Source organism: Ovis canadensis, chromosome 20 (assembly GCF_042477335.2).
Source record: "Ovis canadensis isolate MfBH-ARS-UI-01 breed Bighorn chromosome 20, ARS-UI_OviCan_v2, whole genome shotgun sequence".
Taxonomy (NCBI): Eukaryota; Metazoa; Chordata; class Mammalia; order Artiodactyla; family Bovidae; genus Ovis; species Ovis canadensis.
The window spans coordinates 32,762,512-32,825,425 of record NC_091264.1 but is presented as its reverse complement, the minus strand read 5'-3'; the positions used below and the strand labels follow the sequence as shown (position 1 = coordinate 32,825,425).

The window sequence follows — 62,914 nt, the reverse complement described above, 5'->3', positions numbered from 1 at the left end:
ACCCCTTCCTCTCTCCCAGCCCCGCTCACTACCCGCACCCCCGCCATCCTTCTTCCGAGGAGGAGAAACTAAGCCCAAACTCCTCTGGGTCTATTCGCGGAGGGGGCGCCAGCGGCCAACTAACATCCCTCCCCACCGTTGGTTCTCGCAAGTTCCCAGGGCTGAGGGTGGGGAGAAGAAATTGAGTTTGGGAACCCTAGGCAAGATCCTCATTCCCAGTTGGATGGTAAAGGGTTAAGGCAGGAGCCAGACTTCAGAGGCCAGACCCAGCTGAACAAGGTTGGGAAAGGCTGAAAAGGAACAGATCGGAGCTGGATGTGAGGAAGGACTAGCAGAGGGCAGAAAAGAAGATATTGTAAACAGCCTTCACTGAACTAGCTCTCTATCCTAGAAGAAAAGCCCCAGAGAAGCAATGAAGTGTGTCCATTGCCCTAGACTGGAGATTAGGAAACCTGAGAAGAGATTCTTAATCCTGGCTCTGTCATTAGCTGTGTGACCTTGGGCAAATGCCTTCCCCTCTCTGAGCCTTAGTTTCCCCATTTGTGCAGTGAGAAAGTTGACTGAGCAATCTCTAAAGCTCTGACTTTGGGTGTAGGAGGCCAAGTCATAGGTCACAGGCCAGGCTGAGTGACTGCAGGTCACCTGTCCCTTCGTGTCATCCACCCACAGTGGTCTTTCCCATCCCAGTTAGGGGCAGAAAGAAAGCTGCCATTCATTCATTTCTGAATGCATCCATTCAATAAAAAAGTATTAAGAACATACTGTGCCCCATATAGAAAGGCAAAATACAATTTCCCATCTTCAAGGAGCACAAAGTCTAACGGGGAAGAAGGAAATGGAAGCCTGTCATTGTGAAAGAGTAAGATGAAGGCTATGCTTGATCCGTCTGTGTGTGCACAGCCACCAAGGAAGGCTGTTGTGTGTCATATGCTACATTAGTCTTTGACAAACAGTGACTTTCCCCATTTACCCACAAGGAACCAAGGCAGAGAGGAGGTGAGGGGCTTACTCAAGGTCACCTGCTGGTACTCACAGAATGGTCCTAGAATCCAGACCTTTCCCATTCAAAAGTCCATGGGGATCTTCAGGGGTCGGAGGTCAGCTTGAGGCAAAACCTGGATATCTGATCTTTGGGAATAGAGGACAAGCCCACTGCTCTGCTGACAGTCATGCCCCTCATCTGGGGCAGAAGAGCCTCTGCCTTCACCCACACGCCCACCCCCCTACTCTTGGTCCTGTCTCCATGTTGCTACTCTTCTCTTTCCAGGGAAGGTGAAGGGGACTCTCAGTCTGCCTGTCACTTCAGGACTACCCAGCCTGTGTGATCCTCCCCAGGTCAGTGAGTCCATCCTCCCTGCCCAAACCAAGGGAGAGTATGGTCCCAAAAGGCATGGTTCTCCTTCATCCCCATGGCAGAGGAGGAATCTCACTTGCTGGCTCATTCCAACGTCTCTCTCCTACCCATAATTTTTGAGAAGTCCTGCCCACAGTTAATTCTAACTCCTCTTCTGGTTTCAGTTCATTTCACCTAATTCAGTACTTACTGCAGATAGAAAGCAGAGGTCCTAATCCTGGCCTTTCCTAACCCAGATAGGATCTTCACACTCCCCATTTAGTTGTTCTAATCTTCCTCCTGTCCTCCAGTCCCACTGCCTTCCTGGCTCCACTTCAGGGGGCTTTGGAAGAGAGCTCAACTTCTTCTGGCCAACCCCAGAGCTTTCAAGAGATAAAAGACCACCTCCTCTTTCTCCATACACAGGCATTACCCATCCTTGGAAGCCCAGAGAAGAAAGGGGGCTGTGGAAGGAGCCAGCTGACCAGCTGGTCACCATGGCAACTGGGCCTGTTTCCTGAAGATGAGTCTGGCTGGAGTGGGCAGAGATGGGGAGTGGGAGCGTGACAAAGGGAACCAGAAAACAAGAGAGAGAAGAGGACCTTGTAGAAGACTGGGTGGGACTGAGGGAATGAAGTCAGGACCTGGATCATGCTGTGACTTGAGTCAAAGTCCCCAAGTCATCTTTCCAGATGACACTGCCATGGTCCTTGTCCCCATTCCTAAATTGTACCGAGAAGGGCTTCCTATTGGAGTGCAGACTAGGTGCTGGAAGCAGTCAGTGACTCAATGCTGACCTCATGTGGCCAGAAAAGGGGCTGCCACATACCTGTTAGGGTTTAGAGCCAGACACGGGTAGGTTTCTGACTAGGTTAATGGGGTAGGTTTTTCCTTAAAATCAGGCTGTGGGTATAACACAGGTGCTCACTGCACACCCTTGAGTTCTTGTGTTCTTGCAAACGGCTCAGATGCCCCCAACTTCTTAGACCTTCATGAAGGAAAGAAAGTCATTGAAAACATTGTTTGTTTGTTTTTATTTGGCTGCACCTGCACCGGGGCTTAATTGTGGCATGCAGGATCTAGTTCCTTGACAAGGAATCGAACTTGAGCCTCCTGAACTGGCAGCTCAAAGTCTTAACCCTTGGACTACCAGGGAAGTCCCTCACTGAAAACATTTTTAAAGTTTTGTACCGGGAACAGGAAAACACAGCTCTACACTTTCAGATTGTTTGACCTTGGGCAAGTCAACTCACGTTTCTGGGCCTCAGCTTCCCAGCTTTAAAATGGAGATTATTTTGAAGTGGTTAAGGTCTGTATTTTTGCTCCAGCCTTTGAGATTGGGAGAGGAACAGGTCGGGGGAGGAAGTTGAGGATGTCTTAAGTCACAATGACCCCAAGGGAAGGAGATGCCTCATTTTCCTTGGGCTTTCCCCTCATGGCTCCTCACCCTCTCATGCTCAAGATATCCTCCCCACTCCAGCCTTCAGGGGGGGATGGAGACCAGTGGGTCACCTCCTCCCAACTGTCCTCCCCTCTCCTTTCTCCCTCCACTCACCCCCTTCCCAGAAACTAGGTACTTCTTCCCAGCCCTCTTCCCTTCTCATTTCCAGTTCAAATGGAACCTCCTTTACCGCTCACCCCATTGGGTAGTTGGCCCCATGTTGTGCCCCTCCAGCGTCCTGTTCTCACGCCTATCTTAGCGCAATCACTCTGAGTAGTAACTGCTAGGGGGTTTTGAAGGCTGGGGCCATGGGACAGTTTTTCAATGTTTGTTTGTTTGGGGGGGGCTGGTAGTTGTTGGTTATTACTGTTACTGTGAGCCTCCGTTTTGCTTCCAACAGAGAGAACAATGTCAAGCATATAGAAGAAGCTCCTTACATGTCTATCAAATGGATGAATAAAATGAGGTTTCATGGGGAGGGTGGGAGGGAAACTGGTTAGTAGCTGCATGTTCACACCCTAGCTTCCTTCCTTCAAAGCCAGAGTTGGGAAAGGGAGATGTTTTCTTGGGGGGGATTTTTCTAAGAGCATTTCTGGAACTTGGGGTAGGGGATAAATCTTGGGCAGCTGATTTGGGGCTCACCACGTGGGTGGGATTTGCCTACAGCCTCCTGAGGCTAGGCCCAGGGAAAATAGGGATGGGGAAAGGGGAAAGATGTGCTGGTATTAGGGCTGAGGCTGCCAAGGGGACCTCAGCAGAGTGCTGCCCAGAATGTCTGGGGCCTCCCCATCCTGGTCCCCACCATGAGGAACTACACTTCCCCAACCAGATGCTGTTACTGTCTGAGACCAGTATTTTATCCCTGTGAGGAATGACCACTCTGCTTTTTTAGACCACAGGCTTTTCAACAGAAAAACCACTTGCGAAGAGCACATCCTCATGTCCAATTCTATGTGATCTGAAAACCTGACACAGGAGACTCTGTCTCCAGAACCCAAAGGGAGAACTCCTTTAAAGACATGGGTGTCCCCTTTGTCTCCGGGAAAAGCAACAGAAATTGAGAGTAGTTGGCCGGGGACAGGTAGCAACGCTTCCCCGTCCCACCTCCCACGTGCCCTCCCCAGAAGACGCCCAGCTTGGGCAGACGATTAACATATATTCCTCTTAAACGAAAGAATAAATGAATGGGAAAATGAATGAAGAAAACAGAGGAAGTGAAGGAAGGAAAGAAAGAATGCAGGGAATTCATACATGGAATGAAGGGAGGGGGGAAAGAGTGAATGAATGGACGGTTGGATGAATGAATGAACGGGTGAGTTAACGCAAGAGTGAGTCAGGACCGGGGAACCCCTGACTCCGAGCCAAAGCAGAGGGCGGGGTAAGGGGGATTCCGAAGGGCGGGGCCTCCGTCCGGAAGCGCGGCGCCTGCCGGGGGCGGGGCCTGAGGGCGGGGCGAGCGAGCGCGTCTGACTGTGCTGCCCAGTTGCCCCGAGTAGCGGCTGCCGCGGACCCCGCCGGCGCTCGGAACCTCGTCCACGCTTCTCGCCGAGCCGCTCAGCCCAACCCGCAGCCCGGAAAGGAGGCCATTTCGGGTCCAGCACCCGCTCTGTGAGGCGGACCTGCAACCCGGAAAGGCGGCGAGGAGTCGGATCCTCCTGGGACCGGGCCCGGCGGACCGGCGCCGCGGGGATGTCGGAGGCGCGGAAGGGGCAGGACGACACCGATGAGAGCCAGTATGACTCGGGCATCGAGTCTCTGCGCTCCCTGCGCTCCCTGCCCGAGTCCACCCCGCGCCCAGCCTCGGGGCCCTCAGAGGGCGGGGGCCCCCAGCCCTGGACTCATCCTCCGGGAACCGCCAAGGAGCCAGAGGACAAGGAAGACACGGACGGGGAGCGGGCTGACTCCACCTACGGCTCCTCATCGCTCACCGAGCCCCTGTCCTTGTCGGGGGACCCCAGGACCGAGGGCGCAGTTCCAGACTCCCCGCTCCGCGCCGCCGGGGCGCTGAGCCCTCAGCAGCTGGAAGCACTCACGTACATTTCCGAGGACGGAGACACGTGAGTATGGGGGCTAGGCTAAGAGAGGACCCCTTCCTCCGCCCCGATGCTAACTCGGGGCCTTCTCCAAGAGCCGTAACAGGCCGGGCATTCCCTATGTGGGGATCCCTAAAGGCACCAGCTCTGGAAGGGGCGGTCCCCACTCTCTCTTTCAAACTGAACTCTCAACCCACTTTTGAGCTGTATCCAGACCCAGTCCAGAGGACCTGGCATCGTCTGTCTGCCCCACCTTTTGGCAGGGCCCTCACCAGCACCTGGAACCCCAGCTAGCATCTTGGAAATCTACCAGTAACCCATCCTGGGGAAGAGAAAATTCCCCTGACCAGCCCAGTTTTGTTTTGTTTTGTTTTTCTCGCTGGAGGACAGAGCATCCTTGTTTGCTTAATATCTGGGATTCCCGGCCTCTGACCTCAGAATGCCCTGTCTCAAAGAACAAGAGGGGCCAGTGACAGGCTGCCGGTGGGCCCAGGAAGCTGGGGTCTGAGGTGCTGCCAGGGGTGCATGGCTGAGGCTGGCCTGTGGAGTCAGTGAGCCAGGCTGGGGCACTCTTGCCCCAGCAGACAGATAGGCGGCTGGCTACCCCAGCTAACTTCCTCCTCTGTTGAGAAAGGGGAAGTGAGGGCTAGAGTCAGCCTTACCGACACTCTCCACCTCCTGAGCCCTGCAAATCCCCCTCACTGTCCTATGTGACCCCTTCACTTCATCCTTCCTCCCCAGGCCCAGGTGGAGCTTGGTGGAGACTGGGCTGGGGCGGGGCCGGGGGGAGGGGTGGTCAGAGAGGCAGTTGTGTGGTAGGGGCTGGCCAGGTGAGGATTCACCCCTCAGGAAGAAAAGATGGATGAGAGAGGGGGTGGCTGGGATTTGGGGATGGGAAACAGAGTGGAGGGGGGCTGGGGTCCTGGATCTGGGCTGCTGGAATGAATGGGGAGGAGGAAGCAGGAGCTGTCTGTCTTGATCTGCTTTTTTGGAGATGCAAAGGTCCTGGGTGGCCTCTGACAGAGACAGACTCTGGACCCACTGGGTGACCCTAGGCCTTTTTGTCCTCTGTGCCTAGAGATCACCAGCCCTCAGGCCCACAACCAAGATTGTGCAGGCCCTGTGCAGAGTACCTGTGGTTGACCTTTGACCCAGGGAGTGGAGGCTTCTGCCCTGCCCCCCTTGCTTAGCCTCTCAGCCCCAGCTTTAATCGCCTCTAGTTAGAGACAGGTGTGGAATCTAGACCCGGTGGGGGCGGGAGGGAGGTGTCAAGACCCCCCAGAGGGTTCCCTGAGAGGAGAGGGCGCTTTCTTCCCTCCGGAGGTGTCTGGGCTGTGGACATGTGGAAATGGGAAGAGGAAGTGGGAGGAGGGAGACTGAGGGAGAGAGGGAGGTGGCTGCAGGAATGTGACCAGAGAGCAGGCCCTGGCCGAGGGGATTTCCAGCGCGGTTCCTCCCTCCCTCCCTCCGTCACTCTCTCCTGGGCCTCGCCAGCCACCAAAGCCTGCCCCCCCTGCCCCAAGCAGCCCCCTCCCCAACCCAGACGGGCCTTTCAGCCAGGCTTCCCCCTGACGAATGCCCCAGCAGCTGCCTGCCCCGGCCTAGACCCTCTGGCTCTGGCTTTCATTTTCCCCACCTGACGTGGGGAAACCCCAGGGCTGGAACTTCCCCTCCTGTCCGCCCCAGGTTAAGGCTCTTTATCCCCCACCCCAGGCACACATTTTCTGCACTGCACAGTCCTCCCCGCAGAGGCACACACAGGAGCGGGGGCCCAGCTCAGGCTCCGTCCCAGCCCTGCAGAATGGCCTCTGGCTGTCCCGTGGAGAGCAGCAGGACAGAGCGCTGCCCTGTCTCCTTGCTCCTTTTCCAAGAGCTTCTGTCTCCTCTCTTTTGGGAGGTGTTCATGAGGGGACAGAGGGTGACCCCACCCCTGCCCTCTCTGCCCTCCCCATGAGGGGGGCAGAGGTGGGGAGCCCAGCCCTGGAAACCACCTCTGTGCTACCCCAGCGGCTTTCAGTTTGGCTTTGAGCTGCAGCTGCCTGGTGGGGGCCCCAGGGGGCCAGAGGGGAGCGGGGTGTGGGCAGGGTGGACAGGAAGGACCTTGTCCCGTCAGCACCCTGCCCACATTCTCACTCAGCCAAGGCCCTCCCAAAGGCCAGAGATGGGAACTTGGAGCTTCCACCCTCAGGATCCTGGCTTCCCGCAGCAACCCTCACTTCCTGGCCCAAACTCTCACTTCCTGCACCTACCCTCTGGGTGGCAACTTAGACACTGATGTGTTCTTCTAACCCCAGAACCCCAGCCCACTCTGTCTGGCCTGAGCCCTGACCCCAAACCTTGCCTGTGCCTCCCAGGCTGATCCACCTGGCAGTGATTCACGAGGCCCCTGCCGTGCTGCTGTATTGCCTGGCTCTGCTGCCCCAGGAAGTCTTGGACATTCAGAACAACCTTTACCAGGTGGGTGGAGATGATGGGCTGAGCCCAGATACCTATGTCTGCCCCAGCAGCCATCCCCAGCCACCAGACAGCATCCTTTGGCTGCTCCCTCAGGGAACCATATACCAGACACTGGGCAAGAAGCTGAGGACAGAGAGACAGTAGGAATCAGACTCTGCTCACCAGGTGCTCCAGCCAGGGCTGGAGGACTCGTGTCAACACCTAATGGCACAGCGTGGTGACGAGAGTCGTGATAGAGACACATGCCAGCTGCTGTGGGAACCACTGTCTGTGGGAAGCAGCCAGGGAAGGTGTTAGTACAGGACATGATGTCTGCAGGGAGCATTCAAGGAGGAGTGTGCCGAGCAGAGCCTGCTTGATGCCCCTGTCGCCTCCCCCTGAGACCTCAGCCCCTCACCCAGGATAACAGGGCTCCCCAGAGGATGAGAAGCTGGATTCTGCTCCCACCATCACACCCTATCCCTCCCTGCCCCGGCTCTGTCCTTTCTCCAGGGTGGGGGGGCAGGGCCGGCACTAAGGGGACTTAAGAATAGCAGAGGGCCGCCTGCCTTACCCTGCCTCCAGAATTGGGGCCCCAAGAGTTTGATAGGGCACAACAGAAGGAAGACCAGGGCCCACAATTCCCATGCTGCTGGCAATTGCCGTGCCCACCCCAGCAGGTTCCCAGAGGTTGCAGCATGTTGCAGCCACCCTGTGACCCTCTCTCTGTGCCTGCAGACAGCACTTCATCTGGCTGTACATCTGGACCAGCCAGGTGCAGTGAGGGCCCTGGTGCTGAAGGGGGCCAGCCGGGTGCTGCAGGACCGACATGGTGACACAGCCCTGCATGTGGCCTGCCAGCGCCAACACCTGGCCTGTGCCCGCTGCCTACTCGAGGGGCAGCCAGAGCCGGGCAGAGGAACACCTCACTCCTTGGACCTCCAGCTGCAAAACTGGCAAGGTACAGGTGGCCGCAGGGCCCGTGGGAGGAGGAGGGGATAGGAGACAGGGACCCCACTCTCAGGGAAGGGAGGGCCACAGCTTGTCTATTGATGCATCTCCAGTTCTAAGCACATAGGTACTCAGAATACCTTTGTTGAATGAAGGAGTGAATTAATGAATGGATTCTGGTTAGAATTTATGGAGAACCTATTATATGCTAAGCAGAGAGCTCAACTTTGCCCTCAAGATGTACGGTTTGGGGGGCTTCCCTAGTGGCTCAGTGGTAAAGAATCCACCTGCCAGTGCAGGAGACATGGGTTCAATCCCTTATCCAGGAAGATCCCATATGTCGTGGAGCAACTAAGCCCAAGCGCAACAACTGCTGAGACTGTGCTTTAGAGCCTGGGAGCCACGACTACTGAAGTCCGTGTGCCCTAGAGCCTGCGCTCCGCAGCAAGAGCAGCCACCGCCATAAGGAGCCGTAGCACTGTAACTAGCAAAGTGACCCCGTTCACCGCAGCTGGAGAAAAGCCCGTGCAGCGAAGACCCCAGCACAGCCAAAAACAAATCAATACATAAAATGATTAAAAAAAAGAACAAAGACATTCAGTTCGGCAGAGATTAGATGAACTCGTTAATTCATTCATCAAAAATGTACTGAGAACTTTCTCTGTACCAGACATTATTGTAGGAGCCAGACTTGCATCTGTGACCAAAACAAGATAATGTCTGAGGCAAACAATAGCCATAAGAAGTGAGTTCTCTGGCAGGTTAACAGGCAGTCACTGCTGTGGGGATGGGAGAGCTAGGTGAGGGGACTGAAGTGGGGGCGTGGGGCTTGATGGGATTTGTAGTCTTTGTGCTAGCTCCTTGCTGGCCTGGGTGCCCCTCTTCTTAAACAACTCAATGCAAATTCACATCCTTCATCTCTTTCAAGTCTCTGCTCAAACGTCCCTGCTCCATGAGGGTCTCCCTGACCACTCTGTTTAAAAATGAACTAATGAATTAATTCGTTCATTCATTAATTCAAGGGCTGGGGGCCTGAGGATCCCTAGAGCTCTGAGGAAGGTAACTTTTAGAAGCGGCCTGAAGGCAGGTAGAGTTTTACAAAAAGACTGTGTGTGTGTGCGGACAGGGGAGGCAGCATGTGGTGGGGGAGGGTGTGTGTATGGGGGGGTGTCACTCAGCAACCTGACTCCCGAAGCGTGGTGTATGGGGGGGTGTCACTCAGCAACCTGACTCCCGAAGCGTGAAAGTTTCAATAACATGACTGAAAAGGTGGAAACTTTGAGTTCCTTTCCCCCCAGACTTTTGAGGGGTTTTTTGGGTTTGTGTTTTAACAGTCTTGTGATCAGGGGCACTGAGTAGGCAGGGATGGGGCGGGGGAGTCCCTTGGGGCTGAGGGGTAAGGGAGGTCCCTGAAGAAAGGGAGAGCGAGCTGGTAGATGCAACCCTCATCCTCACCCCATCTCAGGTCTGGCCTGTCTCCACATCGCCACCCTGCAGAGGAACCGGCCACTCATGGAACTGCTGCTTCAGAACGGAGCTGACATTGATGTGCAGGTAAGGTAGCCCATCAGAGAGCTGCCGGGCCCAGGGCCCAGGCATGGGGCCCCTCTTCTTAGAGGCATGCCTCCTCTGAGGGCCTTGGCTGACATCTTTCTTCCCCCCAGGAGGGCACGAGTGGGAAGACAGCGCTGCACCTGGCTGTGGAGACCCAGGAGCGGGGTCTGGTGCAATTCCTCCTCCAGGCGGGGGCCCGGGTGGATGCCCGCATGCTCAATGGATGCACGCCTCTGCACCTGGCTGCGGGCCGGGGCCTCAGCAGCATCTCGTCCACCCTGTGCGAGGCAGGTGCCGACTCCCTGCTGCGAAACGTGGAGGATGAGACTCCCCAGGACCTGGCTGAGGATGTAAGAGGCGGACACTCAGCTCTGCTGTCCAGGGCCTCCCACATCCCTAGTGGAGACAGGAGCTATCACAGCTGAAGGGGCCAAGGAGTTAGGAGCCTGGGGTTGTGATCCACGACTCTGCCACTCTCTCAGCCTGTGTCCTAAGGATCCGGGGCCCGAACCTGGGACTCCTGCAGGAGCCATGCAGCTAACGCGGGCTGGGTATGGACAGCCAGGTGCTGGGGCCTGCCGGAAACCAGATAGTCTTTTGTCTGAAGGTCACTCGCTCTACTCAGCTTTAGCAGATTCTTGCAGAGGAGGAAGACAGGCCCAGTATTTCTAGATCTTGGATTTTTTTTTTTTAAGAGAGATGAAACCTAGATTTTCTGTAGAGTCTTTCCCATTTTTAAATATATGATGTAAAAAGAAAATCAACATATTTTGTGAGTGCCCTTTCCCACCCTCCACTCCCAAAACGAAAGCAAAAACAGGACCCAGTTGCCCTGAGGAACCACTGTTTTGGGGATTAGTAGGAAGATTTGCTCCCTGATTTCTTTCAGGGATCGCTTGGTGGGGAGGAAAGGGCCTAATGGGTCTCTCAGCTCCCTTCCCCCACTGCCACCTCTGTCCATGGGCCCTAATCTTGCTTCTCTCCATTCCTTTCCTCAGCCCTTTGCCCTGTTGCCCTTCGACGACCTGAAGATCTCTGGGAAGCCACTGCTGTGTGCTGACTGAAGCCGGGACAAGCTCTTGGACCCCAGATACTTCCCCTCTTCCCATCTGGAAGCTGGAGCCACAGCTGCTGCAGTCTGGGCCCAGGCCGTGTGTCCTGGGAACTGCTAAGGCCAGAGCCTGGGGCCAGCACAGTCCTGAGCTGAGAGGAACCATCCCAAGTAAGAGAGCCAGTCTGGAAGGAAGAGCTTCGGAGTGGATATAAGATTCCTCAAAGCCCCAGGCAGTGTGGGCGAAGCCTGTTGGCCTCTGTTGAAGATGATGGGACTCTCATCTCTCCCACATGGGGTCAGCCTAAAGCTGCCAACCAGTTAAGACAACATGGACTCTCCCAAATGAGGAGAGATACTGAACTGTGAGTGAGCAGGGCTCTGGAAGGGTTCCAGCTCTCTGCCAAGGAGGACTCTGAAACACTGTTGCTTAAAGACTTCACACAGAAGGCCCTAAACTTCTGGGGAAGAGGAAGTTTCAATAACATGACACTAAAACGGTAGACTTTTAACCCCCCAGTTGTTCTGAGTGTGCATGCGTGCGTGTGTGCCTGTGTGCACTAGGGATTTCTAGACAGACCTGTCCTGTGACTTTGTGGTGAAGGCAGAGAGAAGGAAATTGGTACTTGAGCAGTGTAGGGCCTTGCCAGGGAGGGTAGGGAGACTGATCGTCCTCAGGCCTCTCTGTCCAGACCAGACTCTTGCCCTCTCTGTGGAAATGCAGAGGATGGAGGAAGAGAAAGAGGAGTGAGAAGACACAAGTGGGAGGCCTCATCACGGCCCTGGAAGAGCCTGGGGAGAAGGGCTAGCCTGTGAAGAGTACACAAGGGAGCGTGGCTTTGTATGTTTTTTTCTCTCATTCCACATATGTTTGTGGCATCTATTAGGTCAGGTCTGTGTTGTGATAGAATTTGGGGAATAAAGCAGTACAGTTTCTGACCATTTAGAGATTATAGTCTAGTGAGTGAGACATATTAAAATCATAAACATCTAAATAAATATGTAATTGCAAGTTGCAATGGGAAGAAAAGCTTGTGGGAGGGAGAACGATGGACTGGGCGGAGGGCCATACTTGATGGTCCCGGGAGGCCTGGGTAGGGGACACGCCCTCTGTTGCTCAGTCATGTCCAACTCTTTGCGACCTCATGTACTGTAGTCCACCAGGCTCCTTTCCATGGGATTCTCCAGGCAAGAATGCTGGAGTGGGTTGTCATTTCCTCCTCCAGGGGATCTTCCTGAGCCAGGGACCGAACCTGCATCTCCTGTGTCTCCACTTGCATTGGCAGGTGGGTTCTTTACCACTGAGCCACCTGGGAAGCTTCAGGAGGGGACAGGAGAGAGCTTCCCTGGGGAAAGGTTTTTTGGTGAATTAGTAGAACCAGGAGCAGGCCAGTAGGAATCTGCAGGGAACGGATGAGTGGGCGAGGTACACGGGGGACAGGTCATACACATCCTCAAAGGTCATGGGGATAGGGGGGACAGAACTGCCAGCCCAAGCCCGGAACCAAGTAGACATGTTCCTGCCAGAAAACGGGGAAGCGGTAACATAAGGGGGATGTTAAAGCGGTAACATAACGGGGATATACTTGGAATCCAGAACGTCCATATCCGCGTCCCTGGGACGGCAGTGGTCACCGCCACCTCCAGACCGGTGGACAGGGCTTCGGGCGATGACGAAGCGGAGGCGGCACCGGGCTGGAGCTCCCGCTTCCCCAGCGACACAGCAGGCGGGCTCCCGCGCGCCGAGCCGCGTCTCCCGCCGGACCGCGAGGGGGCGCTGTGGCCCAGCGGCGGCCCGGGGCGCTGCGTGGTCACGGCCGGGGGCGGAGGGGGTGCCGCGGGAGAGAGGCGGGAAGAGCGTTGCACTTCCGCTGGCCGGAGGCTCCTGAAGGCCACAGTGGGAGCGGAGGGAGCGCGCGGCCCGGGGCCCCGCAGTCCCCGGCCCCCCCTCCGCCCCACGCAGCCAGGACCATGGACCCCAGGTGGGGACTAAGGGGTGGGGGGAGCGGCGAGCCCACGTGACCGAGCCCCGCGACACGTGACCGCCGCTCCTCCGAGCGCGCGGGGGGCCGGGCGGGGTCCCGGCTCCCGGGCGGGTGGCCGGCCTAGAGCCGCCCGGAGCCGGAGCGGGTGGGGACGCGCCGTGGCCTTGTGCTCGCCAGGGGCTCCAGGAGGGTCGGGAGAGAAGTCGCGAGAGGGACCTGGAGCTTCGGGAGCCCCGAGGGCGGGGTCGGGGGGCGCCGCGCCTCTAACCGGAGCGGCCGACGGGCGCTGGAGGGAACAGAGGGAACCTGTGTGGCCGGAGGGGCGGGTCCGCTCTTGGGGACGGAGGGAGCCCAGCCTGGCCCGCACAGCCCCCGCCCCCAGGAGAGAGAGAGGCTCTTTGTCCGTGCTGGGCTGCAGCTGAGGGGGGCGGGGAGGAGGCTCCGGGCCCTTCTCCAGTGTCGTCCCCTCTGGAGGGCCCAGAGGGTGAGGAGCTGTACTCTGATCTTTCTGCCCGCGGTACCCGCAGGTGGTGGGCAGTGGTGGTGCTGGTTGCGCTCCCCTCCCTGGGGGCAGGTGGGGAGAAGAACCTCGAAGCCCCTCCGGAGTCCTGGACTCAGCTCTGGTTCTTCCGCTTTTTGGTGAATGCGGCTGGCTATGCAAGCTTTATGGTGCCTGGCTACCTGCTGGTGCAGTACTTCAGGCGGAAGAACTACCTGGAAACAGGTGTGTGGGGAAAGGGTGGGGGAAGTGTGCTTGCTCTAGATTAAAAATTAGGAGAGTTGGCCGGCGGTGCAAAGGGGATGTGCTTTGGCAAGCGAGTCAGGGCGGGCTGGCAGCAGCGGGGAAGGTGAAGTGCTAGGGAATAGCTTCGGTTTCAGCTTGTGAACTTTCTCCAGGTAGGGGTCTCTGCTTCCCCCTGGTGAAAACTTGTGTGTTTGGCAATGAGCCCAAGGCCCCGGATGAGGTTCCGCTGGCTGCCCGGACAGAGCCAGCAGAGACCAGTCCCACTTGGCAGGCCCTGAAGCTGCTGTTCTGTGCCTCCGGGCTCCAGGTAGGTAGGTGGGCTCTACCGCTTTCCCTGGGTAGGGTCCCGGAGGAGCCAGCGCTCACACCCTACCAGTCCCAACAGTTTGCTGGTGGCTGTGTTGTGTGTTCTCCCAGAGGCATACCATCATCTTAGGAGTAGTTGGAGGAAGCACTGTCTTTTCTTTCCTCCTCTCTCTACCCTCCGTGATTTCTCCCTTCCTCTTGTAAATATACCGTAAATGGACTGATAAAATTTTCAGCCTTCCCCCACTACTGCATGTGAGAGGGACGCTGACCCCACGGCATGTTGGAGTGGGCACTTCTGTTTCCACCTTGTATGCTAAGTTGGACTCACGGGTGTCCAATCTTCGTTAAGAAGTCTCAGTTCAGTTCAGTCGCTCAGTCGTATCCGACTCTTTGCGACCCCCAGAATTGGACATAGGCTACTGTGGGGACAAACAGGGTCTGGTCAGTCCTAAAGCATTAGTCATTGTGTTTCACACACACTTGATTCTCGACAAGGTGAGTCCAGGTTGGGGAGAGAAGAGGCAAGTAACTTGTAGTTACTATGGAGAGTCATGCTGTCCATCTTAATCATTTTCAACATCATCCTGAGAGGAGGTTGTCAGGATGCTTTGGGGCCTGCCTGCTGTTTCCTTCTTTTGCGTATCTTCTCCCCTGTCTCTGCCCTGCCGCATCAAGGTGTCTTATCTGACGTGGGGAGTGCTGCAGGAAAGAGTGATGACCCGCAGCTACGGGGCCACAGCCACATCGCCAGGCGAGCGCTTCTCGGACTCTCAGTTCCTGGTGCTCATGAACCGCATCCTGGCCCTGATGGTGGCTGGCGTCTACTGCATCTTATGCAAGCAGCCCCGACATGGGGCACCCATGTACCGGTACTCCTTTGCCAGCCTGTCGAATGTGCTCAGCAGCTGGTGCCAATACGAAGCTCTCAAGTTCGTCAGCTTCCCCACCCAGGTGCTGGCCAAGGCCTCCAAGGTCATCCCCGTTATGCTGATGGGAAAATTGGTGTCTCGGCGCAGCTATGAGCACTGGGAATATCTGACAGCTGGCCTCATCTCCATCGGGGTCAGCATGTTCCTGCTGTCCAGCGGACCGGAGCCCCACAGCTCCCCGGCCACCACGCTCTCAGGCCTCATCCTGTTGGCAGGCTACATTGCCTTCGACAGCTTCACCTCCAACTGGCAGGACGCCCTGTTCGCCTATAAGATGTCGTCAGTGCAGATGATGTTTGGGGTCAACCTCTTCTCCTGCCTCTTCACGGTGGGCTCCCTGCTGGAGCAGGGGGCCCTCCTGGAGGGCATCCGCTTCATGGGGCGACACAGCGAGTTTGCGGCACACACCCTGCTGCTGTCCATCTGCTCTGCGTGTGGCCAGCTCTTCATCTTCTACACCATCGGGCAGTTTGGGGCTGCCATCTTCACCATCATCATGACCCTCCGCCAGGCCTTCGCCATCCTCCTTTCCTGCCTCCTCTACGGCCACACTGTCACTGTGGTGGGGGGCCTGGGAGTGGCTGTGGTCTTTGCTGCCCTCCTGCTCCGGGTCTACGCCCGGGGCCGTCTAAAGCAGCGGGGAAAGAAGGCTGTGCCAGTCGAGTCATCTGTGCAGAAAGTTTGAGGGCCCGAGGAATGACTAGGACCCGCTTGCTGTACCAGTTTCTCTCCTGTCACTCCTCAGAGGCAGGTGGCTCCAGGGCAAAATGCAGGTTTCTTGACCAGCGCTGCGGCAGGGGGCAGGGAGCCCAGGAGGCGGCCTTCCCCGTTGCCTTAAGTCACCCAGCCTCCAGTGGGCAGGATTCTCCCCAGGGTGGAGAGAACAGTGGGGGACTGAGAAGGTGGGGGCGCCTTCCGAAGCCCCTGCTTCTCCGGTTCTCCGAAGTCTTGCCCTGGAGGCTCTGCTAGTGCCTCACCTGTGCTTGTCCCCTACCTTGACTACTACCCTTTCAGACTCTGAGACATGCATTTCTTACTCTGGTGAGAGAAGCACACGTGTTGTAGGCTCCCGATGCTGCTTTCCCAGGAGAGAAAGTGAACGATGGTGCTGTGCTGGGCGAGGGCTTGGGAATCCTGCCCAGCACCACCAGCCCCCCTGCTCCTGGATCCCTAGGCTCTGCCCTATGAACCAGTTGCAGGTTTTGGTACTTTGGAAATACAACTTTTGCTCTTATGATTTTATTTTATTAAATTAAATTGCTGCAGTGGGTTTGGTCCTGTGTTCTGGTTGACTAAGTACAAACATTCAACTTCAGATACCTAAAACTTCCATTAGCTCAGAACTGCCTACAATTTGTTTTACAAGTGTCAAATGTTTAACTTGTTTAAATACTGAAAGTGGAAAAAAAAAGTGGTTTCTAACATGTGCCATTTCTTGGTCCTTGTTTGTGGCCTGGTGGCTGACTGGAAACTGCAGCTCAGTGCCCAGCAACACCAGTGAAGGTACCTCCTACTGTCAGCCCAGGAAAAGGTCAAAACTCGAAAAGTACTCAATGTATGCTTTTGTTCTACCATAGTAAACTCAAATTTTGAGTGGAAAATCGTCTGTATATGCTAAGCTTAGGAAAGGGAATTCTGAAAGTGTTATGTGCTAAGTTGCTTCAGTTGTGTTCAATTCTTTGTGACCCTATGGACCGTTAGCCTGCCAGGTTCCTCTGTCCATGTAATTCTCCAAGCAGCAATACTGGAGTGGGTGGCCATTCCCTTCTACAGGGGATCTTCCCGACCCAGGGATTGGATTCACGTTTCTTACCATCTGCTACATTGGCAGGTGGGTTTTTTATCACAATACCACTTACCTTCAGTGTTATTTTTGAGAAATTGTAGCTAATTCACAATGTTAATTTCTGCTGTGCAGCAGCAGTTGTTTTACGGTTATTTTTTTCCATTATGGTTTACAATGGGATACTGAATATAGTTCTCTGTAGGGCTTTTTTCTACAGAGGAAAACTTGGGCCAGCTGACCCTAATGCCCCACTCCATCACCCTCTCAACCACCAGTCTGTTGTCCCATGATTTGATTCAGATTCATATTTTCCACAGATATCCCACATAGGTGGTTATCAAGTGGTATGTCTTCCCTGTTAGTATAACCTCCAGTGGCATCCATGTGGCTGCAAATAGCATCACTTCTTTAATGGCTGAGCATTTCACTGTGTATGTGTCCATCTTCCTTATCAGTGACCACGTGTCCACTCTCGACTGTCAGTAGTGCTGCTGTGAACACAGGGGTGTAGGTTTTGTTTTCTCTGATGTTATGTCCAGGAGCGGGATTGCCTTTTTTAGTTTTGAGGAACCTCATTCTCTACTGTGGCTGCACCAGCTTTGGAGCAAGACTCCAGCCCCACCCACAGCATGGGAACGTTCCCTTTTCTCTGCACCCTCTCCAGCATGGTACTGCAGCTTTACAATGATGGCCATTTGGACCCGTGTGTGGTAGTACGTCATTTTTTCATTTCTCAAATTAGCATCTTGAACATCTTTTCATTTATCTACTGGCCACCTATGTTTTAAGAGAAATGTCTATTTAGTTCTTTGCCTGTTTTTTGATTGGATTGAGTTGAACGAGCTATTTTGGAAATTCAGCTTACGTCTGTTGCGTCATGTGCAATTATTTTCTCCCTCTTTGACTCTCTCTCATTTTGTTTCTATGGCTTCTAAATTTACCCGTGATGGTTTTAATATCTTCCTATGTATCACAATTGGGCTTCCCTGGTGGCTCAGCTGATAAAAAGAATCTGCATGCAATGCAGGAGACCTGGGTTGGGTTGGGAAGATCCCTGGAGAAGGGGATGGCTACCCACTCCAATATTCTGGCCTTGAGAATTCCATGGACTCTATAGTCCACAGGTGTCTTAAGACTCAGACAAAACTGAGCAGACATGGCTGAACTGACTTTCACTTTATGTACCATGTTATCTACTCAGAATGATGGCAGGCTAAGATTTGTAAAGGGATACATACAGGATAACTCCAAAGGCAGCACTGTATATACTTAAATCTACGAGAGCAGAACTGTGTAAAAAACCTGCATCTTCTTTATTTTCAATACTTTAATTTCAGAACAAAATAAACAAAACACAACACACAACATTCAAACCCCATGTCAAACGTGGAGAGGAATCGGGCGTGAGGCCCATGTATCCTGCCTTAGAAGGACAGAAATAAAACCACTAGACGTCAGCAGAGGGAACCACATGGGCCAGGGCCACAAGGGCGGCTGCTGCTGCAGGAGCCATGGGGACGCTATACAGAGGGAGCAGTCTGCAGGTATAAACTCCTAATCTACTTCTTCCATGCGAGAGGCGTCCTCGTCACCCTCAAGGGGGGGAATCTCATCAGGAACAGCAGCACTGGGCTCCTCTGCCGTCACCTCATCTTCATCAATGCCTAAGAGGAAAGAAACCACATCAGATAGGCCCCCAAAAGCCTTCAAAAATGCCTGACACACCTTGCTACTTGAGAGGACAAAGGTACTCACCCAGGCCAAGCTTAATCATGCGGTAGATACGGTTGGAGTGGGTCTGGGGATCCTCAAGCGAGAAGCCAGAGGAGAGCAGTGCAGTTTCGAACAGTAGCACCACCAGGTCCTTGACGGCCTTGTCGTTCTTGTCCGCCTCTGCCTTCTGCCGCAGGGTCTCCACGATGGGGTGGTCAGGGTTGATCTCCAGGTGCTTTTTGGCCATCATGTAGCCCATGGTCGAGTTGTCCCGCAGTGCCTGGGCTTTCATGATGCGCTCCATGTTGGCGGTCCAGCCGTAGGTGCTGGTCACAATGCAGCAGGGTGAGGACACGAGCCTGTTGGAGATCGTCACCTGAGGGTAGGCAGAAAAGCTCATTGTACTGAATCGAATTACCTCCTCAAGGCAAAGATGCTCATCTCTACTCTTTGGGGAAAAGTGTCATCTTTGGTAAGTTCTATAGAAATACCAACCTTAAGAGAACAAGAAGTAGGGTGGCACTAAGCAAATTAAGCTGCCTAAACCACTAACTGTAGCAGCCAAAGATGGGAGGAAACCACTCTGAAGGCATCGCTAACAAGATACCTTGCTTCACAACGGCTTACCTTCTCCACCTTCTTATCCAAGATCTCCTTCATGAGTTTGCAGAGGTTCTCAAACTTTGCCTTGCTCTCCTCCATCTTCTTCTTCTCCTCCTCATCCTCAGGCAGCTCCAGGCCTTCCTTGGTCACAGAGACCAGACTCTTCCCATCAAACTCCTTGAGCTGCTGTACACAGTACTCATCGATGGGCTCCGTCATGTACACCACCTCAAAGCCCCGCTTCCGCACGCGCTCCACAAATGCAGAGTTGGCAACCTGCTCTTTGCTCTCACCTGTAGATTACTCAGTGTGACTCAAGGGCCAAAATGCCTCATCCTGCCAGTTCCCCAGGACCCTTGAGTGTCTGCCCCACACCTCTAAAAAAAGGCTTTTATCAGACCTAGGTTCCAACGTACCAGTGATGTAATAGATGGACTTCTGGGTCTCCTTCATGCGAGACACATATTCTGAGAGAGAAGTCATCTCATCTCCAGACTGGGACGTGTGATAGCGCAGCAGCTCAGAAAGGCGTCGCCGGTTAGTGGAGTCCTCATGGATTCCAAGCTTTATGGGTAGGGGAAAAAAATCATTTTGTTAGGAAATAACTTATCCTCTCAGTGAATGAAAAAAAATCCATTCTAATTATTAAGCAAGTACTTGCTGCTTACCTTCAGGTTTTTAGAGAATGCCTCATAGAATTTCTTATAGTTCTCCTTGTCTTCTGCTAGCTCAGAGAAGAGCTCAAGGCACTTCTTAACAATGTTCTTACGAATAACCTTCAAGATTTTGCTCTGCTGGAGCATTTCTCGGGAGATGTTCAGGGGAAGGTCTTCAGAGTCAACCACCCCACGGATGAAGTCTGAAATCAAAATATGGAAGCTGGGTTTTAAAGATACAGGAGTGGCGGGGATAAAGATAAAAGGTATATAAAGTCATCTGGATTCAACAGAAGGACTGATTTTCTCACCAAACTTTCACTTGTTAGGTTGCAGAGGATCCTTAATCTAAGATAAAGACTCCAGCCCCCGAGAACGCGGAAACGAACTACATTAGGGCAAAAAGATACTCACTGAGATATTCCGGAATCAACTCATCACAGCTGTCCATGATGAACACACGGCGGACATACAGTTTGATATTGTTCTTTTTCTTTTTGTTCTCGAAGAGGTCAAAAGGAGCCCGACGGGGGATGAACAGCAGTGCTCTGAATTCCAGCTGACCTTCTACAGAGAAGTGCTGAAAGAAATCCAAGATAAGCTGACTGTGTACTCAAGAGTGGCTTTTGGTCCCAATACCAAAATGTCCAGTTATTTGAAACAAAGCTTCCTATCCCTGTAGAGAAAATTTAAGCCCTAATGCCCTAAATGAATCCAACTGCAAGCACTATATCATCTTTGGGTCAAAGACTCCAGGTGGGTAAAGCCACCAGAGACAGGTCACAGGGGAAGATGTCACTTCTCCACCCTGGAAGGGTCCATTAGCAAATCAACTCATAGCATTCACAGTTCCCAGCTACCAACCAGTTGGGTAAGTTCCATTTGTCCATATCAGCTCCTCCTACTGAGCCAACAAGCAAGACTTCTTACCTTCACTGCCAAGTGATCTTCCCAGTCATTGGTAAGACTCTTGTAGAACTCTCCATATTCCTCCTGGGTGATGTCATCAGGGTTCCTGGTCCAAATGGGCTTGGTTTTGTTCAGTTCTTCCTGATCAATGTACTTCTCCTTTATCTTCTTTGTCTTCTTTTTCTTATCCTTGCCACTATCATCCTCCTCGTCTGAGCCCACATCTTCAATCTTAGGCTTCTCTTCATCATCTTTATCTTCCTCTTCTTTCTCACCTTTCTCTTCTTCAGCCTCATCATCACTGATTTCCTTCTCACGTTCTTTCTCCAGCTAGAAGTATCAAAGATGACAGTTTCAGAGTACAAAAAAGCAAAAAAACCCCCCCAAAGTCCATGCAATTCTCTCAAGCAGCAGTTACCTGCACTTGAGTTACCAGTCCATACTCACATAAAGTGTGATGGGATAGCCTATGAACTGAGAGTGCTTCTTCACCACTTCTTTGACCCGCCTCTCTTCCAAGTATTCTGTCTGGTCTTCCTTCAGGTGGAGAATCACTTTGGTACCACGGCCAATAGGCTCACCTAGAAAAAAATTAATCAGAACAGAATATAAGAAACTAAATAAACAAACGCAGAACTATAACTGCTTTACACACACAATACTCAAGATCTTCATTAGTGTTTCCCCAGAATGCTAATCCAGACACCTTAACAGGAAAGCCAACTTACCATGGTCAGCCCGGACAGTGAAGGAACCCCCGGCAGAAGACTCCCAAGCGTACTGTTCATCATCATTATGCTTTGTGATCACCACCACTTTCTCTGCCACTAGGTAGGCAGAGTAGAAGCCCACACCAAACTGCCCAATCATGGAGATGTCTGCACCAGCCTGCCAAAAAGTTTAAAAGTCAAACTCAAGTTTCAAAGAAATGGCAAAGCAAACACCAATAATATAAATGGAGTGTGCCTAATCAACCACGTACCTGAAGAGCCTCCATAAATGCTTTAGTGCCAGACTTGGCAATGGTTCCCAAATTATTTACAAGATCAGCTTTGGTCATGCCAATGCCCGTGTCTACCAGAGTCAGAGTACGCTCCTGGGGATTCGGGATGATGTCAATTTTCAGCTCTTTACCACTGTCCAATTTGGAAGGGTCTGTCAGGCTTTCATAGCGAATCTTGTCCAAGGCCTGAAAGTACAAAATTGCAGTTTTACAATTCTGCTTCCTCAAAACCCATCTCACCCAAAAAGTTTTTTAAACTCCCCAAATACGCTAATTCTGATTACTCCTTTAGCTTGTAGGTTGAGAACGACATCCAGTGGGTTACAGTATCCCATCTATCCACAGAGAGCAAGGCAATACTTTTTGGAACAGCAGTTAAGTTTATATCCCCCCTTTATCAGTTAACACCACAAAATGCCAAACCACCCCCACTTTCCCTCTCTTGGAGTACTTGAGAAACAAAAAACCAACGTCAATGAAGACATTCAGGGCACTCACATCAGAAGCATTACTGATCAACTCCCGAAGAAAAATTTCCTTGTTGGAATAGAAGGTGTTGATAATAAGAGACATGAGTTGGGCAATTTCTGCCTGGAAGGCAAATGTCTCCACCTCCTCCTCTCCATGGTGCACTTCCTCAGGCATCTAAAATAAAAAGCAAGAATTTAAGACTCCTCAAGTTCACCCTCAGCCACAATACACTTAAGGAGACTCTATTCAAACTGTTTTGAGCTGGGTACAAAGACTGGAAAATCCTTCCCTCTATCAATTTCAGGCAGCACCCTTAGAAACAACGGGGGGAGCGGCGCACCTAACACACTGAACAAATTGCGCTAATGTTTCTTGCAAGTTATTGTGAACCCAAACTCCTGTTAAGTGAATCATAGATCAGCACAATCTAGTTAGGCACTCCAACCCAGGTATCTCGAAAGCGAGGTAAATTCACATATATTTAAATACGCAAATTACTATCGTTCCACCTTCAAAGTAACTAGTTTCACATTAAAGGGCAATCATTTAAAACTGTCCTCCCATTAGGTAACTCCAAGGAGATAATGTGGTACTGCTGCCTCCCGAAGTAGGGACAGCTAACTCGAGATTGGCGGAATGCCCATCCAGGTGGGCTATCAAGACAAAGAACCGATAAAGAAAGGGCTCCATCGTGACCTCTCTGCACACGTGACTGAAGCTCAAGACCAAACCAAACACTAAGATGGTGGCCTTAGTCTGCGGGGCCGACTCTCGTCACGGCTGGACATGCGTCGACCACGCGAGGAGGGGGCGCCACCGCGCAGCCTCCCTTCGCCCCAACATCCGGGCACCAGGGCGGGGCGCCGGGCTCCAGAAGCTTCCAGAACAATCTCAGTTCTCGGAGAGGGGCGGGGGAAGGGACGTGCCCACGAATCCCAAAGCCTGCCCCCTCCGCTCGCCAGCCCCTCCTCCACCGAGACGCAGGAAAGATCTGGAAGGATGGAGGAAGCACGACATACGCCGCCGGCGACCGAAAACGGAGCTCTTCGCAGAGCCTCACGGAAAAGCCCCGAAAGAAAGGACTTTAAAAAAATTGCGTCCGATAGAACAAGTGGCAAAACCTGGTCATGACCAGCCTTGCTGAGTCACAGAGGGCGCGCCCACCCGCCCGGCTCGGGGACCCTCCGGCGCCCCGTAGCCGCGTCCGGAAGTGGAGAGGCAAACATGGCAGCGTCCCGGGCCGGCGCGGCCACCACGTGCAGTGCCTACCCCCCCGCCCCATTCTGCGGCCCCACGAAACAACGCTTTATAGCTGCGGGAAAGCAGCCCCGCCGCCAATCACATAAGAGTCTAAACTCAAAAGCTCGCTCCCAGCCCTCCCCCAAGAGAAGCAATGGGAGCGTTACGCCAGAACCGGTCCCAACACGAGATGTAGGTCTCGGAAAGGATGCGTGGGCCGAAAGCTACGCGAAAGAACAAGCTAACCTGAAAAGCCCAGATGAGACCGGAGCCTTACCTTCAAGGATAACAATCACAGGTATTAGAGAACACCGAGCAGGCAATGGCTTCCTCGGGCTCACTCGCCACAAGAAGGCTGCGCGGGGGTGACTCGAGAGAACGGCTGTGTGCCCCCAATCACTTTATATAAGGCGAAGCACCGCCCAGCTGCCCGCCCCCGGATCCCTCCGCCTTAAAGGAGGATGCCTGTCTGCCGCGCACCTGCCGCCGCCCGCCCGCCCACCTTGACGTCACGGTCCAAAATAGGGGAGGGGACCTTGAAAGGCGGGAGCCGCCGGCCTTGAGATCAAGTACACTTATTTACTCCTGTTCACAGCCCCGTCTCCGCGTTCCTAAAACAGGACACCATCAGAAACATATGTTGGGAGTAATCATATAACATAAACGGTGGAACTAGAAGCGAGGATTCCCCACTGACCTCTGTGAAAACCTGCAGGGCAGGCATCTCCACTCCTGACAGTCCCAGCCTCGGGACTAAGGTCCAAGCCTAAACAGGGGTCACCCACTCCCCCCTACGCTCCGAGGCTCGACCTCCTCATTAGAAGCTGCCCTACACATACTCTAATTGCCTGATACGGGAAAGGGTTCTTTTCCGCGGGCGTTGCGGAATTAAAGAGGTCCCACTTTGTGGGCATGCCTGGAATACAGGCCCTCCCGCGGCGGGCCGGCGTTTCGCCGTGAGGCGTGGCTCCGGCTGCGGGCCGGGCGCTGGCTCCAGCCGGCCAGGGGACTCTTTGTCTGCACACGCGGCGGAAGGATCCAGGGCGGCGGCGCTGCGACACTTCCAGCAGCTTCCAGACCGGCTGGGGCGGCCCTGCCCCGCCCCTTCCCTTGAGGCCCCGCCCCGCCCTCTGCGGCCTGGGCTGTGCCTCCGCGGTGGCTCCGCCCCTCAACCGCACTGCTGGGATCCTGGTGTCCAAGTAGGCTATACCTTCATTACATTTCCTCCAGGAAACTGCAGAGGGGATCCATTACCCTACCCGCCAGACCCAGCTAGCCGGGCACTGCGTCCGGGTGGGGTGGAGCGGGGATGACCCCACTTCTCCCCCCATCGATCACACAGCACACCGGCCGGTGGGGCGGCTCTGAGGGTGCCGCCTTCCGAGAGCAGACACTGGGGATGCGGTCGCTTACCCGACTGACCGCTCCCACCCCCCACCCCCAGCCGCCCACAGGTGAGGGAGCGCAGAGACTTGAATATCGAGTTGTTTCTCAGTCTGGCTTCCTTTTTCTTTTTTTTTCCCACCCTCTTCCCTCCTCCTGCAGCTGCCTAGATCTGGGAAGAGTCGGGTCTCCCAGGACTCCTGCAGGGTGGCAGGAGTTCTTGGAGGCAGCATGAGGACGCTGGTCAGAGTGTGGCCCGCTCCAGGTGCCAGAAGCAAGTCGTTCCCCTTCGGCTGTGGCCCAGGAGCCTCAAGGCCATGGGCCTGCCTAGGGAGTGCCAGAGGGACGCCCTTCTCTGCTGTCTCTGCCACGTTTGCGTGCTCTCCAGCTGGCGAGCTGGCCTTACTTTTCCAAGGCCTTATTTCTGAAGCCTCCTTTAACGCAGATACCCTCCAGGAGAGAATGGCCCCTCCCTACGCTGTGACCTTGTGGATGTCCAGCAACTCCCTTCGTGGCCTGCTTTGTCGGTCCCTGGCATCCTGGGGAGAGGTTCCCCCACCACCCACCCGCGGACCTCCCTCAGCAGCCCCGGTGCCCAGTCTCCTCCTTTCACATTTTCTTTGTTCATGTGTTGAGTTCCAGGGAACAAAGGACCCTTCCTTCCCTTCTCCTTGGCCCGCACTCCAGACCTCAACAGCTCCGCCCCCATTACCTCAATTTCATCTCTCCATGGGCTTCTACTTCTCTTCATTATGGTCTGGGAGAAGCCTGTGGCTGGGAGAAGTCAGTGAGTGTGGGAAGGGGCGTGGGCGCTGCTGCTAGGAGGGGCTCCCGGCTGCTCTGTTCGTGATGGAAACCTCAAACCAGGAGCATCACCCCCACCAGTGCACCTGCCCTTCCTATGCACAGAAGGGGTTAATTAAACATCTGCTCCCTGGTTCACAAGAGCATTCACAGTATTTCACAGTCCTGTGAAGGTGTGGGAGTGAGTCTGCACACCTAGAAAGTGGGAGAGGAAGGCTTTAGTGAGTACCCCTGGGTGGGTCAGCTCAGAGCCTTTGCTCCACTAACTCCCGTGCCCCCTGCTGCAGAAGTCCAGTAGTGCGGATGCTGTTTCCCTTTCCAGACTCAAGGAGGAAGCAGAACAAGAATCACTCCTGTGGACCAGTGTCGGGGCCAAAAATTCCTTAGGGTGTTCCTAATGGGAAAATCTCAAGTCTCAACACCAGCGCAGAAATTCTGATTTCTCTTCTGGAAGCCTCCCAGGATGACCTCTCCAGCTCACCGACACTCACTAAGCCCCACTTGTAAGCCTTGCCTTACCACGCGATGTGGAAACAAGACAAGAAGCCCTCAGCCCACTGGGGGGCGCTGCAGCAGACCAGTTGTGAATCAGAGCAGCTAGAAACAGGGGAGAAACCTCCCAGCTCATCCTGGGGAAGGTGGCCGGCACAGGTCTACCCCCAGCAAAGGGAAAGCATGGGGAAGGCACAGGCCTGACAGAGGGACCAGGAACCCTCAAGGGAGGCAAAGTAAAAGTGAAAGAAAGTGAAGTCGCTCAGTCGTGTCCCACTCTTTGCTACTTCATGGACTGTAGCCCACCAGGCTCCTCCGTCCATGGAATTTTCTAGGCAAGAATACTGGAGTGGGTTGCCATTTCCTTTTCCAGGAAATCTTCCCAACCCAGGGATCGAACCCGGTCTCCAGCATTGCAGGCAGACGTTTTACCATCTGAGCCACCAAGGAAGCCCAGGGAGGCAGGGGTCACTGAAAGTGGCCTGGCAGGCAGGAGTCTGGTCACATAGGGTCACAATGCCATGCTAAGTAGTTCTGACCTTAACTTAGGGTCTGGGAAGCCACTGAAAGCTGTTAAAGATGACTTGACCCCATCCCCACCCCGGATCCCCAGAAGTCTGTTCTCAGCAGCATTTGCAATCCTTGATGTTCCCAAGATACCCTTTATTTCCAACCAGGCCTCAAAGACCCAGCCTCACCTTCTGCTGCCTGGAGGGCCACCAGATGAAGCAAGGACTGACAAACTGTGGCCCTCAGCCAGTGGTCTTATCACTTGCTTTTGTATGGCCTGTGAATAAGAATGGTTTTTATGTTGTTTAATGGTTGAAAAAAATCAAAGGAAAGATAGTATTTTGGCATGTGAAAAGTATGTGAGGACTTTCTTGGTGGTCCAGTGGCTGAGACTCTGCACTCCCAAAGCAGGGGGCCTGGGTTCCACTGATGGTCAGGGAACTAGATCTCACATGCCACAGCTAAAAGATCCCGCATACTGCACCTAAGACCTGGTGCAACCAAGTAAAATAAATATTTTTTAAAGTAGATGAAATTTGAATTTGTGTCCATAAAGTTTTACTGAAACACAGCTTTACTTCTCTGTTTACATGTTGGCTTCTGTTTGTTTCACACTGCAATGAGAGAGCTGATAGTTGAGACGGAAACCATATAGCTTGCAGAGTCTAAATATTTACCCTCTCACCTTTTGCAGAAAAGTGCTGCAGACCCCCTATCTAGCTAAAGCAAAGTAGGGTCTTGCAGGGCACACAGATTCAGCCTGGGTAGAGGCTTCCTGCTGCTGCTCATTCTGGGACTTCTAGTTAGGAAATGCAAATGGTCGTTCATGGGGGTCAGGGGACCACTGAGGGGAGTTTAGATACAGGGGAATGGATGAATCAAACAACTGAGGACATCAGAGACTGTATAAGGACGGAGATGTAATAGAGGTGAGTTTGATCCCTGGGTCAGGAAGATCCCCTGGAGAAGGACACAGACAACCCACTCCAGTATTCTTGCCTGGAGAATCCCATGGATGGAGGAGCCTGGCAGGCTGCAGTCCATAGGGTCACACGGAGTCACACACGACTGAAGCGACTCAGCATGCACATAGCTCTGGATCCTTAACCCCCAGAACAGGCAGCCCCCCAAGTTCAGAGCCTGCCAGGCATGCTCTATCAGTTTTGGTCTTCCTGGTTTCACCAAGTTTACATCTCTGAATTCCTGAGCTGACATCCTCCTTGAATCTGAATGGATCTGACATTAAGATATGTTGGGACAGTTGAGCAGGTCTGCAGGGCCAACCAATGTTCCATCTCTTTGCCTCAGTTTCCATGTTCTGCTGGGATATATCTTGCACAGCATTTGCTCAATAGATTATTATGTTATTTTTTGATGCAGTGGCAAACGGAAATTTGTGTTCATTTCCCGTTCCTGGAGAGTCTGAAAAGCGATTGTTGCGTATCGATCCCACAACTTGGTAAGCTATGTTACTAATTTCTTAATTTGTCCGTCAGTATTTTGTTGTTTTCTAGTACAACCCTAGCTATTATCTGAAAACAATGATATTTTGGTTTTTGCCTTTCTAACCCTTGTGTGTCTTATTTCTTGTTACTCTGCACCGGCTAGGACCTGCAGAAAAATGATGTGTGAAAAGAGTGGTCCTGGGCATCCCTGTCTCCTTTCTGATCAGAAAAGGAATCCTTCATCATTGAGCATATTTACTGTCTCTGCTCCCCACTTGTGATACATCTTTTTTTGTTTGTTTGTTTGTTTTTAGTTTTTTATTTTTTAAATTTTAAAATCTTTAATTCTTACATGCGTTCCCAAACATGAACCCCCCTCCCACCTCCCTCCCCATAACATCTCTCTGGGTCATCCCCATGCACCAGCCCCAAGCATGCTGTATCCTGTGTCAGAACTTGTGATACATCTCAAACTGAATAAGTATCAGATTTTTTTTGGCATCTATTGAAAATATTGTTTTTAAAATTTCCTTTATCGATATTTTAAATTCATTAATAGACTTACTAATGTTACACTGAGATTATCTATTTTAAGTTTTGTAGAACCCATCTATAAAACTGCCTGCTGTTTCTGTTGTTTTGTATATGAAAACATTTTAGGGGCTTCCCTGATGGTCCAGTGGCTGAGACTCTATGCTCCCAATGAAGGAGGCCCTGGGTTGGATCACTGTTCAGGGAACTAGATCCCCACGTGCTGTGCCGCAACTAAGACCTGGTGCAGCCAAATAAAGAAATAATAAATAAGATTAAAAATTTTTTATAGAAACCATTTTAATTAGAAACTCCTTTTTTTTTTCTTGGTATAAATGCATTCAAGTTTTCTACTACTTACTCCTTGAGTGAATTTTATTTAATAATTTTTCTGGATGTTTCTTTAAAGCTTTAAAGATTATGGCATTCTATTTCCTTGACTAATTTTTAAATCTGTCTGTCTCAAGTATGTCTCCTTTTTCACACCTACAATTGTTTTTTGTGTCTTTTCGTTTTTTGTAATAGTTTCACCAGGGACTTATCTATTTTATGTACATAATTTTTCTGTTTAATTCTTTAATTTTTTTTACTTTATTCTTTTATTTTTTAAATTCCTGCTAAACTTTTTCTCATGACTTCTATTTTCTGGGGGATGAGTCTGTTGTTCTTTTTCTATTTTCTTAATTTCAATACTTAGCATATTAAATTTCAGCCTTTCCCCTTTTCAGACAGAAGGATTTAAGACTATAAGTTTCTTCTCAAGTACTATTTTAGCTATATCCCACAAATTTCAATATATAGTATTTTTAACTCAGTTTAAAGGATTTTGATTACCCTTATGGTACCTTTGTTGACCCATTTAAAAGTGCTTAAAATGGTCAGTTTTATATTATCTTTTCATTTATGTCAACAATATACAATGGTGTGTATGGTGCTGAACTTTTGTATTTGAGACTTCCTTTGTAATCTAGGATGTGGTTAATATTAATAAACCCTCCACGCGTGCTTAAGAAAAAGTATCTATCACCTAGCTGTTGGATAAGTCTAAATACGTTAAACCTTCTAAATCAAGCCAGTTAATTGTGTTGTTCCAAACAAACAAAACACCCACTTGGAGACTCCTTGGGACATAGCTTGGAGAAGGGAGAGGCTGAAGGTGGGGAGCTCACACAGGGGTGGGGCAGAGGCAGGGTGCATGCCTTTTCTGAGATAGGGTGAGAGAAGTGGGGGCTGAGGCACTTTGTGATTCCAGTGCAGGGCCCAGGTTCTATCCCTAGTTGGGGAACTAGATCCTGCATGCCACAACTAGAAAGATCCTACACGCTGCAGCTAAAGATCCTGCTCGCTGCATCGAGACAATCCCACATGCTGCAGTGAAGACCTGGTGCAGCTAAGTAAATGCATAAAATAAAAAATGTCAAAAAAAGAAATGGGGATGGGGAGGGAGATGGGAGGGAGAGTCAGGATGGGGAACACATGTACACCCACGGCTGATCCATGTGAATGTATGGCAAAAACCGCCACAATATTGTAAAGTAATTAGCCTCCAACTGAAATAAATTTTAAAAAGAAAAAGAAATGGGGGCTGAGGGGAGGAGAACCACTCTGGGTTGGAGGAGTCTAGAAGTCTATTTCAGGGTTGTGGGGCATCAAAGAGAGACGTTCAGGAGGCGATGGCTGAAGTCAGGAGCAAGACTGAAATATCTCAGGAGAGTGGGGTGCATAAGCCAGAAACTGTGGTCTAAGCCATTCAGGAATTGTAAATAGGGCACATCTTTGGTAACTTTCTCTTTAATATTCAATATCAATGTCTGGACTCTGTAAAGGCATAGTTATGTGTGGCCTGGGGGGTGTGGCTGAGTCCTGCCTACCCGCTGTGGTCAGCCCGGCCCCAGAGTGTCTGTCCTCCTCCTGCCATTACACCCACCAGGCAGCCCTTTTTGTCCTGGGCATTGGTCAGTGTTCTGGGTCCGCTCTGACTAAGAAGGGAAAACATAACCCCAAACCGGCTCAGCTCAGAGCAGGTTACAGTCAGGGAAAGGTGCAGGGGGCAGGTGACACCGCAAACAACCCTGACCTGCTTAACCGTGCTGCCTGACACTTGTCCTGCCCCAGGCACAAGGCACCACTCAATGCGCAGGTCTCAACTGCCTGGATTTCTGGGTCATTCACAGGACTCAAGGCTTGCCTGGCCCACCTGCACCAGGCAAGAGACGGGCAGGGCCGTGGTAGGGGGTGAGGAACTCACCAACAGGAGGGGCTGAGGCTACACATCAGGAAGGACCTTGCTGGTTTCTCGCAGGAAGGATGCCATGGGAATTCGGGGTCCTAGGAGGCTTAGAATCCCTGGGATGTCAGAAGATGCCTCTTTGCAATGTTCTGGAGGCAGGGAGGCAGGTGATGGTACCACCCCGTCACGTGAGGCTCTGGGCTCTGGACCTTTTCCCACGCCTTTCACTACCTAAAAACGTGTGTGTGTGTGTGTGTGTGTGTGTGTGTGTGTGTGTGTGTGTGTGTGATGAGGGCTGAGAGACAGACACAGAGATAGAGAAACAGAGACTTAAACTTACCTGGTGCTTTGAAGTTTACAAAATGTTTTCCCATCCGTTAACCTTTCCAGCCTCGGTTTTATGGACGAAAACAGGCATTGGCCATCGTCAGCCCTCCTTAGGATTATTAGACGTTCACAGGAGTCAATATATGTAAAAGCAGCCGCAGATGAGCGTTATTCATTAACTCCGTGGAGTTTCACAACCGGGAGAGGTAGGCTAGGCAAATATTATTACCCCTGCTTTACAGATGAACGACTGTGAGATGGAAAGCGCTTGGCTCAAGGTCACCTGGACTTAAGGGGTAGTAAAGTCTGCCGCCCCCGCCTCCCCCTACAATTGGCAGGGGCCAGATGCGAAGAAGGGCTGCGCGGATGCAGGCCGCGCTCCCGCGAGGGGGCGCGCGCAGCACGGTGACGTCGCTCCCCCAGCCCCTGCCGCGGGGCGGGGCTGAGAAGGACGCGGGCTGCCCTCGTTCGCGTCCCTCCCTGGCGGTTCTCGGCGGTTGCGCGCGAGGCAGGGACTCGAGTGCTCGTTCGCACTTGGCTGGGGGGAAGGAAATGAGGTCTGGTTCTCGAGGCTTTCCGGGTCTGAAGATGCAGGGGAGGTGCCCGAACAGCGTGGTGGCATGAGGCGCGGGTCGCTTAGACGCGGGCAGGGAGCCCGCCAGGCAGAGGTCGTCCTAATGACTCTTGGCACCTCTGTCTCTAGTGCTCTCATCTCCCGCACCCAGGCTCTCCCGCAGACTCGCGTAATTCCCTTAGCAAGTTCGTACACGTCACCCCGTTTAAATAACAAGAATCTGGGCCACAGAGGATGGGTGACTGGTAGTACTTGGCAGGCCCAAGATGGAGTTCTCGTCTCTGAATCTGAACCACGTCCCCAACCCGTACAAAGGTCCAGGGAGGGGGTAGCTGTCCTGAGCAGAAGCCCCTGCTTTTGTGTGGTTCTGCTGACTCATTTAGCATTTGCCCTGCTGTCTGGAGCCAGAACGCCGGCGGGCTCACTGGCAGGGACCACCCGGACCGCCAAGGCTGTGGGGCTCTGATGAGCAGACTCTTCCGAGGGCACCCACGCAGGAAGCCGGTTCAGATGGAGTTGAGCGAGAGGAACCCAGGTGGGACACAGGCTCCTGGTGGGTTGTGGGGAAACGTGGATTCTGCTCGCCTTCACCCTCTCTACCGGCTTGCCCCAGAAACCAGACGGGCCTCCCTGCAAGCCTGGTGTCACTCTTCCCGTGTGTGTCGAGACTTGGGTTTCAGGCAGGGCCTGCCGGCCAGAACCCGGCTGTCTCTTTAAGGTGACTCTGCACTTCTCTGCTCACATCCATTTTGATTCACTATCAAGAGTTTTACATCCTGAGAATAAATTTCCCAGTAATGGGGGGTTGCCTGTCAAGCACCTGCCTCCATCATACTACCCCTCACCCTACTCTTGCCCTCTTCACTCCAAAGACTACAAACAGGTATATTCCAATCCATCAGTTATACCTGATGGTTCACTTCTGTTTTTAAGGATGATGGCTAATTTTGCTGGGGCTTTTTAACTTTTCAAAGATTTGAAGCCCCAACAATTCACCAAATAAGATTAAACAAGAGGGAAGTTTCTGTGGGGCTGTGGCGGCCACCTCAGGGAGTACAGCAGCCTCTGCACAGACCACTGCTTGGGGCAGAATGTCACACAGAAGGAGATGACCGGCACAAGCCCAGCCTTTGGCCACCTTACAGGAAGCAAAGTGCGGAGAGGAAAGGTGAGGCCCCAGAGGCCTGCCTCTCGCAGGCAGCATTGCCTGCAGAGCGCCCTCTTGTGGTCAGACACCGCCACTGCAGTTGGGCCGGCAGGAGCTGTTTTCTAGCCCCCAGAGCTTTCTAACCACCTTGCTCTCAGGTGAGAACAGTGAGGTCTTTAGTAAAATGAGTGAGATTCACATTTTTTGATAATTGCATTAGAAAAAGTTTTGGGAAAGATATTCTAGTAATCTTCTTCAAACATCAGTTTCACTCAGGGGACTTCCAGTGGCTGACTCCACATTCCCAATGCAGGGGGCCTGAGTTCAATCCCTGGTCAGGGAAATAGATCCCACATGATCAAGCACAGCCAGATAAATAAATAAAATTTTCCTTCAAAGTGAAGAAAGATGTGACTGTAATCTAAAACGTTTGTCCTTCAAGTCACTGCTGGAGTTGAACTGAGTCCTACCACACAGCTGGAGTCTGGCCTGCAAAGACTGAGGGGGAACAAGCAGGGGCAAGGAAGTGAACATTTCTGAGTATCTCTGGGAGCTTAGAGGGAAAACGTAGGATGTGAACCTGAACCTGAAAAGCATGACTGGTAGCTGGAGTAAGATAAGAGCATAAGCCACGGTGTCAAAAGGCACAGAGGGGGAAGGAACTGTGCAAAGTGGCGGCTGCTGGTGGTGGAGGATCAGGAAATGCCTGGCGTGCTCCAGGAGAGACCAGACTGTGACTCAGTGTTCTTTTCAGATTACGCTGCAGCCACGTGTGTGATGGGCTGCAGTAGACCTGGCTGGAGTCCTGAAAGGCCAGGCAAGAGGCAGGAAGGGGCCCAGGGAAGAAGCACAGGGTCCCTGAAGGGCTGTGGTGCTGAGGAGGGAGCCCAGCAGGACTGTCCAGTGTGAGTACCAGGGGTCTGTCGAGAGGGAGCAGAGAAAGGGTGCGGTTTTCTCTCAGCCTTGTGACCAAAGGGCTCTGCAGGGACGAGCGAAGACTCAGGGCACCCCTTGCTTTTGAAACTGATATGAAAGGAACAATTTATTTCCCATCAGCCTCAGATTATGTGTACTGGTTTGACGTGTACCCTGGGGTATATTGTGGACTCCAGTTCCCCATATGATAATACTTAACTCTCCTGTTAGGACTTCAGAGCTAATCAAAGACCCTTAAAAATGTGCCAACATTTTTAAGCCTGAAGCCTTCAATTAAACTGTTAGAAATAAAGCCCTGACGCAAGTGCCATGGGCACGGGGGAGCAGTGGTGGGGGGCGGGTGGTCAGTGTCAGCTCGGCGGCCAGAGCTCTGGTTTCACTTCCTGTCAGGAAGAGCTCTTTCTGAGAAGGGGCACTCCGGTGGTGTGGGCCCCTCCACCAAGTCCTCTCACGTTCCTGAGCCACTGCACACCTCTCTAGGCCAGAGTCTGGGAGGAGAAAGGGGCCCAGCTTCATTGAGGACACACAGGCCCCTTGTTCGCCAAGAAGTCTGCCTTGACTTCAGTGTCAGGGCCTGGTGCCAGGCAGGGCAGAACCCTCCGGCTACAGCCTCTTCCTGCTGGTGGGGTGGGGGTGGGAGGTGGAGCTGGCTGCTTTTAGAGAGCTCCCTCCCCAGGCTGTGGGGTGAGGACAGAGTGGAGGGGGCGACTCAAAACAAAAGAAAGATGGCGCACTGTCTCCACCCCCAGGCCTCCAAAAGGAGGAATGAAATGGCAAAAGGAAATAGCCTATTCTCCATCTCAGCCAACAGTCTGGGTGTCCTGGATCCAGGCCTGTCTCTCTTCTGTGGCCCCAGCAGGAGGCACTGTAATGCCTCTGAGACTAAAGAGGACCCACCCCATCCCTAATGCCTTGGACCCAGGCCCAGTGCTGGCCAAGGCCCATCTGGGTCATGCTCATCCCCCCAGACTCAGGCTGCCATCCCTCTAGCCTCTCCAGGGTGTGAACCCATGGCTGGAGGACACAGGGAGCCACGGAGGAAAAAAAAAAAAGTTTATTTAACCAGCCTTTGAAGGCCCCTGGTTTGAGTATAAAAAAAGGCAGTATAATGGCAAATGTACAGTGTTCATGATGGGTAGAACATGGAGAGGTGGGAGGAAGAGGCACATGGGGAGAAGGGGACTGCAGAAATCCCAGATCAGACTTCAGAACAAGCAGTCCTGGCCCCCGGCCACCCTTGGTACAGGCAGACAGACAAGACACACAACTCTCTGAGCCTAGGAACCCCTGCCCGGGCAGGCATTGGTCAGAGCCAAGAGTGGGGGGTCCGCGTGAGCAGAGACTGTGTCCCCTCCCTTGACTCTGACCCTCCAGCCCACAGTGTCCCCATGTTCATCCACAGAGCTCTCTCCTCGGGGCCTGGATGCCGGGCCCAGCACAGGCCATGAGCAAGCAGAAGATGGCTAGACAGGAAAACCTCCAGAGGACCCCTGCCCACCCCCAAAGGGGAAGGCAGGAGCAGGCAGCTGGTGCCATCCTGCCGTCCATCCGCGGTCACACGATTGCCCGGAACAGGAAGGAGAAGACGGCCCCCAGGGCCAGGCCCAGAGACAGAAAGAAGGCCATGATGGCTCCAGCTGTCTCCGCCTCAGCCGGCTTCACTTTCCTAAAGGAGGGAGGGCGAGCCGACCTTCGGACATCCCTGACCCCAGTCCCCTGCCCCACCCAGAGCATCTCATTCTGCTCACCCACTTGTCTTCCTCTCCGTCTTGGTGAGGGGGTGTGTACTGAGGCTGTCTCTACCTTTCCCTGGGAGCCCCTCCTCCCCTCCCACTGCCTGGGCCCCGAGGGCCAGTGGGCTCCTCTCTCAGCCTGGAAACCCTGAGCTCCATGATCAGGAGTCTCCCGCTTCCCACTTTCCCTCTGCTGAGGGTCCCCAGCTGGAGCACTAGGCCCTGCCTGAGGCCACCATACTCCCCACTCACTTGGGCCCGAAGCACATGCAGAGACTGGCAAGGTAGCCGTTGGAGAAGGCGAAGGCAGCCATGAAGATGATGAACCAGGCGTCGTGCTCAAAGATCACAGGCAGGTTGCGGCGGGGCTGGACGTTACACAGCAGCAGCAGGGGCACAAAGGCCAGCCGGGCCAGCACCAGGCTCGGGAGCCAGTAGCTGTCCTTCCCAGGCTGCGGGGACCAGGCCACGCCACGGTCAGGCTGGGCCAGGCCCCGGGGCTCCATTCGGAGGCCCTCAGGATCTGAATTGAAACCTCCAAGCCTAGTTACCCTTGTAGGGTACTGATCGGGAGTGGCCATGGTAGATAGACCTTCTGGCCATGTGCTGCAGCATGACCTGGGTGGTGATCACCAGGAGAGTGTGTATGTTTATGTGTGTGTAGTCATTAAACTGTACATCTACAACTTGTACACCGTACTATACAAAGATTATGTCTCAGTTTTTTAAAAAAAGCATGGTCCGCTTTCCACCATACTTTCTTGGTCCCCTCCCTGGGTGTCTCAGTCTGGACTCTCCCATCTCACAGGGGCTTGGTGACCCTCCTTCACTTACCCACATGGTGATGGCTGTGAGGCTCCGGCCCAGCCAGTCAAAGACATTGAAAGTCAAGAAACAGGACACAGGAATGAAGTAGGCCTCTGGAGGACAAAGAGTAGATTAGGAGAGGGTTAGTGGGTCCAAGAAAGGCAGGATCTAGCAACCCTGACTCTCCCTGGGACTTGGGTTTCCCAGCTGTGAAACGGAGAAGGTGCTTCCAGGCCGGGGAAGGGTGAGTGGGCCAGCAGAGCCTGGCTGCGGAGGCAACAGCCCAGGCTCCCCTCGCCCAGGCTCCTAGCCCTGCTCTCAAGCCCCTGTCCTTCCCCATCCTGGGAACCCGTGGTTTCCTCACTCCAGGCGCTGGTGCCCGCAATGCTGGACTCGACCTCAGCTGTCACGGCAGGAAATATCCCAATGGTGATGGTGAAGACGAAGCAGACGGAGAAAGCCGGGACCAAGATCTGGAGGAAAGGGACCCTGGTCTGTGTCTTCGTGGTGGCTGTGCATCATTAAAGAACCAAGATTCCCCAATACACACACAGGCGTGCATACATGCAGGAAAATCCAGCAAAGGGGCCAGTCTCCAGCCAGAAAGGGAGGGGATGGGCATGGGGTGAGAAAGGATCAGAAAAAAAGGGATGGGAGGGGTAGGAGGCAGGATGCCCCAGCCCTACATACACTTTTGAGGATAGTGCGGACAGAGTGGCTTTCCTTGGTGGGCTGAGAGCTGGGGGCCGAGAATCGGGTCTCCTCTTGGCCTGGTTTTGCTTCCTCTCCTGGGGGGTGACAGGTGGTGAGAGGGTCTTCAAGTTGTGGGAGGAACAGAGCAACGGGAAATGACACAATCCCCAAAAGGGCTGGGGTCAGCTGGGGGTGGATACCCCCTTAAACCAGTGCACAGCCCCACCCAGCTTCTCTAGCCCAGCCCTGTTTACTGGTGTTATCCCTCACTACAGGAAGCTCATTCTTGCCCACAGCTCATGCTGCCCCCCTGCTGAGCAGCCATCCTCCACCCCAGCTTCCTCGGGTTCTTCGGACCTTTACTAATGAGGTCCAGCTTGGTCTCCTGCTCCCCGGGCCCTTTGAGCTTGAGCTGCCGGTAATAGCGGTAGAATTCCTATCAAGGGAAGGAAGGTGGATTCAGAAGCAGAATCTCCAGAGCTTCTCCCTCCCACAGGTTTCGTCCCCTTGGTCTGGAGCCCTGGACCCCTTTCTCCCCCCCCAAGAACTCCAAACCTGGGGTTCAAGTGCTCACCAGCCGTGGCAGGCCCAGATAACAGATGATGGTCAAAATGATAACTCCACAGGCTGTGATAAAATAGCCAAAGGCACTTTCCGACAGCTTGGAGCCACCTGGGGCAGAGGGTGTCAGCAATCAGAGGCCAACCCTGTCCCCTCCTCCCCGCAACCACCAGGGTGATAGGCAGACAAACGGCAGGACTTACTGGCAATGGCGCAGATCATGGCCACGGAGGCGAAGAAGCCTGCCAGGCCCTGGCCACTCATGATGGGGGCTGTGTAGCTGGCGGGCAGGAGGCCGGCCAGGCCAAACAGGCTGCCCTGCAGGATGGCGCCGAAAGCTGTGCAACAGGGTGGACAGCAGAAGGGAGAGGGGAGCCGGGTGGGTCGTGGGGCCTTGGCAATTCCTGCTTGACTCCCAGTAAGTCCTGACACTGAGCAGCCCTTTCCTTCCCACTCCTAGCCCTGCTTAGGCTCTGGAATCCTCACCACCCAGGAGGAGGAAAAGATTCCTCTCTGACCAGCCATGGGACTTCTGCCCAGGTCCGCACCCAGCCCCGCTTACAGTTAATGAGCATGATCTTGATCATGGTGATGACGAAGAAGGACAGCTCATGTAGGGGCACCTTCACCAGGATGGCAGTGATCAGGAACACCAACAGGATGGCCACCAGGCTGCCCAGGATCCGCACAGACTGGGGGATCCTGTCAAAGAGGAGGCGGTGGCAGAGATGGGTGGCGAAGCCAGGGGCCCAGCCCAGGGAGGGCAGGAGGCAGCGAGGGGGTAGGGTGGGGGTCTGGGGGCTCACCTCTGATGCAGGAAGGAGTTGAGGCAGGTGAAGATCAGCAGGGGCACCATGGCACATAAGGTCATGACATTGTTAAAGATGGTGCTGAGATGGGTCCGCTCTGGCGAGGGTGCCAGGGGGCTGGCCGAGGCCTGGATGTCCTTGCTTACTTCAGCAGGGGCCAAGGACATATTCTGGGACATGTCCAGGCGGTTTGTGAAATACTGTGAGGGTTGCAGAGAGGAGTGTTGGCACCTTTTGCGCTGTGCCTGCAAGCACGTATCCAGGCCCTAAATGCCCAGTGGATGAGCCCCTGGGAGCCCATTCCCACATCTCACCTTAGTGGCCGTCATGAAGAAATTCCAGGGCAGCAGCGTCCCCAGACCCAGTACGAAGAAGATAAGCCAGACGGCTTTGTACCTGGGGATGGGAGAGGAAAGTGAGGCCAGGTGACCCACCATCCCACCTTCCTTCCTAAATCAAACCTGGGGCAGCCCCACCCTCTTCCATCTCTCCAGCTGTCCCAGGGCACAGAACATGCAGAAGAGGAGGTGGCCTAGGATGCGGGAAAGGGCACAGATGAGTCCCGAGGGGGAGGGGGACCAGGGACATAGGACCGAAGAGCATGGCCAGAAGGACCTTGGTTCTCAGTCCCAAAGACTCAGGGGACCCTGCAGGCTTGGGAACCGATGTGATCCACACATCCGCAGGTGGTTTTGGAAATCTTGCTAAAGGCTGAGGGGGTGGGTGGGTGAGTGAGAAAACAAAACACAAGTCTTCTACCCCCGCTGGGCAGGCTGGAAGTGATTACACTGTTTGGGCAGGGCCGTGCGGCTTTCCAAAGAGGAATCTGAGGTCAGGAAACTCCCAGACCATTCTGGATCTAGGAGGACAGGGATGCGGGTGTCCTGGGACAGCTGAGAAGCGAGGGAGCTGTTTTTTCCTGGCTCACACAGAACCAGCTTTGTAGGCTACACCACATAGGAGGCCGGGAGGGATGGGCCACGAGACGTCATCTGGGCTCCAGAGTGTAAATAACAGCCTCCCAGCCTGGGTCAGGACACTCACTTGCCCCAAGCCCTACATCTCGGGGCCTGTCTGGGATGGGACAGCTTCTCCCAGGCAGCCCTGTGGTCCCCAAATGTGTCTGCTATACTTTCCCCACTGTCCACACCTGCGGTCTTCACAGAGCTGGCAGGGACAAGCCCAGGGCAATGAGGAGACTGAGCAGGGCCTGGCCCCACAGGGCGGGGGCCTGGGTGGGCATCCCAGGTGGGCAGGTCTGAGTCCTGACAACTGCAGCCCCCTCCCACCTCCCTCCTATAGTCCCCACCCTGAGGAAGAGAGGTAAGGCCTGGATTCAGAGGCCCAAATGAAGGGAGCAACTCCCAGCCAAGGTCCCATAAAATAGAGACCCAGTGTGGGGCCACTGGAGAAGGCAGAGGAGTTCACAGAGGGCTGCCACCAGAATGGGGGTGCTAGGATTGGGGGGCAGGCAGCCTTGGAACGAAGGACACCAGGAAGGATCCAACCAAACAACCTCTAGGGCCTGTACTTACTGTCTCCTTAAATTCCCTCCCATCCAAGTAAACCTCACCTCTGCTTTACAAGTGGGAGGCTGTCCCAGAAAGATAAAGCTAAGTGCCTAAGATCCCACCGCCAGCAGTGACCTTCAGCACAGAAGGCCGGGGTGAGCAGGGGATGCGGCTGTGGGACTGCGATAGAAAGATATTTTGGGCACCAGGCACGGCTTCATCAACTTTCTTGGGGTCTAGACTCCTGGAAGAACTTGAAACCAGCTACGGTCTCTTCACCCAGAACACACACGCATTGCCATAGCTATGGGTCTAACTGGAGGGAAGTCCTAGGCTCCGGAGGTGGGGAAGTGAGAGGGAGGTCAGAGCGAGGACCAGGGCAGGCCAAAGTCATCTGAGGCTGAGGCCAACTCTGTCGGCTGGCCAGCCTGGGAATGAGGGGTGCTGCCAAATGTCTCCCCACGGTGCTGGCCCGAGGAGCCGGAAGCTGCCGAAGAGCAACACTGGAAACTCCAACAGGCCAGGGAGGGGCCGCCACCATCTCACTGGGCCTCCCGGGAGACACCGCTCTCAGCACCCAGCCACGACAAGCAGGGCCCTCTGATGCAAACGTGGCTCGTAGCTACCTGGTTGGAAGGCTCATCATCAGTGGCAATCCCAAATTTCAAAGGATACAGCACCCAGCCCCGCTGGAGACCCGCTCCCACTCCCCTAGATCCGCAGCCCAGGTCTCCCTCCCTGGTACCTGTCCTGAGGCTGGTGACTGGTTGTCATGGTGATGGCGTTCTTGGTTATGCCTGGCTGACAGCTTCCTCCCTCCGGTGCTTGCTGGGGGCAGAAGCAGTGTGAGGTCCTGTCGTGGCCTTGCTTCCCTACAGGCCTCTTCAGACACTTGGTGGGTGGGTGAAGAGGGCCAGGCAGACACAGCAGGCAGGCTGTAGGGTCCCGAAGGCCCCGCTCCTGGCCCTGCCTCTCAAGGCTGCTCCTTTTGACCCCCTTGGGCCGGTCCTGCTGAGCCCCACTGCCTGCTCAGACGCTACCTGGCTCCCGGCCTGGCCTGGCCACTGCCTCCGCTATTTTTATCCAGCAGCCGAGGCTGTCTGTGAGCAGGGAAACAGGGGCGGGTGGAGAGCAGGCAAGGAGGAGGAGGAAGTATGGCAGAAAGGGAGGGAAAAAAACAGGCAAAGGCATGAGGGGGGTCATGAGAGGATGAGAGGGGTCAGGGACAGTGACAAGGATAGAAGTGGGGAAAGAGGAGGGAAACAGAAAAGAGATAAGGGGGAAGAGGGAGGGCGGGAGGACGTAAAACAAACAGATCTGCAGCAGCAGCAGCCTCAGGCGTGATGACCAGGCCAGCCAGAGAGGCCGCCCTGCCTCCCACCCAGGGCAGCCTCCCTCCCTGGGGCTCTCCGTCTGATCTCTCTGCTCTCCCGAGGAGCCCTTGGGCTCATGGCTAGGGCAGGCTCTGGAGAGCCTGTCCCCCTCTGCAGGCACCCCAGATGCCAGCCTCTCTGTGGGTGGCACCTTAACCATCCTTTCCAGCCAATGCCCAGAGGTTTCCTGGTTCCTGGCCCATTTTCCAGAAAAACACTTTAGGATGTGCATGGGGACACAGCCGCTTCCTTGACCCCTGGGGACATCCCATCTCCCCCCTCCCTCCCTGCCGCTGGGTTCCTCTCTGACTCATTCCCAGGCCCCTGGCTTCTTCCCCTTTCTGAGAGCAAAGTTGGAGGCAAGATGGAGGGATAGGAGCGCAGGCCTGTCCAGTCCCCAGCCTCCCCACTTCGTACCCCTTCCCTGCTCCCTGCTCAGGAGGGGTGGGGGGCGGGGGGCGGGGGGAGTATGGCTCCCTGGCACTAGGAGAAGAACCAGCTTTCCCTTGGATGGCATGGAAAGCCAGGCAGGGGTGGGCGGGCCTGTCCCCCACGTGCCAGCTCTGGTGTGAGCTCTGGAGCCAGCTCTGCCGTTCTGGGTGAGGACCAGCTTCCTCGCCCAACTGGATCAGCACCCTCACCCACCTGGGCCAGCACTCACCGGATGCCCAGACTTGCCAGCAGAAGGGTCAGGGCAGAGGGGGCCCAGGCGGTCTGTGGGAGGTGGTCCTAGCTCAGAGGCAGGCGGCAGGTCTTGTCCATGGGCTCTTCCTGAATAAGGGTCCAGAGTGAAAATTGCGGCAGCGGGCGTATCGGGAGAGAACCCCTCAGGTCCTGCCGGGGGACGAAACACCTCCATTCTGAGAAGCCTTCTGAACTAACACAGCCAGGGAGATAAAACCCAGCCCTTATCTCCCACCAGCAGTCTCAGCAGGGGAGCTGAGGGGGTGGGTCAACCCCCAGGTGCAGCCAGCACTCCAGGCCTCAGCCTGAGATGGACAGCCCTCGGGACTCTGAGAAAGGACCTGGACAGGCCTTTCTGCTCCTCCCAAAATTCCTCTCCACCCCTCCCTGCGTCAACTCCAGCCTCTGCGAAGGCCTTCCTCCCCTCCTCCCCCCACGACACCTGGCCGATGATGGCACAGGGAAGGGAGAGGCAGACCCAGACACCCCAGAAGGAGGCAGAGGGCTTCTTTCTCTCTCCCTTCCTTTCCACAAATGTTTCCCTAGGACCCCTGCATGCCAGCCAGGCAATGTCCTAGGCACTTGGGAGAGTGGTGAACAACAGTTTTCACATTTTCTAGAAGGATGGAGGTGGGGGGGGGTGTCGGTGAGAGGGCTCTACTCTGGGAGGTGGGCAGAGGAGGTGAGAGACTCATGTTTTCTATTAGGTAGAAGGAGGGAAACCCCCAGCTTCTTACTTCAGCCAACCCTGTTCCCTACCCACAGGCAAGATTCCAGGCAGTAAAGAGCAGGTAGAGTTTCAACACAGGTGAAGGCTGGGGTGGCAGACAGAGTATTTCCTCTTTCTCAGGAAAATCTTTTTTAGGCTGAGGAGTACTCCTTTCTGCCCTCTGGCCCTCCTCTTCACTGCCCCCAGCCCCACCCTCACCCCTCATCAGCTACACCCCTGCTCTCTGCTGTCCCCAACCCCAGCCCTGAGCACAACTCAACTCCAGGGGCAGCCCACTCCTCCTGCCCACATCCTGAAGATCAGTCACCCCTTTGGCTTTTGTTTGCCTCGGTCCAATCAGGGATTTGATACCAGTTCAGAACATCTGGTTTCTCTCCAGCCATGCCCTGGCCTGCCCAGATGGGGCCCTGATAGCAGCCACCAAACTGGGCACCTCCCCAGCCCCCTGGCCCCCAACACCTCTCACCCGCGCCAGCTTCTAGAGACATCTCTGTGGTAGCATCAAATTCACCACTTCCATGGATCCCATATGGGGCAGCCACCACCTGCAGATACCTCTCTGGCCCTTGCCTGCCTTCACGACAACCATAAACTCATATAGATTGTCTCCATTGAACAGAGGAGGACAGCTCAAGCTCAGAATGGTTGAATCATTTGCCTAAGGCAACAGAGCTAGTGAACGAGTGAGCTGGAATTCAAAACTCATGTGAAGTTTACTCTATGCTCCTTCCGGAGAGGGGAGAGAGGTTTAAAGGCAGCTTCCCAGCCAGCCTCATATACTGGGAGGTGGAGTAACTCTACTCCAACTAAGGGGTTAAAAAGTAAGGTGGGGGTCAGGTCATCTCCGGTCTGACTTGTGTCTGGTGTAAGGCGCTCCCCCACCCTATTACACACACATCCTGGCAAAGAGAGCTCACACAGACAGGAAGACAAGGCAAGAGGATCTGGAGGTGACCATGACCGAGAGGAACGGGCAAAGGAGTGGCCCCAACAGGGGTGAGGGGCGGGGGTGGGAGCAGCCTTCATCCGCCACAGCTCTCCCCCTGGGAAGCAAATCTGGGATGTCCTTTTAAGTGAAGCAAAGGTGTTCTCTCTGGGAATAAACGAGGACGCGCCCAGGAAGGGAGGGAGGCCAGGTACACCGGCTCGGCCAATAGGAGGCCGGGTGTTAAAGAGGCAGCGCCTCCACCCTATTCCGCGTGCTCTCCTGGCCATTCCCCGCACCCGGCGCAGTTAACGGTGCGGCCCCTCCCCGGTACCAACAACGAGATTGATCGAGATTAACCTTCAACTCGCCCGCCCCTTGGGGAGGTCAGCTCGGCGACAGGCAGTTTCAGGCCCGGTAGCCAGGTCGTCCCCGCCTGCTGGGGTCCAGGTCCCCGCACAGTAACCCTACGCCCGGGCCCCGGCGCGCCACGTGCCGCGCGGCTCCGCACGGGGGCCGCACCCGGCATCCCCCAGTCCCGGCGGCGCAGCTGCCAGGCCCAGCCCCCCTGCCCGCGTGGCAGCAGGCAAAAGCGGCGCGCATTCCGCCCCGGCGACCCCCGCCCCCCGCCCGTTTCCCGATCCCCTCCCACCTCCCGGGCAGCACCTGCTGGGAAGGAGTCCTCCCGCGTGGAGGTCCGCGCGCTCACCCGGGCCGCTTCCCGCGCCCGCCCGAGCACATTCAAACCCGCCCTCCGCTCGCCCCGCCCCGGCGCGCCCCCGCCCACGTCCGCTCCCCGGCGCTCGCCGCGGCCCCGCCCCCGCCCGCCCCACGCACGCCCGCCCGGAGCTACGAGGGACCCCCGGACCCGAGACCCAGTACCTGCCTGGCCCAAACTTTGTACTATTTCTGTAGACTGGACCTCTGGGGCCCCTGCCCCGCCAAACGCTGCCCCATCACGGAGCACGTAGGGCTGAATGTATCCCTGGTCTCCTCGCTGGGGTTACACAAACTCCTACTCAGCCGTCTCGGGACTCTCCCAGCGACAAACCTGCTGAGGCAGATCCGGAGCCCCCCACCCCCACCACCGCCCGGTCCAAACACAGTCTCAGATGTTCCGTTATGGCTCGCGAGGCTGCCTCCTACATACACCACTCTCACACCGCACCTTTTTCCTTCCCAGCGCCCCCTTCCCTTTTCAGTGCCACTTTCTTCGTTTGGAATTATCCTCTCAGTCCCCATGCCGGGGCATCCCTCTGACCGAATCAGTATGATGTGTGACCAGGGTTTTCCCACCTCTAACACTTACAGATCCGCTCACCCACAACTGTGATTTAGAGAGATAATGTGTGTAGGGGGTGGAGGAGAATGTTGGGGGGGGGGAGGGTGGAGGGTGGCAGCTCTACTGTAGCCCTCTCATGATTCACCCTTTCTAAATCCAGAACTTTGGAAAAGCTAAGGCACTGCTGGCAACAGGAAAAGTCTTACATCCTGAGTGAATCCCGTAATCCAGATACTCCAGGAGGGAAGCCTTGCTGAGCCCCACATCCTCCCAATCTGAGAAGAAGGGGATGGGCACGCTGAGGGATGATTGGTCCTTCTTGTACCTGCAAGGAAGGAGGAAGGATTCCCTCCTTTTTGGTTGGTCAGTAAATTTGGGGGAACAGGGGAATCACTGCCCCTGCAGCAGCCCTCAGTACAGAAGGACAATCGAAAGGCCAGAGAGACACTGAGGACAGAAAATTCAGTCCAGTCCCACTCCCTTAACCCAATCACCCAAGAGGCCTTTACCCTGGAGAAAGTCACAGACACTAATTAACAATTAGCAGCACTACCATCATAGGGATAAGGGAGAGTCACACCCTCTCTCCAGTGCACAGACTGGGCAAAGGGTAATTTTTCTTCTTAGGACTGACCAGTGGCTTCACCCCAAAATACTCAGAAGAGCTGTTGCCAGCCTGCTGGCTCAGGGACCCACAGAGACATGACACACGATCATCCCCTGGCCTTAACCAGCAGAGGGCAGGAAGAGGGGTATGAGTAGTGTTTTTCTAGGCACTGCCTCACAGCTTGAGGGCAGCTTCATGTCTGGGTCACCCCCACCCCATTCCTACCCTGTGTTTGTCCAGCCTCTCTCTACCTCTCCAGGCCCTTCTCTCCCCTTTTTCTTGGCCCCTGTCTCTCTCCGCATCCTCATTTCCCGTCTCTGAGCCTGTGGGGGTGGCAGGCTTTAGTGGCCAAATGGATCCGGCATGCATGGCCAGGCTGGTGGCCAGTGGCTGCAGTTGTGTGCAAAGGGGGCTGTAAACGGAAAGAGATTGGGAGGAAGTGGTGAGGGTCCCAGACCAGACAGGGGAAGGCTGGTTCCCCTCCCCACCCCCGCTGAAGTCTAGCCTGCTAGTAGATGGCAACAGGCAGGGCTGTTATTGCTGGACAGAAGCCTGTCTGGCATTCTCCTTGCCTGGGCCCCCAGCCAGCACCCACACCCCTCCAGCACCGCCTCTCTACGCAGGGATGGTTGCTGAGGGCCAGGGCCCTCTGCTGGCCAGCCTCGGAGCCCAACTCACAGTGGCCTGTGCCCACCAGGCCAGTGCTTGTCATTCGCTGCCCAATCTTTTGGCTCCCTCAGGTCCCAGGTACAGGAGTAGGGTGTGAAGCGCTGATCTAGCTGCACACCCACCACCACCCAATCCACCACCTCCGTGAGGCTGTGACCTGTGACTCCCTCCTCCCCCTTCCAGGCCCCAAGGGTGCCTCATCACCTCACACACACAGTCCTATCTTTTCCTAGCCCTGCCTCCATCTGGGTTTGCTGTGTGTTTGCTTGGCTCTGCAGTTTGTCACCAATGTGTCTCATGACTGTATGTTCTCGGTTGTGTTTGTGACTCTATCTCCATGGCCTCGTGGCAGGGCTGGGGCCAGACAGAGGCCAAAGAGGCAACTTGCCTGAGGTGCAGTATTTAAGGGGGAGCCCAAATATTCCAGAATCCGGATAAATAATGTTTTAATACAATATATTTTAAAAAAATCAAAGTGAATGCAAGAAACAAAAATCCACGACGAACAAAGTATCAGCTAAGATGAAGACAGAATCCAGCCCTCTCAGTCAGATACCTCAAGTCCCTCACCTTCCTTATTGGGTGTGTAAGGGGGTCAGGGTTCAAGAAGACTGGACTTGGTTTTCCAGCTTCATGTCTCAGACATCTGCCTCATCCTTTGCTCCGAGGTCTCTGACCCTGGATACATCTGCAAGTGATTAGGGGAGGGCAGTCATCTCACCACGGCCTCCAAAGTCCGGGGAACTGACCTCCGCCAGAAACCGCAGATGCAAACTCCGTTGATTTCCACCACCCCACGATAGCCCTGCCCACTCTGTTCTCCGCCCCGCCCCGCCCCGCCCGCCGGGGAAACAGCAGGCCCCGCTCCTCACCGCTGCCCCGCCCCCTCTCCGCTGCCAGCCTCTGCTGCCCCGCGCACCTGCTGGGACTTCCCAGGGGGCCTCCACTTTTGGGGAGCGGGGACGGAAGTTCCGGGGCCAGTTGGCCCCTGGTTCCCGTTTGGCCTCCTCCCTGCGGGACTGGTGTCGCAGTGGACGAAAACTGCAGACCGCTCTGGTCTGACCCGTCTGTGCCACCAGGCGGGGAAGGGGCTGCAGCGTACTACCCAGGCGTCCGCCCCGCGCATGGTTGCAGACTCCCAAGAGAGGAACTCTCCGGGAGGCCAGCGGGAGGAGAAGCCTGGAGCGGGCTGAATAAATAAGGCGCCCGGGGCCTTGGAAGGGACCAGGGGTTCGAATCCCCTTCATCCCGGCCCTCCCCTAGGCCACCTTTCTGAGTGGGCGGCGGGGGGGAGGGGAAGGGTTGCGAGCACGTGCACTGGCTTTGATGACCCCTGGAGGAAGCAGATGGTGTCCGGGTGTGCGGAGGCGGGGTCTGGCAGAAAGCCCCGCGGGGTCGGCTTGGGGGCCCACAGCTCTGATCTGGAGGCTTCCCCCTAGGCCAGTCTTCTAACGGGGTGTGCAGACAGGGTGAGGGTCCTGAAAGGCGCTTGTCCTCACTTTACCGCCTTGAACTGGGAGCCCAGGGCTGGGTGGAGGCGGGTAGGAGGGGGGAGTGTTGCAGGAAAATAGTAAGCAAATTATCTGGAGGCAGGTTTGCAAAATGCCTCTGACAACTCTTGTTTGAGATCCCCGAGGGGCCTCCCACTGGAGAGGAGAAATGAAGAGGTGAATTCCTCAGATTACACCCCACCTACCCTGTACCCCCTAGATCCCATCCTGGGCAGAGTACCCCTCAGGGTATGCATCTCTAGGCTGCTTCTCTGGGTGGGGAGGCTGCCCACAGGGTCCCTCCAAAAACAAATCTCCCTCTGCCCACAGCACTAGCTGAGAAGAGTATCCACACTCGCTGGAGGACATTAACCTCCTTACCTTGAGGTGCCAGAAAGACCCAAGACTGCTGACTCCCAGTGTGAGACACTCAAGTTAGAGAAACAGCTTCCAGGGCATTGGGACTGAGAGGGACAATGACAGAGGTAGCAAAAGGAAGTCTTGAGGTGTTCCTCCACCCGTCTCCTCTGGACAGTTTCGACTGTCCTGCAGTGCAGGAGTGTGACAGGACTGTCAAAGGCATCCTAAGAATTAATGGCAACAAATATTTATTGAGCCCCTATTGCATACTGGGCTTTGGGGGCAGGACTAACTCCCTAGTAGGGAACCAAGTTCTTAATATTTGGGAAATCTCAAACCAGAAGCAGTCTGGATTAGCCGAATTGTCCATTGTCCCAGGGTTAAGCATTGTCCCTCATTGGACCTCCTGTCTCCATTTGCCTGGGGGTGGGGGTGGTGGAGGAGTGTCAGTTCCCCTCCCACCAGAGGCCAGAGGTGATTAGGAAAGGTCTTGGGAAGAATGCAGGGAGGGAGGGACGGTGATCTGTTTTCTGGAAGCAGAGCATCCTTCCAATCCTTTCTGCTGGGAGGTGGGGGGCATGTCCTAGCTGGACCCCTCTCATGCTCAGTCACCCACCACGTCTTCTGCCCACTGGGCAGGCTGCAGTCAGTGATGGGGCCAGGACTGTCTTACTCCGAAATAAAGCATTTCAGGGGGCACAGCTGCTACCAGGATTCATGGCCTCATTTTTGGGAGGCTAGCCTCTCCCTCCTTTCCAGGCGGGCCACTCTGGAAGCCTCCCCAGCGTCTGGCGGGCGTCTCTGACTGAGGACGAACAACAGACAGCCCAGCAAAGCCTCTCGCAAATCCTGGGAGCCCAGGCGGCGGGCCAGACGGCGCAGCAGGGGCAGGAGGTGCTGGCGGGCCAGGCGGGCAGCGGGCAGCAGCAGACGGGCCAGCAGCGTGCGGAGCAGCAGCGGGAGCAGAGGAGCGGGCATGGCTGGCGACTTGCAAGGTGATCTAGACTCCAGGCTCTCCTTTCTGCTTCCTTCTCACCTGGCAAAGACACAAGGAGGTGGGCAGGAATAGACTCCCGCTTCAGTTTACACCCGCCAAACCCCAGATCTCAGTTCATGGGTCGTTTTAGTTTTCTGGAAGCCCTTCCTCTGGAAAGGGTGGCTGGGGCCGGAGGATTCTCATCACAGCACGGATGGAGATGGAGTCAAGGCAAGAGTGAAGCCCGCTCTGGGACCTCCAGCTCGCCATTCCCAGCCTCTGGGGCTCCTAATGTCCCTGGAATCCTCCCTTCCGTCAGTCACCCGCTCCTTCTGCACACCCTCAGTCACCTGGCATTCCCTAACCCTTCTCCCTCAATCCAGCAGGAGTTCTTCCCTAGACAGTTCTAAGTTCTCTTTTCAGGGATCCCGATCCAACCAGACCTGATACTTCCTACCCTCCCAGTTCTCTACCCCCACCCATGCGTAGCAGCTCTCACCAGTCAGAACTGCTGCTCAGCATCAATGTCTGGCTGAACTTGCCTGTAGGGGCCACATCCTCACTGAAAGCTACACAGGGCTGCCCCACCCAGCTCAGCCCCACCCAGAACAGCTTGCCTGGGTTGGGGGAGCAAGGGAGAGACAGCTGTGTTCTGGTATCTGATAGGTGAAGGGAGGGGGCAGCTGGGCTGGAAGAAGAGATGCAGTAATTTCTCCTACCGGATGCAGACCTCAGAGTCTAAACCCAGACTGCACTTTCTAATGGTGTGATCTGAGGCACATTGATTCTTCTAGGTTCCAGGCACCTCATCTGTTACCTCAATAATTGGGAGGAGTTACTGGAATGGGACAACGTATGAGACCCACTGACCCAAACCTCAGAAGCAATAAGGCTGCAACCCCCACACCAGGCATGCTCAGAGCGGCCCAGACAGAGAATAGGATGGGAGCATGCATTGTGGGCTGTCTCCTGGGGAGTGGAGAAGTGGGGTCAGAGTCCATATCATAGCTGGACACAGCTGGGTGGTACTCCCACTCAGGGATGGGAAGAGGCATACCCATGTCAAGACCCTCTCCACATTTTTCTCTGGAAGATTAAATGGAGTTCCATGAGATAGCCAGGTAGAGACGGTCCAGATTTGTTTTATTTTGTTTTTAAATACCTCATACTGACATGTGCACATCGCTATATTTGAAATAGATAGCCAACAACCACCCGCTGTATAGCACAGGAAACTCCGCTCAATGCTCCATAATAACCTAAACGGGAAAAAAATTGAAAAAGAATTTTTTTGTATATGTATACATATATATATATTCAGGTATACGCTTTGCTGTACAACCAAAACTAACACAATATTCTTAATCAACTATACTCCAATATAAAATTAAAAAAATTTTTTAAAGTACATAAGATAAATACCTCATTCTTCTACTTCCTAAAATTGGTATAATTTCTGCCTTGATGGACTCAGATGAGATAATGGCCATGAAAGTGTTTTGTAGAATAAGGACATGGGAATATGATCGTTTATCATCAACCTGTCACGACCCACCATTTGCAGCATCATGATCTCCACATCTCCACCATCAACAACCTTGAAGAAATAAAACTTTCAATTTATCAAAAAGGTCTGTCCTCCTTCTACCCAGAGGAAGCAGGGAGTGGGGGCAGCTAGAGTACAGACGAATAGGTGTGGTCTTCCTTTCCTTCCTGTCCTTTCCTTCCCTTCCAGAGGAGTTGTGATGGTCAGTGTCTTCCCTGGACTATGGTTGGCACACGTATTGAGTACGTGTGAGCCACGCCTGTGAGTTCATTTTGTTGTTCAGTCGCTCAGTCGTGTTTGACTCTGTGACCCCATGGACTGCAGCTCGCCAGGCTTCCCTGTCCTTCACCATCTCCTGGAGTTTGCTCAAACTCAAGTCCATTGAGTTGGTGATGCCATCCAACCATCTCATCTTCTGTTGCCCCTTTCTCCTCCACCCTCATTTTTTTCTCATTATCAGGGTCTTTTCCAATGAGTTGGCTTTTCACCTCACGTGGCCAAGGTATTAGAGCTTCAGCATCAGTCCTTCCAATGAATATTCAGGATTGATTTCCTTTAGGATTGATTGGTTTGATCTTACTGTCCAAGGGACTCTCAAGAGACTTCTCCAGCACCACAGTTCGAAGGCATCAATTCTTGGGTGCTCAGCCTTTTTTATTGTCCTGCTGTCATATCCATTCATCTCATATCCTGCTCTCATTTCCAACTGCTGGAAAAACCATAGCTTTGACTATACAGGCCCTTGTAGGCAAAGTAATATCTCTGCTTTTTAATATGATGTCTAGGTTTGTCATTGCTTTTCTTCCAAGGAGCAGGCAAGGAGTTCATGATCTCACTCAATTTTTATCATTGCTCTTCAGGAAAATAACTATTATGACCTTTGTACAGATAAGGAAACTGAGGTTTAGAGGGGTTAAGCAATTTACCCCAGATCACACAGCGGATAAAAGGCCTGGTCACCCCACCAAGACCTGCCCCTCCTCCAGGCTCTCCCATATCTGTGAGAGGCAACTACGTCTCTCTAATTACTCTGACCAAAATCCTGGAAGTTATCCTTGACCTCTGTCTTCTTATCACAGTTCACTACCCACAGTAATAAATCCTGAGGGCTCTGTTTGTCATCTTTCACGTTAATTATTATAATAGCCTTCTAACTGGTGTTCTTGTTTCTCCTTTCCATACAGTGACCAGGGTGATCTTTCTAAAACATGTCAGATCATGTCCTTTTTCTGCTTAAACTGTCCAATGACCCCCTTTTCATTAAGAATTAAAGCCAAAGGCTTTAACTGTGACCTCTGAGGCCCTGGCTTCCAAGTTCTAGTCCTTGCCTCTCTCGCTGTGGCAGCCACACTGGCTTCCTGCTGCTCCTTAACTGTGCCAGACATGTTTTTGCCTCAGGGCCTTTGCACCTACCATTGCTCCCGCCTACAAGGCACTGTCTTCAGGCATCCATGTGGTTCCATCGCTCACCTCCTTTAAATCTTGGTCCAAATGGTATGCATCCACTCAATTTAACAGGACATTCACTCCACTCCATCCTGCCTTCTCTCCATCCTCTCTTTTGCTTTATTGACCTCCTCAGCAAATCCTTCTGACAAACTGTATATCCTCCTTCCTTATCTTGCTGATTGTCTGTGTCCTAGAATGTAAACTAGAATGTAAACTCCATGAGAGTAGGGACTTATATCTGTTTTGTCTGCTGCTCTGTCCCCAGTGCTCAGCAATAAATATTTCTTATAAGAATAAATAAGTATGTATTCTGTCAAGGGCTCCAAATCCAGGCCTGCTTGCTGCAGAGCCTGTGCTGTTGAGCCCCAGAGCTCTATGAATCTGAACACATTTCTAGGATGTGTGCAGAACCCCTGTAGGCCACAGTCAGCTGGAAAGAGCCACTCAGAGGGGAGGAAGTGACCTCGGTGAGCCCAAGGGATGGGAAGTAGGTTCCCTCTGGGATCTGCCGAAGTATGTAATCTCCAGGGAACCTTAGAGGTCCCACCACCCACTGACCCAGATCTACAATTGCTGTGACCTTGGGTAAGTCGCAATCCATCCCTCCCAACTCAGTGTACACAGATGTGAGGTCCTCTGAAACCGTGGACAAGCCCCCGTGTCCTTCCTTGTCTTTTTAAGTAAAATGTTGACTCAAGAGTTCATGATTGGGAAATGTAAAGATGTAGTCCATAGGGTCGCTAACAGTCGGACATGACTGAGCGACTTCATTTTCACTTTTCACTTTCATGCATTGGAGAAGGAAATGGCAACCCACTCCAGTGTTCTTGCCTGGAGAGTCCCAGGGACGGGGGAGCCTGGTGGGCTGCCGTCTATGGGGTTGCACAGAGTCGGACACGACTGAAGCGACTTAGCAGCAGCAGCAGCAGAAACAAAGAAGAGCTGTTGAGCTAAGGAACTGGTAACAGTTTAGACTCTAATTCTCCCACATAAAACAATCACCAAACATCCAACAGTGAGATCCTTGGATCCTGGGCCTGGGGCTGGACCTCTGTCCCTTCCTTGTCCCCAGCAGACCGGGAGGGGCTCCAGGGGTCTGGGACAGTGAGGTAGGTAAAGGAAACAGGATATTGTCTCCGGTAACAGTGGGAAACCCCAGAGGGGGTTGGGAAGGGAGGTGGGGGAAGGGCCACAGCTGTGTCCAGGGCCTGGATCTGGTTTTAGTTCATTCTCTACCCCTCATCCCCTTTTGGGATTAGCTCACTTCATCTCCTTCCCACTTTCACCTGGGATTAATCCCACCAAGTGGCCTTTCCCGAGGCAGAAAAGGATTTCCTCAGCCTTTCCTAGAAAGATAACCATCCCTTCTGGCAACAGAGCTGCCAGGGAGCAGTTCCTTCTGGTTCCTGATTTAGCTTTGTGTAATGGATCCTGCTCTGACCTCTGCCCCCAGTCCTCTACTGGCAGGGGAGGAAACTGGCCCAAACTCCTGTTCCTCAAAGTCAATTAAAAAAATAATGTATTTGGGTGCCAACTTGTGAAGTTAAGGCCTGTAGGCTGAGTCATAGATGACCCCTGAGGTCCTTTCAGTGGTTTTCCCCGACCTACAGGCTTCCCAGAAATGTCCTGGGGACCCCCTCCCCCCATACATAGACATCATTTTTTTCATATAATTTTCTTTATTTATGTATTTATTTATTGGCCGTGCTGGGTTTTAGTTGCTGCATGGGCTTTTCTCTGTTATGATGAGTGGGGGCAGTGTGCGGTCTTCTCATTTCCGTAGCTTCTCTTGTTGCTGAGCACAGTCTTTAGGGTGCACGGGCTTCAGCAGTTGAGGTTCCCGGGTTCTAGAGCACAGGCTCCATAGTTGTGGCGCACAGGCTTAGTTGCTCCAAGGCACGTGGGATCTTCCCAGACCAGAGATCGAACTCACATCGCCTGCATTGGCAGGCGGATTCTTTACCACTGAGCCACCAGGAAGCCCAGGTAGACATCATTTAACTGGGCCGTTCATGTCAACAGCAAGCGTGTATGCGGTGCTGAGGACACAGGACACACACATCAAGAGTCAACAGCATGACCGACAAGGACATGGGCAAACCAGTTCAGTGGTGAGAGCTGGGAATAGAGCTAACGGGTTCTCGCGAGACCTAGAAGCACTGGGCCTTCTGCTCCTCCCACCCCTGTCTGCCGTCTCCATCTGGGGCTTCAGAGCCTTGTACCACCCTGCCAGTCATTCTGCTAGGGCACAGACAGACCCGTGAAGAGTGCTTCCGACGGTCACTCCAATCTGGATTCACCCTCCGGCTCGGGGGCCCTCTCAGTACTGCTCTGGATGCACGAGGCCAACTGGGGGTGTGAGTGACGTCTTGGAGTTGTGCTGCGTGTCGGTCCTCCTCCCTACAGTGGTAATCATCATATAATCTGCTCAGGCACGATCGAGAGATGGGAGATGTCCAGAGCTTGGCTTTTAGAAGGTGTTCAGTAAATAACATTTTCCTGCCTGACTGGGAGTTGGGGATTTGCAGATATAAACTGTTATATATAAGATGAATAAACAACAGGGCCCTACTGTATAGCACAAGGAGCTGTATTCAACAGCCTGTGATAAACCATAATGGAAAAGAATAAGAAAAAGAATATAAATGTGTATAACTGAATCACTTTGCTGTACAGCAGAAATCAACACACACACACTGTAAATCAACTATACTGCAGTCAAAAAAAAAAAAGAACGACCTTTCTTCCATCATTTTGGGTTGTCCAAATGTCCCAGGACATCCTGTGTCTAAGGCCAGCCCAACAGGTTGCTCCTTGAAGGCCTGGTACAAGGCCCCCTGACACCCATGAACAGCTACTGACAGTGGGTGGTGGGGCTCAGTTATCACTTGAAGAAGCCATGGAGGCCTGGATTCTGGTTCTGCTGTGTTCCAGGGTCATCATCCCTGGGGGGAGTCAGCACTGGGCTGTAGCTGGTGGGCCATTGAGAGCGATGTCAACCCCCAAACAAGGATGCTGAAAAGAGGCCAGAGAGGCCTCACCGAGGGCAGGGAGTGCTGAGGGGAGCAGGTGCCAGGAGCAGGTGCAGAGGCCAGCCAGGTATGGGGCGTGTCGCTGGGAAGGGGTAGAGTCCCAGCCTTATCATTCCTCACGGCACCTCTCTGCCTGCGACAGTAGTCACTAATCTACCTAACTGGGGCCACTGTGAGGATTTGAGACCTGAACATGGTGACAACTGAGAGAACGCTGTGGGAACAGTCAGTCCTCCAAGGTTAGAGAGGGATGATCCATTTCCAAGACCATCTTTTCTCTGCCCACCAGTTCCAGGCAATGACAGAGCCGTGAACAGGCAATCAGCCCATAAGACACACATGAGAGATAGGCTCAGAGGACATTCAGAAGGGACTTTCCCTGGAGGTCAAGACTCTTTGCTCCCAATGTAGGGAGCACAGTTTTGATCCCTAATCAGGGAGCTAGATTCTACATGTGGGGTGGGAGAGGGTGGGGTAGGGTGGGTGGAAGACATGAAGAAAAGGGATCAGGGGACATTGCCCGAAAGAGTAGCTAGAGCTGACAGGTGGGGCCCTTCCCTAACCACAGGAACAGTTGCTCTGGACTGGGGGAGGGAGGCTCAAAGAGGGGCCTGTATAGAATGCACCTCATTGTCCCCACTGAAACAGCTGTGCGTCTCCCCAGACTCAGCTGACAGGCCCGGAGGTGGGAGGTGGGAGCCCCGTGCACTCAACAAGGTCTCACAGACACAGCCAGCTGTTGGAGTAGACAGCTGCTCCCTGGACCGGGTGGGGAGGGTGTAGACCAAACGGGTAAAGAAGGATGCACCTGGCATAGTTGATGTGGGGCTGGGGGAGGGGGAAAGCCAGCCATAAACCCCGCAGGCCCTAGGAACAAATCTAACAAAGATGGAACAAGACCCTCATGGAGAAAACAAGCACGTTTAAAAATATATATATTTATTTACTTATTTGACTGTGCTGAGTCTTAGTTGCAACAGATAGGATCTTTGATCTTCACTGCAGGATGTGGAATCCAGTTTCCCGACCAGGGATCGAACACAGGTCCCCTGCATTGGGAGCTTGGAGCCTTAACCACTGGGCTACCAGTTCAGTTCAGTTAAGTTCAGTCGCTCAGTCATGTCTGACTCTAAGTCCCCAAACACAAATTTTTACATAAGGATCAAAATAGAAGCCCTTGTATATGGACGGATATGACAAGGCGATGGTCAGGAAGGTATCGTGTTAGAAAGATGTTGCTTCTCTCAGAAATGAATCTGGAATTCAACAGGATTCCAATTAACCCAGGACTATTGGGGTTTTTTTGTGTGTGTGTGTTTTTTTTTTTTTCCTTTTCGGAATTGTGTAAGCTGATCGTAAAATTTGTATGGAAGGAAAGAGGCTAAGAAAAGCCAAGTCAATCTGAAGAAGAAAAAGAAGAAGTGATACCAGTCTGGCCTGACAGATACTACTGTGGCCAATCTGGTAATATGGGAGTTAGAACTGCGGCAGAGGGAACTTCCCTGCTGGTCCAGTGGCTAAGCTGCCACACTCCTAATGCAGGGGGCCTGTAGGGAACTAGATCTCACATGCTGCAACTAAAGTAAAAAATGCTTCATGTCACAACTAAGACTCTACTTAGTTGTGTTTGTAGGCGCAGCCAAATAAATTAATTAATTAAAAAAAAAACTGTGGCAAGATGAGAGTACACACAGTGACTAAGGAACAGAATAGAGAGCTTAGAAGCAGACTTAAGGATAGATGGGGCAGAGGGGAAATTTCTGGTCAGAGGAGAAGGGATAAACAGGATCAGAAATAGAACTGGACACAGTTGGCCATCTATGAGGGAAATATAATATTTGATCCTCTCCCACAGCAACTACAGAAATAAATTCCAGTGGCATTAGAGACCTGAATGTGGAAAGTAAAATGATAAAATATAGGAGCTGATCTTTAGGAATTTGGGATGATAGAGAATTGTTTTATGGATTTTTAAGAACCGTTTTGTTAGGGTAATATTCAAAATTACATAAAAGTAGAGATAACAGTATAATGATTCCCCATGTATCAATCACCCAGCTTCAATAATAATTCAAAAACATTTAACAAAAGACACTATAGGAACTCCCCTGGTGGCCCAGTGGCTAAGAATCCACTTTGCAATTCAGGGGATGCAAGTTTGATCCCTGGTTGGGAAATTATATCCCTCCTGCCACAGAGCATCTGAGCCTTCACACCACAACTACTGAGTCCTCCCGCCACGACTGCTGAGCCCTCACGCTGTAACTACTGAGCCCTCACGCCACGACTACCGAGCCCTCACGCCACGACTACTGAATCCTCACGCCGCGACTACTGAGTCCTCACGCCACTACTACTGAGCCCACACACTGCAACTCCTGAGCCCCCACGCCACAACTAGAGTTCATGCACCACAATGAAAGGTTCCTTGTGCCACCACTAAGACCCAACACAGCCAAATAAATTTAAAAAACAAACAAACAAAAATAAAAGACACTACAAAGTGAAAGTCTCTCACAGACCGGGAGAAGAAATTTGCAACCCATATAACTGAAAATGATTTAGTATCAGTCATAAATAAAGTACTTTTGTAATCAGGAAGAAAAGGACACATACAGAAAGCATTACAGAAAAGTGAATGGAGGATATTTGCAGGTCATTTCTTGAAAAGGAAAGATGAGTGGTCCATAAATATGAGATGCTATTTATCCACTCTGGTTCAAGGAGACGTGCAAAGTATTTGAGAAGAAGAAATTTATGGAGTACTGGACACAATCATTTTACAGGGCAATTTGGCAATATCTGGTAAAGCTGAAAACACACATTTCTTTGGAACTCAGCAATTCTACTTCCAGGTGTGACTCTAGAGGAATTCTCACAGATGTGTGTATGAGGAAGTCCATTCATGGTTTTTATAATAACAACAACTGGAAACAACTTCACTGTCCACCAACAAGATAACAGAAATATAAATGCAATCAAAATGGAATACGATACAGCAGATTAAATGAACGCACTCTCATATATTAACAGGGATAAGTTTCAAAAGAATGATGTTGAATAAGATAAAACCAAATGGCAAAAGAATGTAAGCCAAATCATACCCAGTATTTAAAAATGTAAAACACATAAGCAACAGTATATATATATTTATAGATACCTAACCCACATATGCCCATGTAGTAAAAGTTGAAACATAGATGGGAGGGACTTCCTTGGTTGACCAGTGGTTAGGACTCAGAGCTTTCAGTGTAGGGGGTACTTGTTCCATCCCTCTTCAGAAATGAGATCCCACATGCCATGTGGTTTATACAGAAAGTGTAAATTAAAAAAAGTAACCTAAGAAACACAGATGTGAGAAAGGCTCTAAGTAGCTGTGTCTATAATGTATTGTGTTGTTGTTGTTGTCTAGTTGCTCAGTCAGGTCCAACTCTTTTTCCACCCCGTGGACTTTAGCCTACCAGGCTTCTCTGCCCATGAGATTTTCTAGGCAAGGATACTGGAGTGGGTTGTGCCATTTACTTCTCCAGGGGATCTTCCTGACCCACAGGTCAAACCCGTATCTCCTGCATTGGCAGGCGGAGGCACCAGGGAAGCCCCTGTAATGTACTATCCCTTGAAAAAAAGAAAATAATGAAGAGGGCTTCCCTGGTGGCTTAGTGGTAAGCAATCCACCTGGCAATGCAGGAGACACAGGTCCAGTTCCTGAATTGGAAAGATCCCACGTGCCATGGAGCAACTGAGCCCATGGGCCACAACTATTGAGCCTGTGCTCTAGAGTCTGGGAACTGCAACCACCGAGTCCACGTGATGCAGCTACTAAAGTTAGTGCCCTAGAGCCGTGCTCCTCAACAAGAGAAGCCACCACAAGGAGAAGCTCGAGCACCACGAGAGAGCAGCCTCCACTCACCACAACTAGAGAAGAGCCAGTGCAGCAACAAAGACCCAATGTAGCCGAAAATCAAATAAATAAATCTAAATGAATAAAACTACAGGAAATACGGCAAAATGTTGACACTGTCTAATCTTGATGCTGAATACATGGACATATTCTGTTACATTAATTGCTGTCCTCTGCATCTTTTCTGAATTCTGCATATCGACCATTTAATAATGAACGTGGGTCCCCTTCACGTCTGCCCCTTTTCTCTGGATCTCTCTAACGCTCTTCCATCTTTTGCCCTCTCTTTTACTCCTGGCATCCAACAAGTTTCTGGCCTTCCAGAAGTAAAGGCAGTGTGACCTAGCAGTTAGGGGGCATGGTGCTGGGAGGCAGACCTCTTGCTTCTAGCTGTCCCCTGGGGAGGCGGACTCCTCCCTTCTGTCTCAGTCTCTCCTTGGGTGTCCAGCGCAGGCCTCTTTCTGCCCCTTCTCCTTTCTCTGGTCCCCATAGTACTTTGCGCCAGGGACAAGACTAGCATCAGGGGATGGGAACAGAACAGACCAGGGAGGGAGACTAGGGAAACTTCTTACCTGGAGGTGATGTCGCCATGCCACCCTCCATGGTCTGAGCTATAGACACCAAAGGATCCACATAAATTCTTCTAACTCTCTTCTCCTGCACCCAGGCTAAGTAAGGTATTTCCTCCTTCCCCCATCTCTCTCTTGGTGAGGAAATTCTGAAAATGAGGGAAGGGATTGGAAACCTCATTCTCAGAATGCTTGAAGGACCTAGAAGTGTGGATTTGGGGACAGATGTCTGTAAGTACCACTGAAGGTAAGTCCATGTCAAGTATGACAAAACAGATGTCTTTAAATGTCTCTGTTTAATTCAACTGATGAGTATTTATTCTAGTTGAATCTGATAACACAAATGTCGAAGAAGAAAAACTATGGGTGTGGTTCTCTTATTTATTTCTTTATGGCTTTACTGGGTCTTTGTTGCTGTGCGTGAGCCTTCTCTAGCTGTGGCGAGTGGGGGCTACTCTCTAGTTGCAGAGTGCGGGCTCATCATTGAAGTGGCTCCTCTTGTTGCAGAGCACAGACTCCAGGGCACGTGGACTTCAGTAGTTGCAGTTGGTGGGCTTTAGAGCGTGGGCTCAGTAGTTGTGGGGCATGGGCCTAGAGGCCACTGTGGCCTCACAGTATGGGGGCTCTTCCTGGGCCAGGGATGGAACCAGTGTCCCCTGAATTGGTAGACAAGGGATTCTTAACCACTGGACCACCAGGGAAATTCGACATTTTAATTTTTTTAAGAGCTACATTTTGAACATGTCTCCATCCTTGAGAGGTAAGTGGTTATCTACACAAAAATCTACCTACAGATTTACCATTGGAATTAGAATCGGGCCAGGAGAACATAGCTGTATGACTGGGTCGCAAAACTCAGTTAATTAATTAATTGAAGAAGGCAGCTCTCAGACCAAATAATGCTAAGTGTATTATTTAATAGATGGGCAATACAGTGGAGTTATACGAAATGAAAGTCGCTCAGTTGTGTCTGATTCTTTGTGACCCCATGGACTGTAGCCTGCCAGGCTTCTCTGTCCAGGGATTCTCCAGGCAAGAATACTGGAGTGGGTAGCTGTTCCCTTCTCCAGGGGATCTTCCCAATGCAGAGATTGAACTCAGGTCTCCTGTGGATTCTTTACCATCTGAGCCACCAGGGAAGCCCAAGAATACTGGGCTGGGTAGCCTATCCTTTCTCCAGGGGATCTTCCCAACCCAGGAATCGAATTGGGGTCTCCTGCATTACAGGCAGATTCCTTACCAGCTGAGTTGCTAGGGAAGCCTGAGAAGCTATATGACCTGGGTTCAAATCTTAGCTCCTCTACTGCCGGTGTGGAATCAAGGCAAATCAGTCAAGAACTGCTCTGTGCCTTGATATACTTTTCTATGAAAAGGAACTAATTTGTTGGGATGAAAGGCATTAATATCAACAGTTGGGTGTTAGAACAATGCCTGGTATAGAAAACGTGTTTGATGAACAGTAGCGCTTTTTTTCTTAATAAGGTACCCACTCCTGGTATTCATTCATCACATTGCCATCTACAAGGTACATCGTTCACTTGTCCTCACAATTTTCCAGAATGTTCTCTTCTGTAGACAGATGAGTAAATTGAGGTTCTGAGAGGACTGCGGTGACAGTCAGAGGAAGGCAGTCAGTCCAGGTGGAGGGGCTTGCATAGCAGACCTAAGAGGGTACCAAGTCCAGCCAGGCCAAGTTAGCCCTCCAGGAATCATGCTGGATGGAGAGCTTTGAGGGTTCAATGTGGGAGCAGCCACATTAGCTGGGGAGTCATTCCTTTCCTCCACGTCAGCAAACTTATTTAATGTGCACTCGAAATACATCAATGTGAAAAACAGTCCTGCCCCCAGTGTATGGTCAGTAGGGAGACAGAGGAGTAAATAGGAAATTACAATACAGAGAGATAAATGTTCTGCCAGGGGAAGTGCCTGGCACCTTGGGAGAATGGGGCAGCCTGTCAGCAAGGGGCCTGGGAGTGTGCGTGCAGTGCGGCTCCTCACAGGGGGCCCCCCTGGAGAGCAGAGCCAGGGAAGTGGGGGGGACTATGAGGCAGCGGGGCTCAGGAAGGAAGGGAAGCCAGGGCTGCACTGGGGCAGAGGATGGGCAGAATGTGACAAAGGGTCCTGGGGAGATCTGCTGCAGGAAGGGGACTGTGTCCAGGCGAGGACGAGCATGAGGAAAGCCCAGAGACCAGAGCAGGGTGAATTAAGGAAATGTTTGGCGCGCAAGACAAGACATGGCCGGAAACCATGCTTAGTGAGTCTTGGAGGTTACTTCTGGCTGGTTTTACTAGCAGAAGGAGGGAAACCAGCATTGTTTGGGAGGATGAGTTGATAAACTCAGGTTTCCACCTGGGTGGTTCTGAAGAACAAAGGAGACCAAGAGTTTGACGTCTCTGGCAGGAGAGTGAGCAGCAGTTAAGCTTGGAGCGGGTCGGGTGGAGCAGGAGAAACAAGTCCAGGAGAGAGTGAGGTTGTTTGGGGGTGGGCAGGAGGGAGACGTTCCCCCATGTCAGCACCTCGGGATCACCTCCTTGTGAGACAGAATAGGGACAAAGAGAAACCCAAGAGGTGGGAAAGTGCAGCTATCCACTCCCAAAGGGACTGGATAAATTTAAGAAATTTACTTTGTAAATAGAAAAAACTACAATTAAAAATGTGCATAGGCACTGGTAAACTGGAAGCAGTTACCCTGGGAGGTGGAATATACCGGAGTTTTGCTTTTCATCCGTGTACTTTTCCATGTTTTCAGTGTCCTAATGAGAATGTGCAACCGCTGAAGTCGATAAAGGACAGAATAAAGGTTATTTGCTCAGAAGAGGCGTCTTCAGTCTAGAGTCAGATGTCACGAAGAGATCAAAGGCCACCGGGAAGGATTCCTTTTGTGGTCCAGGGGATAAGAGTCTGGCTGCCAATGGAGAAGACATGCGTTCACTCCCTGGTCCGAGAAGACCCCACGTGCCTCTGGCCAGCTAAGCCAGTGCAGCACAACTACTGAAGCCTGAGCGCCCTACATCCTGTGCTCTGCAACGAGGGAAGCCACCTCAATGTGCAGCTCAGGCACCGCAACGAAGAGTAGCCCCTGCTCACCGTAACTAGAGAAAGTCTGTGTTTCAACAAAGACACAGAGCAGCCAAAAACAAACAAATAAATACATCAAAAAAAAAAAATGCCACCAAGAAGAGTGAAGAACTAGAGGGTCTCCTGGATGTGTCTGTGAGAGGGGCCCCATGGCCTGGAGAGGGAATTTCTGAGGGAGTGAAGGGGTGGAGTCTATGGGGCAAGCTTAAAAAACCCAGTGGAGAGACATGTGACAAAGGAAAATATTTGCAGCCCCTATGCAAAGGTCAAATCTTCCTAAAATGTAAATTGCTCCTAGAATTTTATAAGGAAAAACACAAAAGCCCAGTATAAAAATGAGCAAAGACTATGCTCACAGAAAATGAAATGCAAGGAAAATGTGAATATTTGCTCAGCTTCAATTTGCAAAAAGAGAAATGCAAATTACAAGGTCAGAAATCGTTTTTCTTCTATCACATTATAAATATGCAAAAGTTTGACCACATACTGCCGTGAATGGGGAAACGTGTGCTCAGTGGCTCAGTCATGCCCGACTCTTTGCGACCCTACGGACTGTAGCCTGCCAGGCTCCTCTGTCCATTGAATTGTCCAGGCAAGAATACT

The 62,914-nt window shown here is 52.9% G+C and overlaps 5 protein-coding genes and 1 long non-coding RNA gene across 10 annotated transcripts; 3 read left to right on the top strand and 3 right to left on the bottom strand.

Moving 5' to 3' along the window:
* Positions 1–4,182: 4,182 nt before the first annotated feature.
* On the top strand, positions 4,183–11,747 carry NFKBIE (NFKB inhibitor epsilon). 2 transcript variants are annotated; one of them, XM_069564645.1, is made up of 6 exons: positions 4,183–4,831; positions 7,162–7,264; positions 7,982–8,204; positions 9,660–9,748; positions 9,859–10,098; positions 10,747–11,747. In XM_069564645.1, exons 1-6 carry the CDS (start codon positions 4,464–4,466, stop codon positions 10,810–10,812), a joined length of 1,089 nt encoding a protein of 362 aa, XP_069420746.1. In that variant the 5' UTR covers positions 4,183–4,463; the 3' UTR covers positions 10,813–11,747. The 2 variants fall into 2 exon arrangements, with proteins under 2 accessions (XP_069420746.1, XP_069420747.1); XM_069564646.1 differs by having other exon boundaries at positions 4,193–4,831; positions 9,859–10,035.
* Positions 11,748–12,566: 819 nt separating this feature from the next.
* SLC35B2 (solute carrier family 35 member B2) lies at positions 12,567–16,032 on the top strand. 2 transcript variants are annotated; one of them, XM_069564643.1, is made up of 4 exons: positions 12,567–12,781; positions 13,312–13,508; positions 13,682–13,836; positions 14,514–16,032. In XM_069564643.1, the coding sequence occupies exons 1-4, from the start codon at positions 12,771–12,773 to the stop codon at positions 15,450–15,452; spliced, it is 1,302 nt and encodes a 433-aa protein (XP_069420744.1). In that variant the 5' UTR covers positions 12,567–12,770; the 3' UTR covers positions 15,453–16,032. The 2 variants fall into 2 exon arrangements, with proteins under 2 accessions (XP_069420744.1, XP_069420745.1); XM_069564644.1 differs by lacking the exon at positions 12,567–12,781 and adding an exon at positions 12,823–12,929.
* A 1,811-nt stretch (positions 16,033–17,843) lies between these two features.
* Positions 17,844–24,146, bottom strand: HSP90AB1 (heat shock protein 90 alpha family class B member 1). Its single transcript, XM_069564640.1, has 12 exons — positions 23,425–24,146; positions 21,936–22,082; positions 21,417–21,623; positions 21,163–21,322; positions 20,882–21,015; positions 20,456–20,764; positions 19,940–20,105; positions 19,538–19,728; positions 19,286–19,433; positions 18,894–19,162; positions 18,309–18,642; positions 17,844–18,217 (listed from the first exon to the last, which is right to left on the bottom strand). Exons 2-12 carry the CDS (start codon positions 22,080–22,082, stop codon positions 18,108–18,110), a joined length of 2,175 nt encoding a protein of 724 aa, XP_069420741.1. The 5' UTR covers positions 23,425–24,146; the 3' UTR covers positions 17,844–18,107.
* Positions 24,147–24,187: 41 nt separating this feature from the next.
* LOC138426022 (uncharacterized) lies at positions 24,188–29,328 on the top strand. Of its 2 annotated transcripts, XR_011251487.1 has the most exons (4): positions 24,188–24,346; positions 24,693–24,921; positions 27,717–27,795; positions 27,945–29,328. It is a non-coding gene; the product is annotated as an uncharacterized lncRNA (long non-coding RNA). The 2 variants fall into 2 exon arrangements; XR_011251488.1 differs by lacking the exon at positions 24,693–24,921 and having other exon boundaries at positions 24,322–24,601.
* A 5,237-nt stretch (positions 29,329–34,565) lies between these two features.
* Positions 34,566–44,127, bottom strand: SLC29A1 (solute carrier family 29 member 1 (Augustine blood group)). Of its 2 annotated transcripts, none has more exons than XM_069564641.1 (14): positions 44,019–44,127; positions 41,675–41,784; positions 40,386–40,468; positions 38,444–38,525; positions 38,127–38,329; positions 37,883–38,022; positions 37,524–37,658; positions 37,334–37,431; positions 37,117–37,195; positions 36,757–36,854; positions 36,431–36,539; positions 36,094–36,179; positions 35,512–35,711; positions 34,566–35,192 (listed from the first exon to the last, which is right to left on the bottom strand). In XM_069564641.1, the coding sequence occupies exons 3-14, from the start codon at positions 40,412–40,414 to the stop codon at positions 35,081–35,083; spliced, it is 1,371 nt and encodes a 456-aa protein (XP_069420742.1). In that variant the 5' UTR covers positions 40,415–40,468; positions 41,675–41,784; positions 44,019–44,127; the 3' UTR covers positions 34,566–35,080. The 2 variants fall into 2 exon arrangements, with proteins under 2 accessions (XP_069420742.1, XP_069420743.1); XM_069564642.1 differs by having other exon boundaries at positions 44,005–44,103.
* A 3,864-nt stretch (positions 44,128–47,991) lies between these two features.
* On the bottom strand, positions 47,992–49,296 carry MYMX (myomixer, myoblast fusion factor). The gene is made up of 2 exons (XM_069564639.1): positions 49,236–49,296; positions 47,992–48,796 (listed from the first exon to the last, which is right to left on the bottom strand). Exon 2 carries the CDS (start codon positions 48,736–48,738, stop codon positions 48,484–48,486), a length of 255 nt encoding a protein of 84 aa, XP_069420740.1. The 5' UTR covers positions 48,739–48,796; positions 49,236–49,296; the 3' UTR covers positions 47,992–48,483.
* Positions 49,297–62,914: the final 13,618 nt, after the last annotated feature.

Coding starts and splice junctions, on each gene's coding strand:
- SLC35B2 (XM_069564643.1), top strand. Junction 13,509..13,681: donor GAAGAACTACCTGGAAACAG/GTGTGTGGGGAA, acceptor AACTTTCTCCAG/GTAGGGGTCTCTGCTTCCCC. Junction 13,837..14,513: donor TCTGTGCCTCCGGGCTCCAG/GTAGGTAGGTGG, acceptor TGCCGCATCAAG/GTGTCTTATCTGACGTGGGG.
- SLC29A1 (XM_069564641.1), bottom strand. CDS start 40,414: ATGACAACCAGTCACCAGCCTCAGGACAG. Junction 38,330..38,443: donor TCTTCATGACGGCCACTAAG/GTGAGATGTGGG, acceptor CAACCCTCACAG/TATTTCACAAACCGCCTGGA. Junction 38,023..38,126: donor AACTCCTTCCTGCATCAGAG/GTGAGCCCCCAG, acceptor CCTCTTTGACAG/GATCCCCCAGTCTGTGCGGA.
- MYMX (XM_069564639.1), bottom strand. CDS start 48,738: ATGCCCGCTCCTCTGCTCCCGCTGCTGCTCCGCACGCTGCTGGCCCGT.
- HSP90AB1 (XM_069564640.1), bottom strand. CDS start 22,082: ATGCCTGAGGAAGTGCACCATGGAGAGGAGGAGGTGGAGACATTTGCC. Junction 18,643..18,893: donor TGGATAAGAAGGTGGAGAAG/GTAAGCCGTTGT, acceptor GCCTACCCTCAG/GTGACGATCTCCAACAGGCT. Junction 18,218..18,308: donor CATGATTAAGCTTGGCCTGG/GTGAGTACCTTT, acceptor CTTTCCTCTTAG/GCATTGATGAAGATGAGGTG.
- NFKBIE (XM_069564645.1), top strand. CDS start 4,464: ATGTCGGAGGCGCGGAAGGGGCAGGACGACACCGATGAGAGCCAGTAT. Junction 4,832..7,161: donor ATTTCCGAGGACGGAGACAC/GTGAGTATGGGG, acceptor TGTGCCTCCCAG/GCTGATCCACCTGGCAGTGA. Junction 9,749..9,858: donor GAGCTGACATTGATGTGCAG/GTAAGGTAGCCC, acceptor TCTTCCCCCCAG/GAGGGCACGAGTGGGAAGAC.